The 72,089-nt window shown below is 35.1% G+C and overlaps 3 protein-coding genes across 3 annotated transcripts; 2 read left to right on the forward strand and 1 right to left on the reverse strand.

The window, feature by feature from the left end:
* Positions 1-4,638: 4,638 nt before the first annotated feature.
* LOC128546433 (protein turtle-like) lies at positions 4,639-28,388 on the reverse strand. Its single transcript, XM_053516948.1, has 9 exons — positions 28,370-28,388; positions 27,249-27,536; positions 24,882-25,190; positions 21,874-22,170; positions 19,333-19,452; positions 14,399-14,438; positions 8,277-8,350; positions 7,895-7,919; positions 4,639-4,780 (listed from the first exon to the last, which is right to left on the reverse strand). The coding sequence occupies exons 1-9, from the start codon at positions 28,386-28,388 to the stop codon at positions 4,639-4,641; spliced, it is 1,314 nt and encodes a 437-aa protein (XP_053372923.1).
* A 688-nt stretch (positions 28,389-29,076) lies between these two features.
* Positions 29,077-30,003, forward strand: LOC128546434 (uncharacterized). Its single transcript, XM_053516949.1, has one exon. The coding sequence runs from the start codon at positions 29,077-29,079 to the stop codon at positions 30,001-30,003; it is 927 nt and encodes a 308-aa protein (XP_053372924.1).
* A 1,740-nt stretch (positions 30,004-31,743) lies between these two features.
* LOC123565244 (uncharacterized) lies at positions 31,744-32,253 on the forward strand. Its single transcript, XM_045359113.2, has one exon. It carries the CDS (start codon positions 31,744-31,746, stop codon positions 32,251-32,253), a length of 510 nt encoding a protein of 169 aa, XP_045215048.2.
* Positions 32,254-72,089: the final 39,836 nt, after the last annotated feature.

The raw sequence follows: 72,089 nt of genomic DNA on the forward strand, positions 1-72,089 counted from the left end.
ATAACACACTGCAAATGTTCATAAAGATAACATGTCAACCGGTAGATACCACCATGTAAACGTCTTCAATGAGAGAACATTTTGTATACGCATCACACAATATGCCTTAAGCGCTGTCTTTATTTTATTCTGTAACGTCCAAGGCTTTTTCCATAACCTTTTATTCCCGTGAAAGTAAGTGAATAACAAAAGACCAAAATTAGCTTTGTTTTGACCAAGATTTACAATTCCGGCGTCTTTGAATTTTAAGCATTTATAAAAAGGCCCTGCATAACACAATTTTTGGCCATTTTTAGAGGTATAAACACATCATAAAATGCTTGAATGTTGACCGATCCAGTCCCCGTTTTTTGTGTTGGTTAAGGAATTGCAGCAAGCTGTAATAAATCACCACAAAAGAAACCTTACTTTATACTGTTCATCAGGAATATCATATAACATGCTCAGACACCAATGTGCGCACTCTATTGTGATCTTGCCGAATATTAAGTTATCTCGTCCACACGATATCTTATCTCGGGCGCTCAAAATCTTATCTCGTGAGCATGATATCTTATCTCGTGTTCTCAAATACTTATATCGTGAGCGTGGAATCTTATCTTGTGCGCTCGACATCTTATATCGTGCGCAGAACATCATATTTCAAGCGCAAGACATCTTATCCCGAGCTAACTATAGAAAAATCACCCAAATAGTTTATATGAGCATTAGAAATTGAAGTAAAAAGTGTTTCAACATTAGAAATTTAAACATGATATTGCTTTTATATAGATTTTAAGGCTTATAGCCGGTGATATGTAGTACAATCATCTTTTTAAAGAAATAAAGGATTTCGATTACCTTTTAAAAGAATATAAATCATTCAAAAGCTTGATATAGTTATTGATTTAAAATAAGACATTTATTAAAGAAGCGGCATACTTAGCCTAATTAAAGTACCACTAAACGATAATAGTTTTCATACTTTAATCTTATAATTCTCCTGTTATAATGTTTTATCTGGCTTTAAGAAAGAGACAGACATTTAATTAACTGTAAAAAGTGAAGAATGTCAAAATTAGCCTTAACTTAAAAAGTTCACAAACTTAAAAGGCTCTTACATCATTAAAACTATTATTACACGCGTTTTTGCATCTGACGCCATGTTGAAAATACATGTGTTTGAAATTTGTTATTTATTTCGAAAGATGTGTTGCTTTATTAATTAATTCATTATCTTTAAATGACATCACTTGACTTGGTAAACATTTTGTCATGTCATGTAAAATTCATTGATTGCATTCCTTAGGGTTTTAAAAAAGTGGTAATTCGATTGAATAGTGATTAATTTGATCCATTTCGTTATTTCGTTCTGCCACAGCGCCAACAACGACACACGTTATTATACAACCCCGTCGAACGTCGCCCCACCGAACGTCACCCCGCCAAACTTCCCCTCAGCAAACTTCGCTTCGCCGAACGTCGTCCCGCAAAACGTCGTCTTTTCACCTTCCGAAATGACATAGGTTTTAATTGAATTGGAGATGAAAGTTTGTACGGTTTAATAGTTATGATATATTTATTAGTCACAAAGGAAGTGTTACCAGTGGATATTACTTACTCTTACCCTCAACCTTTTACCCCGACCCCAACCTTCAATCCTTCAGTGACATTTCAATTTTTCTATAACATATAGTCAGATAGAGGGCAATTTGCGTGTGTGCGTGCGCCTGCCACGCCATCCGTCCGTTTGATTTGTGTTGTCTACATTTGGAAAATACTATACGCTTGCCTCAGTGAGATGTATTCTTGTGAGTATGATCCTTGCCAAACCCCCTCAGTCAAGTGTGACATTGGCATTTAAGAAAGAGATCTCATGTTTTCTAGAATCCATCTCACCGAGTAAAGCATTAAAGTATTTTCAAAATGAACGGCAAAGTTATAATCTGGACAAAAATTAGCCGGGTAGACGGACGGACGGACATACGCACGCACGCATGTATGCATATTGCCATGTATCTATATGTCATGAAAAAGACTGTTATTGAAAGATTCGAAAACATCGTGGCACTAATGGACTAATTAATGAATTGAAGGATAGTAATCAGGGGAGTAGGATGAAAGTAAGTAATTTCGTCAAATAACACTTCGTTGAAGACTGACAAATATATCATACATATTACCACCTTTTATCTCCAATCAAATTAATACAATCAGGTCATTCCGAAAGGCGAAACGACAACGTTTGTCGGAGTGATGTCCGGCGGGGCGACATTTGTCGGTGCAACATTCGGCGGGGCGAAATTCGGTGAGGCGACGTTCGGCGGTGCGACGTTTGGCAGGGCGACATTCGGTGGTGCAACGTTTTGGCGGAGCGTCATAACAACATTAGACGGGTGACATTTTTTTGCTAACTTCCAAACACAAAAATGTCGTACGCAAGACATAAAACGGTGCCGAGGACAAGAGATAAAATGTCGTGCGCATGAAATAAGATCTCGTGCGCACGAGATAATTTAATTTAAAAAAAAGTAAATGCATGTCGTAAAAATACCACTGTATAATAGCGAATATTGCCTGTCAAAATTGTTGACGGCCGACTGATCGATTTTTTAGATTTAGCAATGAAAAATAGTGTTTTGTTTCTATTTTAAGTTCTGTTTGTCACTCTGTGCAATCAAGCAGAACCATAGAAAGATGCATAGAAATATATAAAAGTACCTATCAATACTGCAAAACATGCTTTAAGCCAATCTATAATTGCTTTAGCATTGGTGTCTGTGGTATACAATGGAATAGGACCATTTGCAAATGATATGAATATGTCTTGCAAAAATGTTTAAAAGGCGTTTCAAAAATTGAGAATCCAGGTTTCAAAGGACGCGTAAACCTTAGCACTTAATAAATTCTATGACTAGATATACTATATTTTCCTACTTGATACTCGAAAATCGTTTCGTTTTAAAATGTACCGAAGAGTTGTATAAAATTACGATAAGTATCTTAATTAAAGAATCAAAACACAATTAATTTATGCAAAGGCATGGCAAATTAAGCATGTGTCTAGTTTTGGAATATGTCCCTAGTTTTTTAAGTAAATAAAAAAATGTTTACTTAAAAAAAGTTAATTAAGTTAATCAAAATCTTTAAAAAAGAAATAGTGTGAAACAAACGAAGGTCATCTGTAGGATTAGATTTTTATCATATTAATCGAACAGCTAAGGTTACGCTATTCAAATCGTCATTCTCCAGCCTTAATCACTCATTGAGTAATTGTCATGGCTAGATTATTTCTGAAAACAGCATCTAAGGGATAAAGTCCGTGGAGTTACGACGTCTGCCTGCTGAAGATAATGTCCATCAACAGGCTTTCAAGTTGTTTGCTTTTATCACAGATCTTCATCAAACTTTGTTTGTGGCGTCATTGTAAGGTCCTCACCAAAACTTGTTCATATGGGGGCACTTAGCCCCTTTTATTGGCCACTCGAGGCAAAAATAGAAAAAAACTCTCATAAACCGTCTGAGGGATCTTCATCAAATTTGGACTATAGTATCACTGTAATTTCTTCTCCCATTTCTTTTTCAAATCATTCTGACTTGTCCCTTTAAGGGGTCAACAGAGCTAAAGAAAATCAAATAACTTCATACATTGAATTAATTTACTTCTAATGGAAACGCATTTTAGGCCTTTAAAGCAAAATCCATCTTCTATCTTTAAGTTAAAGAAAACAGGTATGATATGATCCAACAAATGCTTATTGTCATTAGTGTTGTGAGTAGAGCACATAGAACATCCATATATTCTGTGGGAAACTCCACTTTCTTTTCTCTGTTTTCAAAGGTAGTTTTTCTTGTAAGCAGTTGTCCTATTAATTGTTGCACTGAACAAATCTGAGTAATCACATTTTTATCAAATCTGAGATATCCGTTTAAGGTAAAAGGTGCAAGAATGCAAATGATAGCGAACCGTTCGATTCACGGAAATAAAAGAAACTATAACAAGTTTAATGCAAGTTAAAACGTTCGTATATTCTACAGTGACTATGAAAAAAGCGTACTCCATCCCCATCCATACCCCCAAAATAGTGCTTGAATTTGTGTATTAAAGATTTTGGTATCTTTTGAAAAAGATTGCATTTTAACTATGTACATGTATACTCATATTTCCCTGTGGAGTGCTTTTATAGGTAGTTGCGTTCTTTGAAAGTGACTTTTCCTGTTGGACTTTTGTCCTTGTTTTAAACAGGTGTTTATGGTCAAATTAAGTCAAATAATACCAACGCAGTTGTACGAATTCTGAGAACATTGAGAGATATAAAAATTCTTTCTCCTTCGGAGTTCGAACTCCTGTTCTCCGGACACTCTTCCAATTGTGGTAATGAAATTACTTGTCTAACGTGATGGAAAATAAACTCATATAGTCATACAAATATATATCAGGATGATCTAAAATGTCAAAGGCTTTCAAGGCTTCAAGATGAGTTCATAAGGAAACATAGCCTTATGTTTTTACAAGGGTTTCAAAAGTGCGGCCTAAATAAAATGAAACTAATAATGAATTAGAGATCTACCGAAAATTAAATTGGAAAAACAAAATGACACGTCAGAGTCTATTATCAATTCAATGTTTTCAGGAAACATTAAAATCATTCTGATAATTTAGTGCGTCCAGCTACGTTTTGAAAAACTCATTTTACGGATTGATGGACTCTGCATGATAAGATACAAACCTGTATTGTGGTACGTGTGTTCCGGTTGATTTTTAGCAATCTGCTTTGAACCCATTACATTGTCTCCATCACTACAAAAATATTATCAATAGATTAGCTGAAGTAAAAAAAAAAAAAAAGCATTCAAGTTTTCTTTAAGAACAAAACAAAAATTGAAACATTAAGTACCAGTGTCATAAAATGATGACTTGAATGTATGGAATCTCTTAGAGCCATTTTGCAAACTCACTGAACAAAACATGCAGGTAAAATCTTTAGTTTTTTTTTTCCACTTTACATGACTCAGTAATAAACAGTTTTCCATTACCTCTCACAAACAGACTCAGTCAGACGGGGTTTGATGTTGTTCTGCTTGGTTGCATTCTTTGCTTCCAAAAGATCTTACAGATTTTATTAAGTTTCACAACAGCAACCTTCAAGTGCCGTGTGCAGTTTAAATAATCTCTCTATTTTTATGCCCTTGTACGTACATTACTAACAGGGAGATGTAAATTTAAAATAGAGGATGTTTTTGTAGAAAAGCACACATCTCCCCTAGAGCACAATAATTATAAACAAGACGTCAAAAGGAGACAGGAGTAAAAGTCAAAATGACACTGTTGGTTGGTTTAGTGGCTGAAATGAAAACCAGATCATCTACTCGGTATGTATAATCCCATGAAGTTTCAATGTTCTAGGTCAAGTGGTTTTCAAATTATGGATTGGAAACGTTTTTCCATGTTTTGGTCCCTGTGACCTGACATTTAATGGAGCGACACCAAAATCAATAGGGGTCTTCTAATTGTAAGCCCTATCATCATGTGAAGTTTGAAGGTTCTAGGCTAAATGGTTCTCCAGTTATTGATCGGAAATGAAGTGTGACGGATTCTGGCTACTGTGATCCTGACCGATATATATTAGAAACCGTACGAAATGTAGGAATTATCTATTTTTTATTAGCTCGACTATTCGGCGTCACACCTTGGTTAAGTGTTGCATGCAAGTACATACAGCTATCATTTAAAGGCATATTGCTTTGAAGCTTATTTTTTCTTTTTCTAGGTCAATTACCAACCTCACTTAGTCAAGTTCCATAACTCTGACATGTATTTTGAGCAAATAATGCCCCCTTTTGGACTTTGGAAAATTCTGGTTAAAGTTTTACATGCAAGTTACTATCTCCAAAACTAATGCAGATACTGAATTGAAACTTCACATGTGTCTTCGGGGTTATAAAACTAGTTGATAGCACCAATTCCCATAACTCTGACCTTCATTTTGGCCAAATTATGCCCTCTTTTGGACTTAGAAAATTCTGGTTAAAGTTGTGCGTGCAAGTACATACAGCTATTATTAAAAGGCGTATACATTTGAAACTTATTTGTTCTTTTTCTAGATCAATAACCAACCTCACTGGGTCAAGTCCCATAACTCTGACATGTATTAAGGGCAAATTATGCCCCCTTTTGGACTTAGAAAATCCTGGTTAAAGTTTTACATGCAAGTTACTCTCTCCAAAACTAATGCAGATACTGAATTGAAACTTAACATGTGTCTTCAGGGTTATAAAACTAGTTGATAGCATCAAGTCCCATAACTTTGATATGTATTTTGGTCAAATTATGTCCCCTTTTGAACTTAAAACTCTTTTGATATTTAATACATTTTGGGATATATTTTCCTGTCTCTGGGACAATATTTCGAATAGTCGAGCTTGACTGTCTTACGGGCAGCTCTTGTTAATGAATATACATTTATATCGTCTTTTTAGCCGTGTGTTATATTAAAGGCAACAGTGACAATTACATGCATATCCAGAGATATCTCTTTCAAAGCAGTATAAAAAATTAGAGACATGTGACCCGCAGTAAGCTCCCATGGGGATACCAACTACTTGTCAAAATCATTGTCCAATAAAAACGAGAGGATCTTATAAACTGCTCCCCAAAACCACATAGTGAAAAGATTTACAACCACATAGTAGAAAGATTTACAAATTGGTGTTCCTTTTTCTCAAATCAGATTATCACAGCTCAAACAGGCACATTTGTTTAACAACAAACCTTTGCACAAAAGTACTTTGAAAACTGGCCTTCAGATTTGAAAGAGAATATAATCAAGGTTTTTTAAAGAAGGAATGTTCGTTTTGATAAATCAAAATGATTTTAATAATATCACTTAAGAGTTATTTCATACAGGGTTAGAAAAGCGTTTGAATATTTTTTATCTTGGCTTTTGTTTTGACAAATGTAAATGATAAAATGAACTGTCTTAGCACAGGCGCAACCAATGAATGTTTTTGTGTTTTTTGCTTACCTACAGCGGAAGTTTACACACTATTTGGCGACAAATCGAATTTGAACAAGCGAGGAATTAAGAAACAGTGTTGCCAAATCTTTTCAAAATCAGACCACCAGCGGTGTAGTTAGAGACGTTGTGTAAAGAGTGTTCCATGTTAAGCCCCGGCAGCTCCTTTGTGCAACAAAGCATGACCTATGGACTTATCCGAGGAACATATCAATCGCCCAACAAGTTGCGTCTTGATTAATTGATATTTAACAAACAGATGGGTGATGGACTGTGAGTGACTATAATACTCATCTTTAGCATTTTGCACTGTACTGAGAAGAAATGCTGTCATAATTGCAAGCAAAAATTTTGATTTCTCTAGGGCAAAATATTTTTGGACAATGTACTTATTTTGTCTTTAATAAGCCTATATGTCAGAGCTGTATAGAAATAGAAATAGAATATGAGCGAATACATGACATTTGGGCGTTTTTATATGAAATGTGTCAACCGACTCCTTCATTATTTTTCAAAGTTCTTTTAAGGGACTAATCCGCACATTTTAAGCGAAATAAATCTTTAAAATTCCTTAAAAAGTGACTCATCTGAAAGTGCCTAGTAGTACAAACTTATAGACGTAAGATCTTTGCAAGATATTCGCTTTAATAACCAAAATTATTGTTGCAACGCTTTTGAAACAATGCATTTTTGCATTTTTACCAATATGTAACTTTAATTTTAACCCACTTTATCATTTTTAAGTATACATTCTATGCCAAACTTGGTGGAAATGGACATTCTTAAAATGTTCACCCAAACTGTGGGCGAATAACTTAAAGACTTCTCTTGTGGAAATTAAGCATATCTATTAACCCCTTCGCAAGTTCGTAAGCATTAGGCTTATAACAAATCCTTACCTTTGTAACTGAGATGTACCATAATCTGAAACAAAAAACATTTATTTATGACAAAGAAGACATTAAAATGTAAACTGTTACCTTCTTCTGACAGGATCAAACTGAGCGAAGAAACCTGATTATAAACAATCGCTTTCATTGCGGATATTTGTTAGTACAGGGCATAAATAAATTTTAACATAACGCAACTAATTCTGTATTCAAAATAAATGTAGAAATTATTATATTCCACAGACAACAAAAATGCGGGTGGGTAAAGCGTTTCTCCAAAAGCTGACATCAAAAGATTTCCAAGCTCAATGCAAAATACAGATGAAGGGTTTTTATCTAAAACTATAAAACGAAAGTAGTGAAGTTTTAACTATATAACAGAAATACTTACGATTACTTTGCAGTAGGTCATATTCTGGTTTATCATTCATGTATTCTCTAACAGGCTGTAAATCCATGTACTCACTGCAAAGTTTATTATAAAGATGAATAAGCCTCGATATCAAATCAACGAACAACAAGAGGAATTGCAAATTGCAAATTAAGCTAAAACTCGCTTACTTGATTTTCTATGATGAATCCATAAACTGGAATACATTGCATTGTTAAATACCAAAATATACGTAGCTATTGCTTGATATAAGCTGGTCCGTTGCAATATTTTGAAATATCACAAATATCCCCTTTCCACTAAACCCTTCATAACGCAAAAATACATGTACAATAGTTGTTCAGATTAAATTGGTTTTCTACAAGTATCCAAGCAAGATTTCTTCTTTATTGCGATTTTTTAAAAAAGAATTCCAAATTGTGTGAATTCGTATTTTAGATCTGTAGGCAACATAAATTGTGCTATTGCAACAGAGATGAAAGTAATAAATAAAGAAAAAATAAGATATAAAGAGTAAATTTCAAAGGCGCTTGTCAAGCAGATACAAGCAAACCGTAGAATGTAGATTAACAATAAAGTACAATACAATACAAAACAATACAAATAACACTTGTATAGCGCAAAATATGCCTAAAAAAGCTTCTTATGCGCTTTACAAAGTCAGATCTCAATTGATAATTAAGGTGTAATAGAACTTTGTTAAGACAACGTCTAAATTCATCTACCTCTTGAATAATTTGTCTACGTTTTTCAGGTAACTCATTCCACCATTTTGGTCCTATTACCGCAAATGATCTATCTGCTAAACATGTTCATGTTCTGGGCACTGAGAGAAGCGAAGATTTATATTTAGATCTTAAGCCTAACTCACACTAAAAAGATTGAATCATGTTCTGCATATAAATTGGGGCAGTTTCCACAACATATCTAAAAATAAGCACAAGAACTTTAAATATAATTCGTGCTCGCACAGGAAGACAGTGTAAAGCTTGTAGAACTGGTAATATGTTCATAATATTGAGCTTGCATTACAGTTCTTGTGACATGATTTTGTACTTCCTGCAATCTGTCTAACTGATATTCCGGAATGGCAATTGGTAACGGGCAATTTGGCATTTACTTCTATCGTTGCGATCAAAGTTAAATTAATTTTTGATCAGAACACCCAAATCTCTTACATGATCAACACATTTTACCATATTTAGTTTTGAAAAGTGATGTTTGGTTCCATAGAATATAACTTTTGTTTTAGAATATTATTGTTCATTTTCACTTTGTGATTTTTAATGCAGATCATAACATCCTGAAGACACTAAATTAGATTATTTAATATGGAGCTCTCACTGTCAACATTTCCAGCATAAAACCTTAGAACAAGCTTGTGATCATCCACACAACTGAACGGGGTAATTACGCATTGCCTTGTTAGTGCAGCAATGTACCTTGTAAACATCACTGGACCAGCGCAGGGCACCTGAGGAACCCCAAACTAAAGATTGTCAACTATTCACTACAACCTGTATTCTTCTCTGGCTTAGGTATGATTCAATCCAACTCGAAGGTGTATCCTTTCGTCCGAAATCGTTCTGCAAAATTCTAAGCACAATTGGAATGTCCACAGTGTCAAAGGCTGCACTTCTATTAAGAAAACAAGGGTAGAGAGTTTTTAAAAAAGCTTATAGGTTTCTTCTCAATCCTATATGTTTGTACATTTAACAATTCACTGTAACAGATGTAATTATGTCAATAAAACACTCTTGTTTATTGTCAATGGCATCTAACAAGTTTCCATGCATCTCTATAAGCATCTCTGTATCAACTCTAAGAAGGCTGTTGTTTTCCACATGAACAATACTTGTTTCAGTGCTGCTTTCTCATTATTTTAGATAGAAATGATAGACAGATTTGAGATTGGCCTATAACTTTTCGTTTTAAGCTCTGTCATCTGTGTGCCGGGCCAGATATAAACAACTAAGCAGAATAGGTCACATCAGATGGTATACTCCCGGTGATGCCACAAAGTACTTGTCAGTTGCCTGGTTACCCCATGGTTAGACTAATGAAGCGCCCTGATAAGTAGTATTCAAGCACCACACTGTTCAAATTGTGACATGTCCCGCTTTATCACTAGGACGTCCGTCACAATCATATGTCACGGACCTGAAGGTGCGCTATTACCATTGAATTACTTGGTACAGTATAAGATTCTGACAGGCTACAGATATTACAACACAAGACATGTTGTCATTTGCTGTGTGAAAGAATAAAACCGTGATATATTGGAATCGGATCCTTTTTTTCACTGCTCATGATAAGTTTGAAACCCTTTCAGTCAAAGTAAGGGAAGGTGACCTGCTGGCTGCTATCAAATACCTACTAAAAACCAACTTTCTGTGTAAAACATTTCACAGACTGATCGATACATTTTATACCAAAAGTTAAAACTAGGATTTAATAAATGTACAATTATGTTTGCCTAGTTAAGCTAAATCTATATTTTTAGTATTTTGTTTTCGGTTTTACCCCGTTTTCTTCCAGTTATTAAATAACGTACAGTTAAAGTAACCAGTGTTCCTGCATTTTGTATCAGAACAAACCTGTTCCGCAAGTTACTGCCAACTTCCCCACATGAATTAGATGTGAAAGACAAATTATTTCAGATACAATGTCTTAAATCAAATTGTCACGTATAACATGTAACACGCCCGAGGATCGAATTCACGACCACGCAATCTGTAGATCTGTGCCCTCCCTATTGAGATAAGCGGTCGGGCAAATTGTATTCATGTTTTATTAATGTAAAAAGAGTCTCTCTTGAATGTTTGTTTATTCTTTTGGGAATGTATTCTTGAAAATGTACATTTGCATGAAAGATTGTTGTATAAATGTGGTTTAATATTAAAAGTCTTGTCTCACAAGTATTAGAACGTATGTCACATTCAAAGTATGATCAACATAGGTGATGATGAAGAAACATAAAGATTTTATACCAGTACACATGTGACGCAACAGAGCAACGTTCACTCAGTTCGAGGAACGTATCGCTGGACACATCTTCTGATTCATGTGGGGAAGTTGGCAGTTACTTGCGGAGAACGGGTTTGTACTGGTACAGAATCCAGGAACACTGGTTAGGTTAACTGCCCTCCGTTACATGACTGAAATACTGTTGAAAAACGGCGTTAAACCAAAATAAACAAAAAACAAACAAACAAACAAACTGGATACATCAGTCATTTCTGGCCAACATTATAGCTTGACAAAGGATTAATGTGGATGAACACTAAATTATTTAAGACTAGGGGGAAATGAAGTTTATCTTATCTAAAAATGATGTAATGCAAATTATTTATAAATCAATTGCATATAAATACAATGTTGCAGGTAATTTTACTTCACTGATATCTTATTTACATAGATATCATGTATATGTCTAATTATCAGTAGTTGAGGCAATTGCAAGAAGTTGCAAATGAACAAATAGAAAAGTATGGTATTTTCTTGAAAATTAGTTTGTACATACCCATAGGCAAATTAATTTGATCTCGTTCAAAATTAAAACTTCCAATAATATCTCTCCTTTATACACTTACCGTGCAAATATGATAACAGTTATTTAAACAAGTAGGCGCAAGAGTGTAAACATAGTAAAATATGCTTTTACAAGTCAGAGAGACAGAAAAAGCTACATAGTCGTGGACACTGATAACACACACACGCACGCACAAACACGAATATGCACGTAAGCACACGCGCAAGCACTCACGCACACACACATAGCACACATATAGTGAGGTATTGCCTTGGAATGGTCAGTGGCGAAATCACCAATAGGGAGCTTGAATCGGTTTATGGTGCGCACCAAACCGCATCCTTAAGTTCTACCATGTTCCAAAGTTACATGGCAGTGTAAACAAAACCGGTTCCGTCGGATACAGGTAAGCATAGAGTATAATTGTGAAAGGGTTGAACATTAAATAATGAGGTGTATCTCAAAACAGTTTGGCATAACCGTTTTATTAATTTACCAAGTACAATTGTTTATCGATGAAAAATCCTAATAAGAAACATTTAGTATACTGACAGAAAGTATGAATGAAATTGAAATCCATAATCTCTAGAATTTGAATATCTAGAACACTTAATTAGTATGATTGTGGTAGAGATATACTAGTAAATGTTATATTGTATTCAAATTGGCAACAGTAATACATCAAGAAAGGAAGGAATAGAAAAACCAACATTTAATTGGTTTGCTTCTATAGATCAACCTATGTTTATATTAAGCGAGGTCTTTAGTCACAGAAAACCTTTAATCTAGCAGTGGCTTTTGACTTTTGTGTTATGATTTGATTCATAATAAACTGCGTCATATAGTTATTAATCACCTGTTATTTTCTGCACTGTTCTGTTGTGTCAAATTGTGTGTCAAATTACTCTTATTGGCCCCGTTTAATTTTTTCAAAGAAAAAAGGGACTGGGGCATAAAAAGGCTGTGTTATAACGTCCGTCCGTCACACTTCGTGTCCAGTCCATGACTCTGAATTCTATGAAGGACTTGTAAAATAACTTGGCATAATTCCTCCCCATAATAAGAATATGCGTCATGCTAAAGACCCAGACCTTTATCTCTAAGGTCAAGGCCACACTTATAAGTCAAATGTTAACATGGTACGTTTCTTGTCCAGTCCATAGCTCTGTCATTCATCAAGGGATTTTGAAATCACTTGGCATATATTTTCCCCATAATAAGTTGATGTATCATAAAAAATTTTTATGCAAGGCTCCTAGCTCTTAGGTCATTTTTGAGGGTTACACTTTTTTGACACTTTTTTGGTCTAGTACGTAACTTTTTATGTATTGATCTATTTTTGAATACCTTGGCATAAATATTCACCATTATAAGACATTATGTCATGTATAGAGGTCAATTTCGAAGGCACCTTTAACTTTCTTGTATTTGAGTTTTTACATGAAATTACCTCCCTTTAATATGATAAAGTACTACATAGGTGTTTTTATATCAGTTTTTGTCAACAATCTAAAAATGAAATTATGTTTTCAGTAAAATGATTGGTATTGATAGATTTAAACAAGAGGGTCAAGATGGCCCTAGGTCGCTCACCAGAGAAACACACCATAACCGTGTAAACATGTTTGACCTAGTGATTTCATGGAAACAAATATTCTGACAAATTTTCATTAAAACTGGAGCAAAAATCTTGAGTGTAAACAAGTATTTTCTTTGATTTGACCTAGTGACCCAATTTCTAACCCCAGATGACCCATATTCGATTTCATCCAGGCTATCATTCTGACCAAATTTCAAAAAAAATCAAATGAAAATAAGCCTCTATCGCATACACAAGGTTATTTTATTTGACCTAGTGACCTAGTTTTTGACCCAAGATAACCCATATTCGAACTTGATATAGATTTCATCAAAGCAACTATTCTGACTAAACCTTATGAAAATCATGCGTAAAATGCAGCCCCTATTGCATACAAAAGGTTTTCCTTGATTTGACCTAGTGACCTAGTTTTTGACCACAGATAACCCGTTTTCAAACTTGACCTAGATTTTATCAAGGCTATCATTCTAACAGAATTTCATGAAGATCAGCTGAAAAATACAGCCTCTATCGCATACACAAGTTTTTTCTTTGATTTGAAGCTGTGACCTAGTTTTTGATCACAGATGATCCGTATTCGACTTTTACCTAGAGTTTATCAAGGCTATTATACTGACCAAATATTATGAATATCCAGTGTAAAATGCAGCCCCTTTGCGTACACAAAATGTTTCTTTTATTTGACAGGGTTACCTAGTTTTTGACACCAGATGACCCACACTTGACATAGATTTCATCCAGACAAACATTCTGATCAAATTCCATGAATATCCAGTGCAAAATGCGGTCCTTATTTCATACACACGCGTTTTCTTTGATATGACCTAGTGACCTAGTTTTTGACCCAAGTTAATCCATATTCAAACTTGACCTAGATTTCATCAAGGCATTTAAGAAGAATACGCTCGCAAAATGATCAAATGATAAAAACAAGAATATGAAATAAACAAAGAAACAGCATGCTATATTCATATCAACACAACCACTTACTTTGTAATCGCTGTAATGTTTTCATGGCTCCTATCTGATTCTGGAAATGAACAAAGGAAAACAAAATGCCAAGTTGATGAATGAAATATAAATTTCTCAAAAGAGTGTATACTAGTAACTAATTTTCAAAACAATACTGTAATGAATCAGTGACTAACGCTTTTCCTGCTGTATATGAACTGTGACACAGTCCAGCACCTGGTAGATGTTGTACACAAGTCGGCACACAGTAATGTACCGGTTACATACGACGAGAATGGGTGGGAGTGGAGAGACTGGAAGATGTTCCTCGGTGATAGGTTCAAAAAAGTGCCAAACATTTCCAAATATTATCACTTCCGCTTCACATCAAGCGAACCCGGGGTAGTGTACATGAAGGTAGCCGCAGACGACACCGAGGAAATCCGGTTTGTTATTTTCAAGACGAACTATTTACGAATGGACACCTATGATCTTCCGTCAGTTATTAGGCCAGCAGGATTCAGCAAGGAACGTCAGACGTATCTATACCGCCACGTCAGGCCGTTGGTGAGACGTCCGTTTCAGGACGTTCTTTGTCCGCGCCCTGCGTCGGACGATTGACAATCACATGTGTAGTGTAACATGTAGATATTACAAATATATCCTGAAATGCCACTTAAAGATAAATGACATTAGAAAACAGGAAATATGTTATTACTTATTTATTAAAATCAATTGAAGTGACTAATCAATGAAATAATTTCGTTACAAAATGTGTAGTTTACTTTCGCTCAAGCCCCACATAGAATTTACTGGTAGTGTATACTCCATATCAGCGCACTGCAGTATGTGTAACTAATATTATTATATGTGTACATCGATGCTGCTAAGATAAGTAAATTGAAGGATTGCTTTATTTTCTGTCATCATGTTTTTTGTACGTTGACGTTACTAACGTCGACGTTTTTGACGTTACTTGACGTTCGTCTGGTAGAGTGAGTTACGATTTTGTATTTTTACGCAGGTATAGTCCAATTCAACCTATAGAAATATATACATTGCAAGAATGTTTAAAAAACGTACTAACATATGATGAAATAAACTGAAAAAGTGAAACAATTACGATAACGGCTGTTTATGCTTGACGCGGCTTATATAACAAAGCACTAAAGTCTTGGATTAAAATTTGCATATATAAAAACGTACAGTTGTTTTCATTTCGATTTTTTTTGGCCTATTATACAAAAAGTTATCATAAAAGTTATTTATAGTAACAACAAAGTGAAATTAATCCTTAAAAAAATCAAAAAATATCTATAAAATGTAAGTCCACAAGAAAATCTTTACCAGGTAGAGATAGATCAAAATACACCTAACTATTGGATGTAACATGCATGTTGTACCACAGAAAACTGGTCTCGATATTTCCCTACGGCCAGTAATTAAAAAAAGGTACAGTGTAATCTATTTATAGTAACAACAAAGGGACGTAATTCTAAAAAAGTGTGCCTCATGGTGGTGAACATTTGTGCCAAGTTACATCAAAATCTCTCCATGCATGAAGAAGAAATGCTCTGGACAAAGTCATTCTTGAATTTGACCTTTGACCTCTAAGTATGACATTGACCTTAGATCTAGCGACCTGGTTATGGCGCAAGACAATTTGTCTCATAGTGGTGAACATTTGTGCCAAGTTACATTAAAATCCCTCCATGCATAAAGAAGAAATGCTCCAGACAAAGTCATTCTTGAATTAGACCTTTGACCTCTAAGTATGACCTTGACCTTTGAGCAAGGGCTCCGGGATTTGCGCATGACACGTTATCTCATCATGGAGAACATCTGTGCCAAGTAATATTGAAATCCCTTAATGAATGACAGAGTTATGGACCGGACATGAAACAGACCCTGTTCATGCCATGTTAACATCTGACTACTAAGTGTGACCTTGACCTTTGAGCTAGGGGTCTGAAAGTTGTGCACGACACATCGTCTTATTATGACGTATAATTTTGCCAAGTGATATTAAAATCCCTTCATGGATGAGAGAGTTATGGACTGGACAGGAAAAAAGCCATGTTGACCTTTGACCTCCAATTGTGACCTTGACCTTTGAGTTAGGGGTGCGGGTTTTGCGCATGACACGTCGTCACATCATGGGTAACATTTGTGTCAAGTAATAATAAAATCCCTTCATGGATGTAAGAGTTAAGGACCGAACACGAAACAGACCCTGTTCATGCCATGTTAACATTTGACTACTAAGTGTGACCTTGACCTTTGAGCTAGGGGTCCGAAAGTTGTTCATGACACATCATCTTATTATGAGGTACAATTGTGCCAAGTGATATTAAAATCCCTTCATGGGTAGGAGAGTTATGGACCGGACAGGAAAAAAGCCCTGTTGACCTTTGACCTCCAATTGTGACCTTGACCTTTAAGCTAGGGGTCCGGGTTTTGCACACGACACGTCGTCTCATCATGGGGAACATTTGTGCCAAGTAATAATAAAATCCCTTCATGGATAAAAGAGTTATGGACCGGACACGAAATTGCGGACGGACGGAATGACGGAAAAGTGCATTCCTATAGTCCCCAAAACTGGTTTTCAACCAGTAGGGGACTAATAACTTGTTAAATACTTTTGAAATGGAATATTAACGTCAAAATGCAGTTCCACTCAGGTGACATTACTGACAAAAAGAAACACTGACTTTATGTACGTCTCCAAAGTTTATAGAATAATAAAATTGTGGACGTAGAAAAAATATTGGATACAAAGATATCTGATGTGGCATATTTGTTTTTACTTTGGTGACTTAACCTTTGACGTTGAAACAACAAATTAGGTTAAGCAACAGTAAAATCATATTTAATATAAACAATTTGAAACGTAACAACAATACATGTAAGCATGTAGATCGATAGAAAAAGTATAACAAGACTTGAACTTTGTATTTGAAGATTCCACATGAGTATTCCTGCCTTTGACTTCTGCTCTAATTTGAAACTTTATGTGTACTTATCAGGGGCGTAGCTGAGAATGTTTAAGTTGTATGCCTGCTGAGAAAATGTCACAAGAGACACCCTCCCCAGCATCTATAATTAAATGGTGAAGACTAGCGAATTCCATATTATAATTTTGAGGAGGACCTTCCAGGGAGATTCAGTGCCAGGTTCTGAGACTCGATAGAGTCCATCCACAGCTATTGAAAGTACCTACTTCGTTCCACAACATGCAAAGAGAAGAAGGAAGAACGTATTAAGGAGGAGAAAAGAACCAACCAGCATCAGCCTTTCCGGTTGATGCACTGGAATACAGAGGGTGTCTTCAACAAGAAGGCTGAACTTGAGCATATCTTCAATGAAAGACATTTATGTTTCTTGCATTCAGGAAACTCATAGATCTGCAACAGAGAAATCCTTCAAGGTCAGAGGAGACCAGTGGTTTCACTGTGCCAGAATAGGTACTAGTAATCTAAAAGGAGGCATCGTGATTGGTCAGGAACAACATCAGTGCTGTCCAGACGAACATACACATGTATGACTCAAGAGTTCCAAGTTCTGAGCCTCAGAAAGAACGTTTTCAACTTGAAACTTGTGAATATATACTCTCCAAGTGTGAAAGCTCTTTCTCTGGATAAAGCTGCAACTGATGAAACCAGGTTCATCATAGTAGGAGACTTTAACAGTCACTCACAAAGCTGGCAAACAACGTCAACCCGTGACCTTCTCTTATGTACTGATGACATATATGGACATCTCAAACGAGAAGTTGATGAGCAACTAGGAGTTAGCAACCATCGCCAATTCCTTCTTATTATGGCCTGTATGGCCAATACTTCACTCAGCATCTCCAGATGGAACTTCAAAAAGGTCAGATGAACCATTTAACAAAGTGATGAGCTCTGTAAAGACATCAGAGTGGAAGGTAGATACATCAACTTGGCCGTCAAAGACTTCAAAGCCAGTTTACTAAAGGCAGCTTACAAAGCCGTTCCAAGGGGAGGAAGAATGGACTATTAGGTCTACTTGAGTGATGAACTTGAGAATCTTTAGACTCAGCTATCAGAGGCCAAATCCTTCAGACACAAACTGGAAGCACAGAGGAAGAGCTGGAAAAAACAGCCTCACTCAAACTAGAGCGAGATGGTCAAAAGCAATTGAGATTGACGAGGCAGCTGAACGATGAAGACACACAGAGAGGCTCAACAATTTTGGTAGAGAATGGTGCAAATTTGACGAGTAAACAAACGGCAGATACTCCTCATGCATTTCGCACGACACTCTTGGACATTTGGATTACATAAACAAATATATATAGCATTAGTATACCAACATCTTTTATAAAAAATTTCAAAGGACATGACTCCGACTCTTACTAAATCATAAAGAGGGTAGACAGAAATTAGTTGTACTCTCAAATGTTTCATTTTACATGTAGATAACAGAAAACTAATGAACAGATAAAAGACAAACTCTTCTACAAAGTGCAAGATCCGAGCTTAGTTCTAGTCTTATAACCTCCCTTAATAATACTTTTGCGTGAAGGGACAAACAAAAATTTATTTTTAGAAGCTAAAATTTAATTCAACGAAGTACAAACAATTTTCGAGATTCAATAAGTTTTTCCTAGTGAGAAGGAATACTAAATTCTTCGTTTATAATAGATAATGTAGAATAATTCACTCGGAAACACCCTTTGGAAATTATTCAGCAGGCTCATAACCTCTTCATCGTGTTAAAATATACTAATCCATAGTCTTGCCTTGTATATTTTATTATTTTAAATGATGATTCAGCAATTACCGCACTATTGTGGAGTTGAATTAATCTAAATAGTTATTAAAGATTGAAGCCATCGAATGTTTATAGGGTAATGTCTCAATTTATTTTCATTAATAGGAAATTCATAAGTATAATAGATTATGTGATATTTGATAAAAACCTCGCAGAAAAAAATATGTACTTACTGTTTTTACATTTGAATCTTCGAAGTAAAAGCAAGCCAACAAATATGACAACAACTGCACAAGAAACACTTCCTCCTATTGTCCCTCCGAGTAAGGCAGAGTTATGCGATGATATATCATCTAAAATCAATAAAAGTTCTTAAATATATACGACAGGAAGATTATTTCTGAATGGTTGTAAATTAATTCGTCATATGACTGTGGAATTGCTTCTGAAATACAGTGCAGTCAACACATATCGGATACGAAAAATATTCACTGTTGGGACTACTTGTATTAGTTTCGATGTTCCATGCGTCAAAAAAAGCCACCGTTTCAAACGAATTTTCAGCCTCATTTTGCCTGATATACCAGGTAAATGTATATAATAAAAAGTTCATGTAAAAGAGAATTGATTTAAAATGATGCAATCGGCTCTCGTGGTTCCCTCCAGATTGTATCACGTTGGCGCAAACGCCTAGTTGAATACAGAACTGGAAAGTCCACCCAAGCCGAATACAACATTACAGATCAAGGTATTGTTATGGTAACCCATTATATTGACATATCCGATATTCAGAATTCATTCTTATACATTTCTTCCGTTGACCGTGTGTTAATTGGCTAGCATTGCCGTTTTGCAGAAGAGAACTGCTCAAAACACCAAACCAGCACAATTAATTAATTTTTACTATTATGTCAAAATTAGAGGATGTTTACTTTATCTCAACTGTAAACGACCCAAGTAACAAGTCAGTTTTGAGGCCTGCATAGAGATGAATGTTCTTTCAAGAAATTTGTTCTAACAAGATGTTATTTGACAAACTGAAGAAGAGCATCTGGGGCGGTTTGGTACTATACAGAATAATTTCAAAATGAAAAACTTTTGGAAAGTCTTTCCACAAGTAGTCCAAAACTCTTTGTCTAACTAGCATTCTAGTAGATATCAAATGACGACAAACGAAAAGTCCTTAAAAGAACACTGCGATAATGTCTAAATTTAGCTCAGCTTTCATACATAAAAAGTAACACACATTTGTTTGTCTTCAGAAATGATACAGTACATAATAGGAATTTGAAAATCCAATATGTATAGAATATGTCGAAGAAATGCTATCGAGAATATGTATTGTATTTGGAATATAGAGCAGGTTTTTAATTTATACAATAATTATCTCAAATAACAGAACCATGATGCAACGTATCATGGTTTAAGACGAGACGTGACCCCGTAAAGTTCCATTGTTTTAGGCAAGTGTTACCTTGATAACTACACAGTGATATAGAATATCACAGATGAATATCATTGTTCTGTTTTGTCAATAAAATATCAAAATTAACTAACTAAAAAGATATTAAATTGATTGAAAAACAAAGCATCGCAATCACACAGCGAAACCAAGAATCGCCCACAAGTTTATATGATTGTGTTAGCTGGCTGATGGTTCGTACATTTCCGACAAATTAGAAATTCGGCAACGTGGGTCATAAACCAATAACAAAGCCTGTATTCAGTGCTAAATTAAAATAGAAAATAAATCCTATTATTAAAGGCCTTAAAAATTTGCACTGTATCTAACCATTGTCAATCAGAATGTTTATCAAATCACAAAGCGACCAATGAAATATCTGCATTTGACTAAACCTAAAACGACAAAATGTGAAATGAATAAGGCATCGACGATGAGTGAAGAGTAAGATACTTGATCGGCCGCGCGTTTCTAAAGATGACTGTATCCAAACTTACAAACTGTACTAGGGTCGAATAATTTTAACATTATGTTTTGATATTTAGATTCAACTGACATATTTTCTGGAATTTGGTATGCTTTTGGATTTACAAAATATTTACCTACTATTCGTGACAAAGAAATTTGCAAAGATTTTCGGCAGAATAGGGTATAGGGCAAGTTCTGTAAAGTATTTTAAACAGTTTTCTAATCAGATTATAACACATAAACAAAGTACAGCTATGTATAAAAGAAATGCATACACGTTTATATCTCAACAATAAACAGCTTGATTTAAAATAACTTAAGATAACTAATATTGTACTTCATTGATAAAATATAAACTTTTATGTTTGTTTGTTTTCGGTTTTGCACCGTTTTTCAACAGTATTTCAGTTATGTAACGGCGGGCAGGTAATCTAATCAGTGTTCTTGGATTAAGTACCAGTACAAACCAGTTCTCCGCAAGTAACGAATGAGGAGAACGAATGATTTCAGATGCAATGTCTTTCATCAAATCGTCACGGAGAACATACGCCTCACCCAGGGCTCGAACTCACGACCCCGAGATCCGTTGATCTACGCTTTCCCTATTGAGCTAAGCGCGCGGGCTTTTATGTTTGTTTCGTTTATTTAGTATTTCGGTGTGTGTATTGATAAGCCTTCAATCTGTTCCAAACACCGTTATTTTTATGTGATTTTACATATAGACAAATAAAGCACATACTGACAATAGAATAAACGTATGAATTGTTGGTTTAGCAATTATCCTGTAACAGGCACGGCATAACGTAATACTGAGTTATAATTGTAGCTAATATTAAACACTGACCCATATCTGTTGTAAATCTCAGAGCTGTTTCACTTGAATTCCCTAGTTCGTTGGAAGCGTATAAAACAACCTCATACTCGGTTCCGCTAGATAGCATGATAATAGTATAGCTGATCACTGTCTCTCCTGTATCCGGTATAGATACACTTATCCAGTCAATGTCGGATACTTTCTTGTATCTTAGTATAAATATCTGTTCCAGACCATTATCAAAACCGGGGTTCCACTGTAATGTAACTGCTGTCTTTGTAACAAGTTCAGGTATATGTCGAAACTCTGTTGGCGCTTCTGGGTTACCTGTAAACACTTAAATCATTTTATCAAATATTCACATTTCAATGTAGTGCAATAAAAACTGTTATTGGAACAATGATAAAGGGAGGTGTTTAATTGATACACCTTGGACTGAGCATAGGTATATAGATGGCATTTATTTGTTTCAGTGTAAGATCGAAATATCTGTCATTGTAGGAAACCAGATGCTATTGTGGCTGGTTTTGTGCCATTTCGTCCTTTTGACTCGCGACCCAACCAAGCGAGAACACGAGACTGGAGAAATTTAAATGGTGGAGGCGCCAAGCAAAACAAACTCTCCTATCAGCGAGGATGCGAGCGAAAACCCGCTAGTCAGCGGTGTTGCGGGGCCGAAGTCGAGATTTCAGAACTCAAACAATTGAGTCGGCGAAAACAGAAGGCCAATTAGCGTCTTTTCGTTCAGCAACCCAGCAATTGCATTAAGTCTGGTCTTTTCACTATGCACCCCTGCTAATTAGTGTGTTTTCGTCCCGCGCCCCCGTTGTAAAGCCATTTTTGCACCTACGTTTCATATCATAATTTCGACTTACACCCCGTGCCTACACCGCTCAAATATCTTAAATCTCTTGTTTATGCAACTCGGACCCACCGAACGATGATTACCTTGGTCACGCTGTGAAACCACACAACAAGAGGGTCATGATGTTTCTATATCGCTCACCTGAGTTTAATTGCTTGTTTGAACAAATTTCTTTGCTAAAGCTTTAAAAACAAAACAAAACAAAACAAAACAAAACAAACAAAAAAAAAAGAAAGGAAAAAAGATAAAATAAAAAAACTAGATGAGAAGGTCATGGTACAGATTCTTCAAGGTAAGTACTGAAATCTGTTAAAAAATATACAACTAACTTTGCTGTAGCTTCAAAAACAAGAAAGTAGGTCAGTAGGTCAGGGCTAAGAACATTAAAGATGAGTATTGAAATCTTTATCGAATGTTACTGACGTGGTCCAAATTTCTATGCTGTTGATCGGTGTGCAAAACTATACATGTCATCCAAATTTCAAGGCTGTATGATAAAAAAACCACAAGAAAATAGGTCAGTAAGTAAAGGTCACAGTCAAGTGACCCCTAATTGCTTGGGGTCGTCAGATAATTATAATTAAACAATCTAGGAAATATCAGATAATTTTTGAAGTATTTTTTTCTATATAACTCATATACAAGTGACCCCCGGGGCGGGGCCGCTTTTCACCCCAGGAGCATAATTTGAACAATCTTGTTAGAGAACCACTAGGCAATGCGATATACCAAATATCAAAGGCTTAAGCCTTGAACTTTCAGACAAAAAGATTTTTTTCCTATATAAGTCTATGTAAAACTGGGGCCCACGGGGCAGGACTTCTTTTCACCCCAGAGCTAAAAAAGAGAGGTAATTAGCGTCTTTTCGATCTACGACCCAGTTATGTTTCTAAATCTCGTCTTTTCGCCCCGAGCCCGAGTCATTACTTTCTTAAATCCCGTCTTCTCGCTCCGTGCACCCGTCGTAAATGTCGTATTTTCGTATCACACACACGCTGTCTAGCGAGTTTATAACCAAACACCCGTCGGTTTGCAGATCAAATCTCGACTTTTGCTGCACATATCTGTAAAGAGTAGAGATTCGCATACTTCTATTTTTCAAAATTTAGTGGTTTTTACAAGTGCACCGGTTACGAATAAAAATGTAAACAACGGATTCTGTCTATAAATCATTGGAAATAATGATTGTCAGTATGTTAGTCATAATACTGATTGACAGTGAATGCAAATGACTTCGTGTGTTGCAGAAAGGTATTTAGATTGTAACTGTAATTTCCTATCAATTGTGACAAGTGAGCTACAAAAATGATCTACAATGAAGGGAAAAGTAGGGGTCATGCATCCTCTAAGAGAGAGTTCTCTTGTCACATTTGCTTACTGTAAAATCACATCAAAATCAAAGTGCTGTGACCTTGAAGTATTACTCATACTAAATTTGAGTTTCATTTCACCAAATGCAACCTCCTCTCCCATTTTTTCTACCAAAATGTAAAAAAAAACCAAAAACATCCACAATGAAATATGTTGTGTATTGATGATTACTTTGTGCCTTTACACTATTTATTAGTCTTATTCCTTAAGAGGTAATAATTTGATGTTGTGTAACCTAAACGGTGTTGTAGTAAATAAATGTCGTACAAAGTTATTGCATCGTTTTGTAGAAGCTGAATTCAAACAGCTTATCAATCCCTTTAGGACCCTTTAAAGCCCCAAATATAATAAAATATAAACAGAAACCAGCGTTTATATAGACCTCTGTGGCCAGGCCAAGTGAAAAATTAGTGTTCAAAAACCTGTCCGCCATTACGCGACTAAACCAGATGACTCCAACGCTGGTTCCTTTACTATAGTTAGGCCTTAAACTAAAATATGGTATGCGTAACGTACACGTATCTTTGGTATCTTTGGGCGTCCTGCAACATTCTGCGTCGGTTGCTCAAATCTACGAAATCAAATCCCAATGAATTTATAAAAGAATATTTTCCAAAGCGATTAAAGGATAGGCAGTTTTCGCTCTACGCCCCTGCCGTTTGAACTCCTTATATCTCGAGTTTTCGCTACGGAGTTCGCAGGGCACGAAATGGCACATAATCAACCTCCATAAGATATAATATCGGTATTAACTTTTCTTACAGGATTTAACTACATGTATATCTTATTTCTATAACCCTACCTGCTGGATATAGGTAATATTTCTGTTGATAACTTCCAAACTCATTTGTAATGTTCAGCTTATACATTCCATAATAAGTCCGATTTACATTCTTGAGTGTAAGGTTTGTCTGTAGGTTTGATGTTTCTATCTGAAATTCTCCGCTGTTTGATAGTAATTGCCACTCCTTACTACTAAATCTGTACCACTTAAAGTCATCCTTGTTTGGTTCAGGATAAGCCAGTGTTGTAAAAGATAAAACTGCTGGTTTATGTTGTGCACTTGTTACATGTTGCTTCAATGTAATAAATGGTGATGGGCGTGGAGAGCCTTGAAATAAAATATAAACTATACAGACTCAGTAAATATTACATTTATATTTGAATTGTTAAAATTTAACAAGTACAATGTCATTCAACAGAAAACAAAAATGTCATAGAAACATTAGTATCAAAAAGTCCTTAATACCATTTTGTAATATGATTTAGAGTATAATTTGTTATCATAAAGTCTGATCGTCTAAGGTTGTTCATTTAAGGTTGTTAGCGGCTTTCCTACGACATTTTAGAAGTATGAGATAAAGACTGAAATGAAGTCTGCATGACTGTACTAACATCTGAGGAGCACCCCCTGTCGGCGCATGTATTTTTTAAAGGAAAATCGCCATTTTTTCTGCCATAATCGCGTTGAAATCGATGTAAGTACATTGTAAAACCTTCATGTAATAGGTAAGTATAGGATCAATGTATTGATGTTTAGTGGAAAGGGGCCTTGAATAAAACTGTTCGTAGTAGAGGTGGGGAAAAATAGAGAAGAAATTCAATGTTAATTATTATTGAGGTTTAGCTGATAAAAAAAAAAATCAATGTTAATTATTATTGAGGTTTAGCTGATAAAAAAAAAAAAAAAAAAAAAAAAAAAAAAAAAAAAAAAAAAAACAACAACAACAACAACAACAAAAAAACAAAACAAAAACGGAGCGGTCAAAGGTTTGATTGTCAAATTTATTTTCTTTAATTATTTCTCAACAAGAGAATGAAATCAACAAGAGGGGCATTGACCCTAAAGCGCTCACCCGTGTACAAGGCTTCAAGAGTGTTTGTACAACGTAATGGTACAAGTACAGAGTTAGGTTGCTTCTAAGTTAGCCAATATCATATGCATGTCACACACATTTTTGAAACTAGGACAATAATTTGAACAATTACGGTAGACAGTTCAACTCTAGCTATTTATAATTTAGTGATTCAAAGAAGAATATTTTTAAGTTTCTTATATATAAGCCTATTGTTAGTACTCATGTCGCACACAGGGATGAGGCCATTTTTGACCTAAGGGCAATAATTTTGACACTAATGGGAGAGAGTCATATTTTTGACGAATCAGAAAAAAAAAATGAAAGGATTTGTAGAAAGTCACACAAGGACAATTTATTTTTGCTAAACGTCCAAGAAATACAGTTTTTGCTATTTGTCCTACCCTACTACAAATATTTCTTTATTTAAGCCGTTTCAAAATGAAATTATCACAAAACGCAACATGCAAACATAAAACTGTACTATGACATTATGATAGAAAAAACTGCGATTTCCTTTAACAAATAAATACGTCACCAGAGGATGCTCCTCAGAGGAAATGAGGACTCGGAACGATTTTAATTTTTCTCCAAATAAATGACAAGAGATCTGTGTACATACAAACCTGACATCAGTCTTTTATCTTTTACTTTGAAATTTTTTTGTAGGAAACCCACGAACAACCTGAATTAATTTGCATTCTAATATGACAAACAATGATTTAATCATCGCAGCGATATTGAAATGTTGACGTCGCGTCGACATGACTCACGTTGACATGACATTTAGCGCCACGTACGTCTCGAGAAGTAGCATTGTCAAGTTTGATCAAATCTTTTACTTAAAATCATGTTTAAAACGAAATGTCACAACACATAACTAGCTTATCTAAATTAATTTACACACAGAGAGAATTGGTTATTAGCTGTGCAGACTAATTAGTCATCATTTGCGCCCTAATGAAACTATTCCGCAAAACGTGTTACCATTTCCGGCCCTGGCGTGTATAAACAGGGGAGCGTGACGACCACAGTTGTATCATATTTAAGCTAAATGTTACAATAAAAGATATATTAGAATCGAAATAATTCATGACAAATCCGTGTTTGAACGCTATTTATACACTCGGACCTACGTTATATATTTCACTCGGGCAGCGCCCTCGTGAAATTATTTCGCCTGACATATAACCGCCCTCCATGCATAAATAGTGTTAAAACACGATTCTACGATGAATTTAATAACTGAATGCTTGTAAATTTCTGCACTAATAAATGAGAAATCCAGATAAAATGATAAAAATGATACTTACAAGTTACAAATAAATGGAGAGATTTTGAAGAAAGATTGACATTGTATTGATTAAATCCTACACAGCTGTACTCGCCTCTATCAATACATGTTACTGATACAATAGAATAAGCCAATGATTTTGAATCAGTTTGTGACATCAACACGTTATCTTTGTAATAAACGGAAACGTCAGATCCAGGGTTGCTATCCACATTACATTTCAATATAACTGTATCGTTCTCATTCATGACAACGCTTCTTTCTCCCTCATGTCCATTGACAAAGAATTCTTTGACTGATGCACTGTCTGAAATGATCAAAATGTAAGAATTTGAAAATGTAATTACTTTAGATTCTAACACGACTAGCAAACAACCTACATATATGTAGAGCAAAATCTATCTCGAGTTATTCTGCAATAAACCACTCGCATGCAATGACGTCATCCGATCCAGGTGCGTAGCACGGTCGTAAAAAGTTCTAACACTTTTGATACTAGTATGTCGTGTTAGAATCGAAATAATAAGTTTCCAAGTGTAATTTATTGTAGAATAACCCGAGTTTGTTTTGTTCTTATGCGAAATAATATATCACTCAGGCCTACGGCCTTCGTGATATATTCTTACGCGTTAGAACTCAGACCTAGGGTTATTCTACGATAAACCACGTTTGGGAACTTATTATTTCTTAACTAACGAAAATTTATAGCTGACATTCAAGATTTTATCAATTAAAATCTGACAAGAAAAAATGTTTATTAACCCTGACCTAAAAACGTAAATTATACAAGACGAAAAAAAATGTAAATGCAATTGAAAGCCAGTGAAAAACACGGGAAGACAAAACAGACTTTCTGACCAAACAACAAGTACTTTACTGGAAACAATTCGTATTTGCCCAGTTGTTATCCACTGACGGTTTAAATAAGAATGTATTGGGGATTTATCAGAACCTTCGGTAATAAGCAAATTTCATAGGGATTTTGTATGACCAATCAATTAATTTACGCAATTCCTGTCATACAATCGGGTTCAAACAGACACATTCATTGTCAAGAACGGATTAATCAGGAAGGGCAATTGTTGAGTAAATCACAAGTTCTGAAAAAGCCATTTTAAATAGACAACGTTTGTAAACAACGAGCTGATGAATTCGACATTATGTATTTGTGATTGTTACGATGTAATTTAATACTCTTATTTTAAGGTATAAGGCCCGTAATAGTTGTGTTTAAAAAATAGCATTTGCTCGGTACATTCTTACAGTTGACCGTGCTTCGCACTTAATTGCAATTTTTTAAAAACTTTTACCGTGCCGTTTTTTTTTAAATTTTGTGTAATTTATGGTATTTCCTCAAGCTTGTCGCGAATTGCGATTATTATGATATTCATATAATTGTTACTTTGATCCGCCGGAGGTTTGGTGTCCGTCGGGATTTCAGTCCCGTCGGAGTCTATTCATTATTTTCACACGTTTTGTGTCTGTTTGGCAGGAAAACTTGACTATATAAGCAGGTTGTTTTGGTATAGAAAGGATTGATGTAAAATATCAGACTGTGTAGGCGTTATACGGAAAGTAAATGGAATAAAATAATAATAAGTTTTGTGATATTGTAAAAGGAATAAAATAATAGTGAAGTTTTGTAAATTGAATCGTGTTTGTGTGTTATTCAACGGTAGTACTAATTTTAAGAATAAAATAAATCCAGTGTGTCTGTTCTACTTATCTACAGTCCGACAAATAAACAAATAAAACTTCGCCACATTGTTTGGTCCCGCGAACCGGATTGGATCTGTGAATTAAGAATGATTACAATGTGCTTTTGAGAATTCTAATGAGTCAACAAAATGGCTAGTGTAACGCATCTGAAGGGTGTTCGGACGAGATTTAGAAATATTATTGAGAAGAATGTTCAAATATGCGCGAATTTATCTCAACGGGATATAGAAATAGAAAGCGTGGATGCTAGTATCGCGGAAACAAATAAATGTATACAAAATCTTCAAGTGCACAATGAAAAGTTAGAAAAGAAAAGTGACAAATTGGCAACTGCTCTTGAAGATACTGATCCTGAATTTGTGCTGCAGATAACGAATGACGATAGTACATTGTGTGCATTGGCAGTTGAATGTTGCATAGACTTACAACTGCTTAAAGAGAAATTTGTTTGTTACAAGGGAAAACAGCAAACAAAAGTATTCAATAGTGAAAAAAAAGAGCAACTACATACTGAAGAACTTGTGCAGTTACAAAGAAATATGCAAAAGTTCATGGAAATGCAAATAGAACAACAGGAAAGGTTCATGGAAAGCCAAAAGCAAAAAGACAAAGTGTCTTCAATTAAATTACCAAAATTGGATTTAATTTCCTTTTGTGGAGACAAAACAAAATGGATCGAGTTCTGGGATTTGTTCAAGTGTTCAGTTCACGAAAATAGAAGACTTTCCAACAGTGAAAAGTTCAATTATCTAAAGAGCAAGGTTTATGGAGAGGCACAACGTGCAATATCAGGCTTAACATTATCCGATGCTAATTACGACATAGCAATTTATATTTTGACAAAACGCTTTGGAAATGTGCAAGAAACTGTCGATCTACATTACAGTAAGTTAATCAATTTAACACATGCAACTAACAAAACAGATAGTTTAAGAAATCTGCTTGATACAGTAGAAAGACATATACGTAGCTTAGAAGTTCTGGAACAAAATGTTAACCAAGATGTGTTTGTGTCAATGGTCAGAACCAAAATACCAGAAAATGTATTAGTTTAGTTGGAAATTCAGAACGGTGCCAACAATAAATGGACTATATCCAAACTTTGTGATAGGCTAAGAGAATATGTGATAGCAAGAGAAAGAGCCGAGAAGACGGCTAAAGAATCAGACAAAAGCCCACATATTCCACACCACCGAGAACATGGATGAGAAATACTGAACCAAAAATGACACTTGCAAGAGGCTTCACCAGTTCTGCGCATGCATTAAGTGCTGTACGAAAACAACCATCAATTAAATACCAAGGAGAAAATCATGCTGATGAGAGTAGATACTGTCAGCAAAAACACTGGAACGATGAATGCACCAAATATAGGACTTTAAATTAAAGAAAGGCTCAACTGAAAGGCAGATGTTTTAAATGTCTGAAGACAGGTCATCAATCTAGAGAATGGAAAAGAACCAAGGTATGTACTCATTGCGGAGACATACTTAAAATCTAGAAAATAGATCCCTCGGAAGCACCGAGAACAAGGCAAACAGTGAAAATTGTAGACTCGGTTTGATTGAGTCTGTTCATGAGCAGTAATGGAAAATGCAACACTGCCCACGCCCCCTAGCACCGGCTTAAGCGGTATTCAATCTTCAAATCTAAATGAGTTGAAATCAATGATCCCGAAGGACCAGAAAATATAACAACACTGAGATGAAGTCGGGGCGACTTTTTACGGCCGCCACACAGCACTTAACACCCACTGTTGTGAAGTAAATAAAATCTGGAAAATAGATCCCTCGGAAGCACCGAGAACAAGGCAAACAGTGAAAATTGCACGCACATCATCGCAGTTTATGTCCCAAGAAGTTCAAACAAAACGAAACCATGTCACATTTAGCAAATGAAACAACTGAAAACAGTGAAAGATATGAATGTGAAGAAAATGTGCTTGTTTTCTCAGATGAGATGGTCTTAATGCAGACGGTTGTAGCAGACATCGTGAATCCAGAAACATCAGAAAACCAGTAGGTGAGACTCATATTGGATTCTGGTTCTCACAGAACGTACATAACAGAGAAACTAGCGAACAGATTTCATCTCAAGCAAACCGGGGAACCAGAAATAAAATTAGTTACTTTTGGCAGCAAAACATCACAAACGATTAAAACAAAGTATGCAAGTGTTGATGTAATATTGAGGAATGGTGAACATATATCAATCAACGTTAGCATTGTCCCAACCTTCAGTGGTGGACTACACAGAAGACCAGTAAGTGCATTACACAGGGATCAAATAAAACATATTGTCCGAAGTGTTGATCTAGCAGATACATTACCAAGTGAAAATGAATCATCATCGATTGAAATGTTAATTGGTAATGACTACTATTTGGATTTTATTCTTAGTCAAAAAATTCGAATTACAGCCTGGATTGTTCTTACTCGGGAGTAAGTTAGGTTGGATTCTCACTGGACGAACAAACGATCAGGAGAATAGCAATGAAACATGTATGTTGTCACTCACTTATAGTACAGGCAGTCGTAATACGAATGGTTTGTTTGCATCCGTTGATTGTGTAGTACCCACAAAACCTGATTTGCAGGATTTTTTGAATGTGGAATCAATAGGCATTCTAGATAAACAAAGCAATTCAGACGATGAAATAGCAATGAAAATGTTTCAAGATACTATACAGTTTGAAAATGAACTATAATGTAAGATGGCCGTGGATTGATGAATGTACAGATTTACCTGCAAATAGAGAACTGGCTATCGGATGACTAAGAAGCTGTGTTGCTAAAATGAAAAACAAACCAGAACTGTCACAAACATATGACAGAGTGATCAAAGATCAATTGAGTAAAGGTGTAACTGAGGAAGTAAAGCACCAACAAGTGGATGGGTTGATACATTATTTGTCTCATCATGGGGTAGTTACACCACAGAAAACAACAACAAAGTTGAGAATCGTATACGACGCGTCAGCCAAAACAAGAAACAAGAAGTGTTTAAACGAGTGTTTATATAGAGGTCCAGTCATGCTCCAGGATCTTTGTGGTATGTTGATGAGATTTCGAATGCAACCCATAGCAATTGTCGCTGATATAGAAAAAGCATTCCTCCAAGTAGGATTACAGGTAGTTCAACGCGACACTACACGATTCGTTTGGCTCAAAGACTGTGCTTATCCCAAATTAAACGAACAGAATATTCAGGAGTACAGATTTTGTAGGGTACCATTTGGAGTAGCCAGTAGTCTGTTTTTACTTGGTGCAACTGTAGATTTTCACCTGAAATCTTATAATATATGAAATAGCAGAGAAGCTAAGAAATGACATAATGGATAATCCTTGTTTAGCCATGGCCTACAAATTATGTGATTTTTGGCAACATGTACCTTACTGTTATAAAGGTTGTAAATCCATGTGTAATAGTGTAAGAGTCACCAAACTCTATAGGTAAAATAGCAACATGAGCATCAGTTGAAAGGAGTTTAAATTTCCCCACTTACCGTTTATATACACTATTGCATCATAAAAACCCACTAATTGTCAAAATTATGGCCTTTACATAAGTGTCTATACACTGTGACATTAATCTCAAATGAAAATAACATATGTTTGTTTGTTCTGTTTTAAAACAAACATGAAATTGTTTAACCCAACCCTTATTTTTAAGCTTTATTTAGCATATCTTAGGTGACAAAAGTAATAAAAACGACAAAATAGTAACAACGTACACTTATATTCCATGAGTAACATTATTTCTTACTTTTAAGATGATGTCAATAATTTGAAACTCAACAGTTGTAAGGGAAATTAGTGAATATGAATATTCAATAAATATTTGTGTTTGGCGGCCATCTTGGCGGCCATCTTGGATTTCTCAACTTTTGCGTCCAGATCAAACCAAATAAACAGCAGTTCCTGAAACTAGAGACCCTGACAAACATTTTGATATATAAAACTTTCTGTTGCAACACGTAGACCAGTTCGGTGCTCTAAACCTCTATAGACTTGCAGCACTATTTCTTGTTTTTAAGACACAGCCTTGAAATTTGGATGGCATGTACAGTTTTGAACACCAGTCTTAAATCTGACTTTCAGTGACCATGAATGTCACCTACTGACCTTCTTTCTAATATTTTAGCATCAGTTTGCCATTTTAAACATGTGGCTCATATTACTCTGGTGAGCGATTCAGGGTGTCATGGCCCTCTTGTTTACAAATCCGCTGTTAGGAATGTGATAATCATCACGATATTCTTACGACATGACGCACTATACACACTTGGTAAAATTACAGTAACTTAAATAATAAAAACGAGACTGTTTGTTTTACATTTAAGATATAAATGTATTCACTTTTGAGCACCGTTGTTTACATAGCCGCTCGTGGATATGTCTCTCATAAAAATATTGCAGATAGTGTTCGCTTACTAGTGAATAGTGAAATATTTTTTGAGATTTCATTGAAAAACAAATATCCTCTTTAAAAGTATGATATTACTGCGTAACACACAGTTTTTTTGTAATTCTATATGGACATGTTCGGGGAAGTTGAAAATTGATGCGGTTGTTGAAACAAAAAAATCTGTTTTTACCTTAAGTTTGCCATTAATATTATTGCAATAATAGAAAGCATTTGTACTACCCAAAAAAATGGTTTTATTTGTTGGATCCTCTGAGTATTATATCTAAGGTTTAAATTTACAGACCCTCCAGGAACTCCAGTTATAATTGGATACTCTGATAGTGACGAGTACCGAGTTATAGAAAACAGGAAAGGACGACTATCATGTTCGGTAACTGGTGGAAATCCAGCGCCAAATTTGACATGAAACTGTTTGAGCAGTGGAGTGATTGTAACATCTCGCAATGGCACTGTTATTAAAACATATGTATGGATAGCTCAACGAAACGCGGATAGGACCTGTTCGTGCCGCTCCTCCCATTACAGTGGGAATAGAACTGTGTCTGTGGAAATAAAAATCTTGTGTAAGTTTCAAATTTTGTGTTTGGTGTTGTTTCAAAATGACTATGATCGTTGCTAAATTGCAACAAATATGATAAATCTGATTAGTATAAGAAGTTTACATGGGTATAACTTCATTAATTATCCACACTAAAGTTGTTTCTGTCTGTGGAAAACAATTAACTTAGTTGCATAATATGATAGCATAAACAGCTTGTTTGATGAACTTTGTAAATATAGTTAAAGTGCTGGTAAACTATGCTAATGTCTTTTTTCAATTTTGACAGACAAATATCTTGTATAAAGAGCTTTATTTTTATGACCACATTTTTAACATTCCATACTGTGTAATTTTAGATCCCCCAACACTACCGACATTCAGAATAAAGTCAACCATAGTCAGTGGTACGGTAAAAGTTATCAGAAACAACCAACTATCTGTAACCTGTGTCAGTTCAGGAAATCCGTCACCATCATATAGATGGACATACCCAAACATGACCAATACTAATGGCCAAGAGTTGATTGTGAGTAATGTACAGAACAATGGGAAATATACATGTAACGTACAGAATGTCATGAATCCATCGGTCGGTGCTTCTGTACCTGGAAGTAACACTTCATTTATAGATGTTCTCGTTTTATGTAAGTTATTACTAAATATCATTGAAAGCAATTTTTATCACTTTCTTTTTAGTAAGATTGGCAATGTAAATTATGTTGTTTTGCGGGCAGGGGTTCCATTAATTATTGCAGTATAAAAGGAGACTAAAGTTCCCAGTTTAGAAGTGTATTTACTGCAGAGAAGGTAGCCCATAGGTTTAAGACCTATAGCATTATAGCAGGAGGACAAAGTCATTACTAAAATATTTATTTTCTTATTTTCCCTTGGAGCATCAGAAAGGTGGTTTCCAGTTTATAACTTAATTTAAACCTCTAAGTTGGTTTAAATATTACAATATTACGTATTGTATTAGTAGAATTTACAAAAGTATCAAGCAAAAATATTTCTATGCTAACTGACATATTTATGACAGTCTGCCTATATATACTGAAAAAAAGCGGCCTCAGACGGCAAAGTTTGTTATCGCTTGACATCTTCGCCATTCTTTATAAATGGGTCAACTGTAGTCGTATTTTCGTAGGGTCATTTCATGGTCGTTTCAATGTCACAAATCTGTATGCGGGTTTCCATTATATCCAAAATCAAGGTCACCCAAGGTGTTATACTTAGTGTTTGAAATTCCTTTTGTATGTACAAATTTAAGCTCCGCACGCTCTACCTGATTACCTGGTACAGTCAATGTGACCAATTAAAACGAGTCCGGCTCACCTATCTTTCATGGCAAAGGTAGCTTTATTCAAATTACTTATACATGCAGAACAGCTGATGGAATCACTAGGAGCCGAGTCTTTTTCAGTTTGTTCCGTAGAAAATACTGCAATAATTATGAATGAAAACGAGAAAGACTTGGCTATTTGCTTCGATCTGCTTAATTTTGAATGATATCAGCGGTGCTCTGGAGCCGAATATCAAAATAAACTAAAATTACCAGTTACCGTGCCGACGGCAACTATCTTCTGTGAATGATGATAAAGTCCCCGTCTTTAAGTCTGAACAAGTCTCTGAGATACCAGAAATGGATCAAACACTGAACTGTGCCATGTAACGATTACATGAATGATGCGTTTGTGATTAATGTGTAAAGAGTATAGTCATTATTACAAGAAATAATTTCAAACACGGTGAAGGTTAGACTTTATTCGCACGCATTTATCAACCGCGCTAGACCAATTTCATTTGATAAATGCTTACTAATAAACACTGACCTATACGAAAAGTGGAATCGAAACTGCAGTTATAATATTTAAACTGGTCCATGTCTGTGCTGAAAACGAAAGACATTATCACTATTATTTTTAACTGTTGGTTGTCATGAAACAAAGTCAAAAGATTGACTTGAATATAAGAATGAAAAGAAGTTTTGAACAGGCGTAGTCTTACGACTAAGCGTACAGACCGGATTTTAAAAATTGCGATTAGTGGCCAGTATTGTATCGAATAGTGGGACAGTGTAATCGGCATACGTGTCTCAGCAAAACGCATTTTCCTGAAAACGTATTCGTTACAACAGAGCCATGCTAGTATTTATCGATGCGTTAGATATTTATCTACGAAGTAGCAAAGGTTTCAATCTTTGCAAAAGCTCAAGATGTATTTCAAATAATTGATAGTTTCAATACAAAATCGAACAAATATCAACACGTGATTTGACTTGAAATTAAGTATATAATGAGTTTTATAAGGCATGTTTGGTATCTACGTTAACAGTAGCTCTTAGATAATACGTAAATCAAAAATACACTCACTTTATGCGATATTATTGAAATAAACAATAAACAGAAGCCATCCGCGACAGCAACAATTTGTGTTTTTAATTTTGAACGCCTAGTGTTCAGGCGTACAGAGAGTTCTTTGTTGGATAGGAAAATGAATCAAGTCGTGTTAGAATGTCTGGTTGTATATGATATAATAGCAAATTCACACTTCAAGTGTGCAGTTACCTACACGTGCATATAGGTAGTTTTCTTATGTTTCATTTCTTTTTCTGCTGTTTTTGTCATGGGGACAGACCAAGACAACAGTTGAATAACACATGTTGTTCTGTCATTGAAACATGGTTAAACACAACGATATACAAAATGTATCAGTAGATCATTCCTTCAATTCGGCTAGTGCTATAGAATGAGACTGACAGAAATCAGCCTTTAATGAAATGTTTCATTTCTTAATTGGCAACCAGTGTTAAATACTTAAGAGCTTTGCCCTCCAGTTTAACTGTTAAATAGATATGCTTCAGTTACAAAGCACTATCGATTTGTTTGCGCAACTCCTCATAAAAACGAAACAATAATTTCTGAAAGACTTACTGAGAACTAAGGTTTGCCTTTGTTGGTCTATCTGTCTGTCTGTCTGTTTTGTCTTGCGTATATCAAAATATATTTTACCAATACTAAAGTTTGCAGAAATTTGCTTTTCAGTAAATGACGTTGAGCATCTTGCGTTTTGTAGGTTTTACCGTATTGCTCTTGACTTTACTGAAAATATGCATAAACGACCTAACCTAACAATTCCGTTGATAAATCGGGATAAGTTTGATAATTGAATGAATTTTACAGATAAATGTTTTAAAAAATGGTTAGGCGGAGGGGGAATTGAACAAACAACCCTGAGATTAGTGGCAGAACGCTTTGTCCGCTCAGCTATATCTGCATATGATACATGATGGTAGGCCTGTATAATGTTGTTTATTTTTCAATAGTTATATTGAAAAATAATACTGTTGAGTTTCAAATTATTTACATCATCTTAAAAGTAAGAAATAATGTTACTCATGGCATATAAGTGTACGTTGTTACTATTTTGTCGTTTTAATTACTTTTGCCACCTAAGATATGCTAAATAAAGCTTAAAAATAAGGGTTGGGGTAAACAATTTCATGTTTGTTTTAAAACAGAACACACAAACATATGTTATTTTCAATTGAGATTAATGTCACAGTGTATAGACACTTATGTAAAGGCCATAATTTTGACAATTAGTGGGTTTTTATGATGCAATAGTGTATATAAACGGTAAGTGGGGAAATTTAAACTCCTTTCAACTGATGCTCATGTTGCTATTTTACCTTTAGAGTTTGGTGACTCTTACACTATTGCACATGGATTTACAACCTTTATAACAGTAAGGTACATGTTGCGAAAAATCACATAATTTGTAGGCCATGGCTAAACAAGGATTATCCCATATTGTGACTAACATTAGACGAATACTTAATGTAAGTTTGATAAACACCGAATGTCACTAATATGGCAATATGCATGTAAGTGTTTCATAGCATAGCCTCGTTGAATATCATCGAAATATCCATTCCATTTAACAAGAATATAGACATTCAATTCTTGCAGCTTGTACACTACTGTAAATTTTATCATGTCATCTACATTGTGCAAATCAATACATACGTTACTGACACCACTTGATAGATTGTGTGTTTAATGGTCTCTAGTTTTCTAATTGTCGATTGTATATTGTAATAATGTAGCATATGTTTAAGCAGTTGACAACAGGAGTTAGCAGACATTTAATGATTAGCACTTTAATGCACTTTTTACATATCTTAGCACATGTTAAATGCTTGGCCCCAGCTCATTGATACATTCGTAACTATCAATAATTATAAGACATAGCGATGAAAAAAAATGTCGATATATTTTTTGACTGTGTTACTGCGAAGGAAAAAAGTAGCATTACAGAGTTACATATTATATGTACTGAACTGTTTTTGATCTTTACTCTAGGGTTAGAAATGGGTTGATACATATGTTACAAATTAAATCTAAAAGTAACAAAAAAAACAATAATTGTCTAGGAAACTGCTTGTTCAGGAAGAAAAGGTAAAGCACTTTCATAAACAGGATATTTATTTTAAAGACAAGAGGCAATCTGTATGTGGTTCAGATTATCAAAGAGATGCTTACGTGACTGATGTAAACGATACCATAAACATTAGAACTAGTTTAATATCCTCCTCCTTGTTTAGATTTTCATTGTCTTGAGTTGTTCTTGGAGGTCATTATTTTAAAAAAAATCTAACTTAATAATCTCGAATGTGATTAGATTTGATGGGAACCTTCTTACTGATAATAGATATATTGCATATTATTTTCCCAATGGCTCTATTTGTTGCAAGCATTCTCTTGCCTGATGTTCTTTCCTTTTAAATATATGTACAAGCAATATTGAATACATGTTCATATGTTTCACAAAGTGCAAGGATACATACGTTATAACCGGTAACGTATGTACTGATGTTTTCTAATGTCTGCAATTTGTTACTGATTTGCTTTTTTTTGTATACCACTGTTATTCTTTAACGGGTTATACCAATTGTGTAGAAACATACCAATTGTGTAGAAACACTACATGAAATGCACTGTATGAATATAGAAGTAAAACAAAATTTCCTCATGAGTATCTGGCCACCACTTTTAGTTTAAATATACAAACATATTCTTCATTTCGTCCTTGATTGTTGGCAAACTGTCTCTAATGTATATCCTTGTTTGTCTGCATATGTCACGAATATATTCAGCACAAAATCTGTTATCTATAGCATTAATATACAAACAAAATGACAATCCTTTGTATCTCAGCGTTTTCTCAGTAACGTATGTATCGATACTTACGTTACTTGCTTTTATAGTTCAAATACTAATTATTACAGCAGTGAACACTCTCTTGAGTGTGCCATAACTTTTGTTTCACAAGTTTGGGGTTGGTGTAAATTTAAAAGATGTCTCTTTATATGTTAAACTGTGTTAACAATTCAAAATTTCTGGAACATTTCTTTTTCTTTTTATTACCAATTATCATTTCAGCCTCATTAGTGACATTGGCTGTAAATTCAGCATAAAATGATCATAATATTTCACAAAAAGCGAATATCATTAGAAAAAATGTGTACCTTTCTAAAACTAAGTTCTTACAGTAGGTTCCTGTTAAGTTATAAACATTTTAGTGCTTGAGAACAGTCAAATCTCTACAAAGTCTGTTCAAAAATAACGTAGCCAATTTGCTGTCAAAAGCTATATTTTGTGTATAGTGCAACGTGAGATATATGATTCCCAATTTTTGTGTACTTCGGTCATACAGTTTTTGTAACATTTTTGTTGACATGTATTGCGAAGCGCGTAGAACATTTGAATTACTTACAATAGTTACGCGTAACCTGCACAGACGCTTTTAGTATATGCGACCGCTAATGTTCGCACTGAATAAAGGTACTGACAATGAGCTCGGATAACGAATAGAAAGTTACCACCTTGTTTATGCCAGAAAACAGATATGATATTTGATACATTATAAAACTGGATCAACAAAACAATGTATGCTGAAATACAGTGGCATTTATTATTAATTTAATGATAATATGTCAAGAAGTATATATTCGTAAACATTTTGTTCAGCATGACCCCAACTTCAAAATACTTATTTAATATTGACATGCTTCTTTTTTTAATACGACTCATTTCGCATTTATACATTGTGTACATTTGTTGCAAATTATACACCATTAACCTGGACTTCATTAGCAAAACTAAACTGTTAACAAGAGGGCATAACTCTGTCAAAATTCAAATAAAAGTTGTGGGTATTGTTTCTCCTAGCGTAGACTTTGCATTTGTACCCCTTTGCATTTGCACCCCTCTCCTTTTAATAAGAGTAAGTTATTGTACCCACCATTATTTTGGCCGCCGGCCGTCCTTAGGCGGTGCCCGACTGTTGTTTTTTCCTGCTTGTTTGTGTGTAAGTGCGTGCGTAAATGTGTGTCTTGGGCATTGCCAACGTTGTTGTTTTTCGTACTTGTGTGTTTGTAAGTTGTGTGCGTTTGTCTTTTGTACTTGAATCTGCACTGCTGTGGTTTACATTGTTGGGTTACTGCGTTTAAAGAATGTGGCTTTCCCTTTTTAATATTCATCCTTGCTCCACTTTCTCCCAACATTTTATCTATCCCTTACCCCTCCGCCTTTTTCTGTATTTTGCATAATTATAATTAAAATGTACTTGTTGGGTTTCTGAAGCAACCCGTCTACAATATTTTCCGTTACAGTATCTTTTTGTTTACTTTGCGATGCATGGTTCTATGGCTGTGTTTGGGGTGTTTAGGGTGCTCTGTGCTTCCGAAAAATCTGCTCTTACCTTTTATCTTTGATAGTAAATAACTATTTTAAGTTTCAAGTCCAAAGCTTTGATAGTAACAGAGATATTTGACTTTATCAAAAACTTTAACCAAAAGAATCTAAGTTAAAAAGGGGCATAACTCTGTCAAAATTCGAATAAGAGTTATATGGGATTGTTTCTCCTGGTGTAGACTTTGATAATGAATATTTAAAGTTTCTAGTCAATAGCTTTGATAGTAACAGAGATATTGGACTTTATCAAAAACTTAAACCAACCCGGACGCCGGCGCCGGGGCGAGTACAGTACATGTAGCTCTACTTTTTCTTCGAAAAGTCGAGCTAAACTGGTTAATGATCGCACCCATGGCTGTCATTAGCACTTTATATTGTATCTATGCAGAAAGATTAGAAATGCATTTAGTAGGTTAAGGGTTTATTACATAGACTAAATATTTAAAGCTGGCAGGTAGCATAAACCTATCCAATTCCTTAAACTGAATGAAAATGTCACTATTGCAATACCTAAAGGATGAGTTTAATTTTGTTTAAGAATGCTCGCATTTAATGATTTCAAGAAAAAAGTACAAAAAGAAATATATCTGGTCAATACTAAATACGCCAAGATATATTGAATAAATGGTTTCCGACAATGTTAATATTAACAAGAACATAGCTATATATGTACATAAAGAGTTTGACTTTGTAATCATTCACAATGTAAGAATGTATATGCATATAGTATGATGTAACAGTTCTAAAAATATGAAGTCAGGCGCTCTGTGCACGTGCCGGAAGTACACACTTTTTTAATTCGGTAGTATATATCTCATCCGGTATATCGCATGTTAGGATCATCCCTGATTTTCTATTCATATAGTATTGATACTTGGAATATATACTAACACCTTGTAAATTTCTTGTGCATATATATAAATTTATATTTTTCATATATACTGAAGGATATGTGTGGTCCACTGCGTCAGCAGATAAACTCTAAAGACAATTTATTCATTAAAATGTATACATGTGTACACTCTTACTAATGAAGAAATATTATAGTAGCCGTCCTTTAGGAAATTGAGAATATATTACTGTTTCATAATAATGTGACATTTCATGGAATACAGTGTTGGGGTTTTTTTTGTAAAATGTAAAAGCATATAATGACTAGTTAGTGTAAACATACAATGTATACTAGCGGCTGATACATTTATTAGCTTACTAAGTAATTCATCATTTTATCTGCTTTGAATGATGATTTTAGAAAAAAGTCTACAGAAGTTTTTTGTATTTAGTGAATACTGATGTGAAAGCACACAACTATAAATTTAGAGTAAAATGTTACAACATTCTGATCCCTATTTCGATCACCATTTTGGCTGCCATTCTGGCAGCCAATTCGGACCATATTTTGGTTAATATATTGAAATTTTGACTTGGCATCAAGTTAAATACTTTGTTACTGTATACTGAGTAAATGTATCAAACAGATATTATTGCTTTTTCATTTATAAATATAACGTAATAACTGTAGAACCTAACTCTATACAAGGTGCATCTGAAATTCATTAGAATTACCCCACCCACTCTTGAAACCCTACAGCTTAATTCTAACACACTGGTTGTTCTTTTATTTGATCAAAGATCTAAATAAACGTACTTCGAACTACAATTTCGGCTTGAAATCAGCATTTTTTGTGTCCTTTGTTATCCTACATATGAAAATGCTAACCCTAACCCCTAATTTTGAGCTTAATTTTGCATATTTTAAATAAGAAAACGTAAAAAACAATGATAAATAGAATCAAAGTACACTTATATCTCATAAGTGGTATTACTTCTACCAAAAAAGATGACGTATGCCTTTTTGAATCAATCATGGAAAGGGAAAGTAACGAATATTAATATCCCCTAACTGCTTGTGCTTTGGCAGCCATCTTGGATTTGTCTGACTTTGCATCCAGATGGAACCAAATGAATAGCAGTTCTAGAAAGTACAGACCCTGACGAACATTTTGATATATAAATGTTATTGTTGCAACACATAGACCAGTTACCCCTCGATATCTGTAATTTTTTAAGTATTTATTCCTGTATAACTCATATAACAAGTGACCCCCAGGGTGGGACCTCTTTTCACCCAAGGGGCATACTTTGAACAATCTTGTTAGAGGTCCACTAGGCAATGCTATATACCAAATATCAAAGGTTACGCCTTGAACTTTCTGACAAGAAGATTCACCCCCCGCCACATACACACTACATAAGTCTATGTCAAATTTGGGACCCCCAGGGCAGGGCCTCTTTCAACCTAGGGGCATAATTTGGACAATTTTGGTAGAGGACCCCAAGGCAATGCAACATACCAAATATCAAAAGCCTAAGCCTTGCAGTTTAAGGCAAGACGATTTTTAAAGTTTTTTTCCAATATAAGTCTATGTAAAACTTGATACCACCGGGGCCGGACCTCTTTTCACCCCAGTGGCATAATTTGAACAATTTGGGCAGAAAACGACAAGGTAATGCTACATACTAAATATCGAAGGCCTAGGTCTTGTGGTTTTAGACAAGAAGATTTTTAAAGTGTTTTCCTATATAATTCTTTGTAAAACTTGTGACCCCCGTGGCGGGGCCTCTTTATATCCAAGGGACATAGTTTGAAAAATCTTCATAGAGGACCATAAGATGATGTCACAGGCAAAATATCAAGGCTCTACGCTTTGCAGTTTTGGACAAAAAGACTTTTAAATGTTTTCTTTTCGGTTGTCATGGCAACCAGAGTTCTGCATGGAATTCAATTCTTTGAACAATCTTGAAAGGGAGCCATCCAAGGATCATTCCTGAGAAGTTTGCTGTAATTCTCCTCAGTGGTTTTATAAATTTCCTTTAAGGGGTTTAGGAGATACAGAGCAGACACGAAATGGAAGGCTTAAACCTTTGACCTTGAGTTGTGACATTGACCTTGAGCCGACATGGCTGGCTTATGGGTTCTACACATTTTCTTGATGAAGTGATTATTTGACCCAAGTTTCATGCAAATCCTTCAAGGGGTTTAGGAGTTATGGAGCGGACACGAAAGTGTTACGGACGGACGGACGGAAAGACGGAAGGACGGACGGAAACCATTCCTATAACCCCCACCACTCGTGGCGGGGAATTATTAAGACAGACCTTTACTGTTTACGAGTTTTGTTTGTTCATCTACATAAATATAATAATAATATATGTCATGTGTTTACGAAATATCCGTCCCGAGGGCACCTGCGCATTGGGCGGTAATGAGGCTTGCCGAATTAACCCCCCCCCCCCTCCTCACCCCCACATGCGCAGGTGGCCGAGGGACGGATATTTTCATCCGATTCGTAAACACATGACTGATAGTTTTTCTTGCATATCGTATACATGTTAGCATTTTATTCTGGCAGATTATTTTTCTTGCATAACGTATTTTACAAATAACAGGTAGAAACACTTTCTTTGTAGCACTCTTTCTTATAGTAGAGCGCGGGAAATTAACGTCCGTAAGCAGAAGTGACGTCATGATGTTTTGCGTTACGCACAATAACAAAGTTACACTTTAGTTTTATCGTTTGTAGGGTAACGTTATGTTCTTACGGTAAACTAACGTATTTTGAATCGAGAAATATATTATAAGGAACGGAGAGAAACTATCAAGGTACCTGTTTTTTCGTATTTTTACTTAAACAAAATATTATCAGTGCATGAACCACTATTTGTCATTAACAGCACGAGAGTCATCTGGCATGGGGGGTGCCAGATGGGTTTTGCCGGCATGGGTAAAATCACCGGAAACGCCAGTCCGGTGTGCAAAAATATGTTTGCCATAATTTACACTGTGCATTCGTAACCTATTTCCTCTCTTGAACAATAGAATTTGGACAACATTATTACTTGCATTACAGTAGATTCTCCATCTGTTTTCGTTTCTTGATTTTGAGGCCAGTTGTGAATGTGAAATATGTGTCTAAAGTACATAAATACAATAAATGGACTAGTAATGATCTACAACTTACACTGAACATTTAGGAATGGTTTCCTCCCTGAGACAATAGTTTGTTCACGAACATTACTTGCTGTGCAGTATATTCTCCATCCATTTTCATTCCTTGATGGCGTATATATTAATGTGCTGGTCACCTTTGTTAGATAATTTATGAAACTTGTTGATTGTTCGATACCTGAAGTAATTTCCAAGGCATCTCTGGAATCTCCAAATGTTCCAGAATCTTTATACCAGCTAACAGAAGCTCCTGGAAGACCAGCTGATGTTTGACATCTAAACATTGCTTCTGTATTCTCATTCACAGTCACTGTTGAAGTACTTGGCACAGTCATGTTAACTGAATTTATTGGAACTGTAACAAAAATTATGAAGTGCTATTTAGACATTAATAATTGAATGCCAGGAGCGACTCTCGAATAATTGTCTTCTTGAATGTGTATAATAACATGTTGTTGGAACGTTCTTTTATATTTAAAATGCATTAAACATTACATGGACGTTTTAGCAAATATTTAAATGATATAGTTGTAAGGGAGGACTTAATTGTCAACTTGCAATTTGAACATAAACACACGGAAATACTTATTCAAATGGATCATGAAGCTTACTTCTATATGACAGAGGATAATACTAGTATTATGTTAGGACGACCTTCGCCAAGAAAGTTCACTTTTTCTAGGTGTAACCCGGACCCAGTCATAACAATGCATTTTATACACCAAAATGTTCGTAACAGATTGTAAATTCAAAAAAGACCGACATAATATTAACACAACCAAAGATGGCGTCCAAGATGGACGTCATTAGATGATTGATAGGCATTTCGAAAGCAAAAGACTTATGGTGAAATAAAGCGGCATATACTATACTGTAGCAGTACTACAAAATATCTTTCCTGGTTTGTGAATATATACATCGTCATGTTTAAAGGTCAAGGGGTCAAATCCCTGTAAAACTTAAATTTTAACCATTTAATATAACGAATTAACTTGTAGGCTTGGTTTAATTGAGCCCGTTCATGCAACTAGTGGAAATGCAAGCTACGGCCCACAACCTCTAGCCCCTTAAAATATTTTGAACGAATTCATTGTCTGCGCTTCTGTATGGTCGAAGATAGGTAATTATTATTGAGTTACTACGGAATTCTTTCATAATTATGAGTCAATTTGTATAAAGCAATAAGCATAGTAATGAATGCACATAATAAAAGTCACTATTTCCGGAAAACTTGACCAAACTGATCGCTGCAGTCATTTAAATGATATTCAGATTCAGGTGACAAGACAAAATCTTTAATGTACCATAAAGCTAATTTGTGCTAATATTGAACTTAGACACCAAAACAAAAAATGAACTCAACCAATAATGAATTCTGCTACATCTGTATGACATACTGTATCTACCCAGCAGTCAAAACATTTTAGCATATTAATTATAACTATCTTCAAAAACCTACCGCAAGGGTTACGTACAAGTAAAAGTATGAATATATTAATAGCTATGAATATCAGGATACAAAGAATTTCGATACTGAATACTTTTAGAACTTTGTTAAAAGAATACCAAGTGGACAAGATAATTGAATCGTTGAAGAATAGAGACAGATAGGTACATATTTTTATTGCCTCCTCGCAGGGAAAGAATAGCAATTAAGTATATAAATATATTGTAGATATATTGTATTACATCGGATTTGTTTAAATATGCATTAAACTTGTTTACAAATTGAATGTAACATACAAAATGGATGTAAAAATGTTAATTTGTTAATTTTCTCTTATCTGTATTAGCAAAAAAAAAAAAAACAAAAAAAAAAACAAACACCCATGTAGGTGTAGATATACATCATTGTTTTTTATCTATGAAGCGAGAAGCTTCTAGTTTATAGCTTAGGAAGTACCGCACTTTTGTACACCTATATTCGTTTTGCTGCTATAGGATGTATTCAACCTTCTTATATCTCACATGTTAGACCATCTTATTTAAAATTTTCATAACAGGTTTGATCATGCTCGTAAGCTTTATTTGGTATACTTTTAATACATGCTGCTACAACTTCTTCCTGTGTAATTGGAACCATCGTGGCAAGGTCAAGTTCATTACTGTATTCTCCATTTAACTTAATATGTCAGATATAATCGAGTCATGTTAAGTTTGTACAATATTATCGCATTCTGATGGTTTTTACAAAGTCTCAAAATAATTGCCCAATTGTTCATTTTTCTGCCTAGGGTCTCTGCATACAACAGTTTCAAAGATTATTCACTTCCACATGCTGTGTTGGACTTTTTTCTTCTTTCATTAACTAAGCTCAAAAAAGGAATTATCATCTACTGCATAGTCATCTATTACTGCATGGGTTTGTGAGATATATATTCACTGATTATAGGTATTGCGCCAGGTGTAGGCTGTATAATATTTCTGAACTCTTAAGTTTTGATTGTTTTTAAGTATTTCTCCTCTATGTAGAATGTTCAAATTGGGCAGGTGTGAGCAGAAAATAGCAAGGATTTGATTTTCGTGTTTACTACTTGGATTCATTGTGCGCTTTTTGAGAAATTTGAATTTCAAAAACAAAACTGACATTTTATACTTGTGCATTTTACCTACAGCAATGATGAGTGCACACATATCAAGGGAGGTTAAATATGAAAGATCAACTTTATACAATATTGGAAAATCAGTGACTGCCCAGTGTAGTCGACGTAATCCTGTTGTCATGGAACAAATAAAGCAATTGCGCATTCAAAAATACAAAAGAGGAAAGTCATGTGAGAAGAATATGGGATAGTAATCAAGAAGTGAATAAAATTAATTTGCAAACTTTACCACAAGAAATTTCCATTGTGGTTAAAAACAGACACTTCTCATATAGGAACAATAATACCCACAATATTAATAATACTAGACGTTTGCGAATTAAACCGATACTGAATCTGAGATCGCAATCCACTGTTATAGGGGGCATTTCAAAACATATTGTCTATAAGGCCAGACCATTGATGTAATACGTTTTAAGGACGTGAGCTGGATGTTCTTATTCTTAGCGAGGCTATTTCCTGTGATGCTTTCATTTTCAGATTTTTATTATTCTCAAGGAACGCCAATTAGGTAAAACGAATGCCGAATAGGTTACAGGAAGTCATGAAACTCATTAAAGCAATAAAACATTTTCTAAATTTATTACTTAATGTGTACAAGCTTAAGGAAAATAATTTTCCCTTAGATAAAGTCACTGAAACGCTAGACATTAAAAAACCGGAAAGTGGACAATTACGTAAAACTGCTGTTTCAAGCATATTCTTCCATATTAAATAGTAAAAGGTATAACACGTTTGCTTTGATTGAAGGCTTTAGTCATTATCTACGTTTAAAAATTATTTGGCAACTGAAAATGGTACTTTTATAATATTAAGGCACGTATCGGGGTCCGAAATTGGCAAAAATACCCTTTCACAGCTCTGGGTAGCTTACTCTGGTCTAAAACTCTGCCAGAAAGATGCTTTTGTATGCAGTTTTTGCATGCCATTGTTTAGGTGAAATGTACAAAAAACAATATAGCAAAAATATTTGAGCAGTTTAAAAACATTATTTAGCGATAATGTCTTGTCACAGAAATCTCTGTGAATACGTTACCATTTTGAGCTTAACATTTAGAACTCAATGCGTATATAGATATGTACTATGATCAGTCTCGAAGACAGTCGAAACATAGAAAAGGTACAATAAGAAATTATTTCGTTCATATGTCTTGATGATTTTTTTAAAAATTCCCCTTACAATCGACACCCCGTTAATTTTACTTTATTTTGTGATCTACGTTACAATACATTACTGCTATATGCAATATAAACAAAGGTATGCCTATTTCTCACTAAATACGTATTAGTAAACAGTATAATAAGATAAGAAAAGATAATCTTTTATTATAGTGACATGTGTATAGTATTGATATATACATATAAAGCAGTATGAATTATAAACAGCCGGCCCAACGGACCAATATGTCACCTATAAGAACTCTTTAACAATATTTCACGGATACACACCCTAAAAGAATAAATAATGAACATGTATATTTCAAATTTAAAGTGATCAAATAATTGTTAGTGAGCTAGTGTACGTCATTTATATATATATTTGACATAATAATGTAGAGATGTCAGTCAAAGAAAGCATAGTATAAATGTTGTTGCCTGTATGTTTTTACAAAGTCATATGATTTACACAAAAACATATAAGTATTTAGATCTAATAACATGATATCATGCTATATCATCTTCTTAATATATGAAATAATAAACATGGGAACATAACAAGAATATGTAAATGCATTTCATAATTTTGTTATCTGAAGTGTTTCAAAACAAGTGCTTTCTACTAATATTACAGAATAAGCCTTACGTACAAGTTATGCTACTTATATAGCACGCTTTTTCTTATCATGAAAGCTCTAACAACAAATTTTGCGCTTTTCCTTGGGTAGTTGTTTATCAAATATTTGAACTTATCATTATGGTTGATATATTCTACACTTGTTATAATGTCTCTAAACAAAACGCTTCTGGTAGCATCATATAACGGACATATTAGAAAGAAGTGTCTCTCATCTTCGACTTCACCACTATTACATATAGCACATAGTCTTTCATTTGCGGACTCTCCGACATATCGGCCAGTCTCTACTCTTAATATTAAAGCAAAAAAGTTTTACTGTACATAATGTTTATAAAGTCAGACAGCCATAACCTAATTTTTGTGAACTACGTTACCGTGTACTACGTTACTATCAGATTAGCAAAATATCTAATATTCAAATCTAGGACTAATTTCTTGAGGAGCAATACAGATGGGGACTGACTACACTTCACGGTGTTCTGTGTAAACAAGGATGGTGCGTCCCAGGTGTGATTTCATCAAATAAAAGTAACAAAAACAATCATATTTTAACCAGTCGTCGTTTAGTAACAGATCAAGTATAACAGACCAAATGATATATATCAATTTTCTACTTTTTTAGTGGTAATATGATGACTTTGTGGTGTGTTACTACTACATTAAGTGGAAATGTAGGTATAATAGATAGATAGCATGCTGGAGATGGTAACATGGTTCACAAAATGGTAACGTAGTTCACATTAATTGATTTGTGATCAGAATTGTTTTTATCGTTTTAGAAAATGTCGTTGCATTGTTGTTTCATAGACTTAAACAGACTTAAACATTATGTCACATGTTTAACTTGTATTTCTATTATAAGCAAGGATATAGTTCTTACAAATAAGCATTTTTGTGAACTACGTTACCAAATACATGTACCAGTCGGCATAAGCTTCATGTCCTTTTCGTTCCTTGTTCTTTTAATTGAGTTACATCTAGTTCACATTTCTTTACGTTAACTGTTACTACTTTTATTTGTTATATTAAGCGTAAAGCAGCACTTAGCGAACATTTGATTAAAACACTCTCAACTAAAACCCTTATACATAAATGTTGGTTACACTTCTTACTAGTTATATAGTCAGCATTAGCTATGCCCCCCATACATTCTTGTTTTTATTGTGATCCCTAGTCAATATTCGTTAGCTGTGGTGACTATATGTCTATTTGGAATAAATATGGCAAGAAGATTCTTTACATCGCAGCTTGTCCAATTCAGTGAATTCATAAATATCATAATCCACTTTTCTTAAAATACAGTAAAATAAGAAATATAGAATGTATGAAATTACTGTATTGCAATATAAAATTGTGAAGAAAGTATTTGGCTTTAGTTATGAAAAGTTATGTAACATAAATTAACGGCAACGTCACATTTCTAGTCTGCAAACTATAGAATGGTGAACTACGTTATCAAACACCATTTGTTTTTGTGTCAACGTGTATTGCGGATTTCGCTTTTTCTAAATTCCAATTTTGGATTCATGATTCATAAAGTGAAGTCATAATACCTGTAATTAAATGTGATTTTTTTTAATCAGACACATTTTAAAATGCAAAAATCTGACAAAAATATATGTATGTGGTAAATACGTTCTGTTAAATAGTTTTTTATTGTTTCAGTAAAATGTTTAAAAAAAAGAATTGTGCTTTTAACGTTATTCTAGTTGTCATACAGGTATAATGAATGTATCCGCTCACTATATAACGTAGTTCACATAACGAAATTGGTATGTATTATGCTGTTTCCAAAACATATTTTGCCAGTATTTTTTTTAAATGTTGAAATGGTTAGCAACAAGGATTAATCTGACCAAATTAAACGCAAAAATAACTGATTTATGAAAAAAAACAACAGATTTTCTCAAAAATTGTCCACATTTTTTTGATGTAGACAATATGCAACATTCTCTCATCAGTTTTGGTAATTTATTTTTCATGTACTTGCTATACAGTTTATGGTTTTCCCTTATTAGCACAGCAAGGCGACGGCGTTGCCTTGGAGCTATGGCTCGTCGTCTGCCGAATCATTGTCATAGAGAGAGCAGCAGCTGTATCCCGACGTTCTGCTCTCCCAGCAGGAGCAGCCTGGACACCATCTACTTGACTTTAATCTCCGTGATCTTGTGCGTTGTTTTCTTGGTCATCTCTAGGGCTAGTTGCTGTCCATCCTATCGTATAGGCTCGCCGGCCTGAGGTACATTACGCACTAGACGTCTTTCGTTTTCAAGAATGTTTTCAACCTCGCCTCTGCAAAAGAGTTTTGCACAAAAAATAGATATTATGGTCGTTCATCTTAGTCAAAAAGATGAGTATAAAATCACATGAATAGACTTTAGAGATCTGTAAGTTTAAGCGTTTCCAAATTTTGAACAAAGAAATCCTGAAATATTGCGGCGGCAACCATGTTATCATGCTGTCGCATGCGACGCGCGACGGCTAAGTGCGACGCACGCATCTCGGTTGCACTAAAAAGACCTTTGGTTTTTGCATTTGAAATTCAATCAAGAGACAATTGTACAACTATTTTGCTGTTAGCGGTGAATTCTCAAGAATAAAAAATGTTTTGGTTAGTATTCTTCCATCCGCATCATGTCGAGAATTGCTTCAGAAAATCTAAGCCGCAGAAAGCGATTTTATAAACTGTGTCTTTTTGAAAAAAAGCTAATTTGTTAATGTATCAGCTTATTTGAGAAGTCATATCTTAATTTAGCGATGTTTGACTGTCATAAATGATAGCATATCTGAACGGGTATGCCTGTTTGAGTAGGATTAGGTCAATCTGGTAAAACTCTATCCCTATCGTAACCTTCAAAGGGCAAAATTCTAAGTCCGTGGTTGATTTACATGGTCAAACTATTTTGGCAATTAAGTCTGTTCATTGGAACTTTAGTCCGGGCTAGCGCGGAACAACGATACAATTTTGGCGTATTACTTAAGCTTAGAAGACTTTATATTCACTACTACACAGAAAACAATATTTAACATGTACTAGTAGCTTCATCTTTTCACACATCTATGGTAGATACCCAACGTGTATGGACACGAACAAATACAACAGTTAACAAATTCTATACCTGTTTTAAGTTAAATTATCCCTACAAGTACCTCCATGTAGGCCTATTGTTCTGTTACGCTTCGAGTCACAGGACGACAAACCGACGTTACGATGGCTGTAGAAAAATCTAAAAAATGTTTTTGATATAATGTACCTTAGATCTTGATCTTCAATATTTCCTGTTGACATCAGTCTTGCAAGTTTTACTGACAACCGATCTTTTAGCTGTTAAATAGTATTCAATCACTTGTTGTGGAAAACGGTCAAGGTTTTGTCTGATGTCATCAATGACGTCATTCGATCTTGTTGGATGCGCACGATACGCCCGAAGTTAGAAGAATTTCTTCTTTTGAGATTTTAATCAACTTTCTTCGTCGTTGCAGCAGTGTAGCTGAAATATGAATTGAGATTTTTAATTAAAACATGTCTGAATTTAATTTTGATATGTACAATAAAACAGCAAATGCTATTTCGTCTGGCCTCACGTAGCCTATCAATTGGGATTATATGTTTAACATGATATCAATTTCTATGTGTTTTACATATTAGTATTAGAGTTGCTTATTTAAGATACTTCTAAATCAAGATGTGTAAAATGAATGCGCACGTTAAACTCGTGATTCTGGTGGGTTTTAATTTTGTAAACGGAAAACGAAGAGGCCATTTTTACATAGTATGTGTTTATTTCGTCAAATCTCCTTATATATGTATTCTTTAGTAAATGTGAAGTGAAATCATTTTTTTTTATATAGAAGGTAATAAAGAACTTTGACGTCGGAGCTATATGTAGGAGAGGTTTAATAGCTATGCTTCGTCAGGTATTACAACCGCCCCCGATTACAGTGAAGAAATAAAACATTATCTGTATACTTACAGCCATGTGCAGACTGCCTCCTCCCCCGATATTGATATAAAATGCCGACTATTTGGTGAGGACGTTAATACCTGTGCAGGTCGAGATATTTTTCCCATGTTTGCATCAAATCGATATTTGTTCTATCAACTTGTTGGCGAAACACTAGAGACATTAATTCAATTTGAAATTCTTATTTCATTGAATTTTGACAGGGAACGTAAGTTATCTAGCCGTAACAGAATTATGCTATGCTGTTCATGCTTTTGATACGGTCTTACCCAACTTACAACATGTTTGCCATCTTGTGCGACTTAAGTGTTTCTACTATCAAAGAGGAAATAAAGACTCTTATTCCTATTTTTATGACAAACTTGAGGCCAACATTCGCTGGCCATCAATTGTTGAGAAGAGACTATGCGCGGAACATGGAATTAACTACCAGGCGCTGTCGGTGCAATAGGTGGTACTTCCCACGAAATCTGGAAGTACCCTTCCGGATGTCGAAGCTACCACGCCAATATATGCAAGTTATCGTCGATGTTTTTCGAAACATTCGATATGTTGATAGCGGCTTTTTGGAACTTCAGAATGATGCACAACAGCTTACTTTAATGGCTCAAATTGGCACCGATCTTTCTGTTCCAGGAAACTATATTCTGCTGGCTAATAAAAAATTCTCCGAACGGCGACCCACTTTTGACCCCTTACACTGCAGCATAAGTAGCACAGAAAGAAGGGAATATGCGCCGCAAGTGTGTTAAATTAAACAGATGCATCAAAATGTATAGGATACGAGTAGAGCATGCGATTGGAGAACTTATAACATTATAAAGTCATATTGGGCGACACCCAATAAATTTGTTATCCAGTAAAGTTATGTTCCACTCAATGTTTGTCGTTGTAAACAGCTGGAATCAACACATCAATACTTCTTAGTTTTGATAGCCCTGAATGGTTTGAGATAGTCCCTAGAAAATACCCAAGTAGGATTCGGATTCGGTATCGGATTAATTCGCAAATGTCTATTACTAAGATAAAATGTGAATCTCTCAACACAACAAAAGGTCAGAAAAAAACCCTTAAAGTTTGTTCTATAGACCAAAGATATGTGAAAAACAAAACAATATCCATTTGTGATTTTATCCTTTCAAACCATTTTGACGTTGTTGCCATCACAGAGACATAGCTTGATAATACCGTGCAAGAACATGCAGCAATGAGCTTGTCCCTGAAGGGTATCGCATAAAGCAAGTCCCTCGTCCGGCGAAAATGCGGAAACAACTGTGTAGAAACATTTGGTGTGAAACAACATGTTCGTGGATAGGCACATGTTGCAGGGCATACTTTGGATGTGTTTATCACAAGAAATACAGAAAATATTGTATCAAATATAGGAGTTACTGACCCTGGACTATCTGATTCTGATGGGAAGATATCACGTGACCATTTTGCTGTGATATTTCATATTCAAGCAGAAAACCTGCCCCAGTTAGGAAAATTGTGACCATTCGACAGTTGAGATTAATCGCCATTGAATCATTTATAAACGAACTAAAATCTTTGGAGAATTTCAGCACAAGTATGTTAATGTCTGATGTTGACGAGTACATGAAATCATTAAACAACAGTTTGACATCACCTGTTCACCAGCACGTCCCTTGCCTTACAAAAACAATAGTGCTTAGACCGACAGAGACATGGTATAACGAAGACCTACAAGAAGCCAAACATTTGAAACAAAAGCTTGAACACAAATGGAGAAAAGCAAATCTGTTAGTAGATCATGCGATATACAGAAATCACTGTGCATCTGTGAATATTTTGATAAAACAAATACGTGTTAATTTCTATTCTGAAAAGATAGAGTCCTGTGGACGCGATCAGAAAATTTTATTCAAGGTTACCGCTACCAAACTTTGACCATAGATAGTGAATGGTCAAAACCACTGCAAAATGAAATACGTTGTTCCACAGGGTTCCGTTCTCGGGCCAAAATATTTCACAATGTATACTAAACCAGTTGGTACAATATGCTAAACCACCATTTTTACGCCGACGAAGGGCAGTTTTGTTTATCTTTCAAACCATCAAATCCGGTCTCACAGAGGGTTGCTTTACGCTGTTTTGAATACTATCTCGTCGAAATTGTTTCGTGGATGAACAGCAATATGTTGAAAAGCAATGCTGATAAAACTAAGGTCATTGTATTTACATCTCAAAGAAACGACAAGCATATTGAATAGGTTTCTTTAAAATTGGAGAAGAGAAAATTAAACCATCTAAATATGTAAGGAATCTTGGTGCTTTTCTGGACTCCAAAATGAGAATGGAAAAACATATTAACTCCGTTAACTTTGTAGATCGAAATACGGAAAGTTACGTCAAATACTGTAGGCCACATCAGGAAATATCTACATACAGATGCTACAAAATCGCCAGTAAATTCTCTCGTCACTTCACGTGTTGATTATTGCAATGCGCTCTTGTATGGTTTGCCGAAAGTATGGTGTTAATAGACTTCAAAATCTTAAGAACACTGCAGCTCGAATCATAATGAGAATATTGCGTTATGATCATATTACACCGGTCTTAAAAGACCTGCATTGGATACCAGTTACTCACAGAGTAGACTTTAATATTCTAGTCCACACATACAAAGTATTGCATGACCAGTCACCGATCTATGTTAAAGACTTGCTAGAACTATATCAGCCAGCTAGAAATTTGAGATCCAAGAACAACGTGAGGTACGGTGATCGTAGTTTTTTTTTCATTAGGTGCACCGAACTTATGAAATGCTCTTCCGGCTACCATTAGAGGCGCTAAAAGTTTCGATGCTTTCAAAAGGTCATTAAAAACACACTTTTTCTCCAAGGTCTATGGAACCTAACTTTGCATTGGAAAGCAAGCTGTTGTATGACTGTGCAATAGCAGTTATTAACCGTTGTTTACTGTTCTTTAAAATATCTAGTATGATTGATATGTAGAGTCAAACCTGATTCTAGCTAACAACTTCTAATTACTTCTGGTAACTTTTAAACGTTTATCTGATAGATGAAAAGAGTGCTATAAAAATCTGGTAAATAATAATAATAACAAGTGAATGAAGTATTGCCATGCAATACAATGTCCCCTACTGGAAGGCACCTAATTTTATCTACTGCAGTATAACATTATGAATGATATCTGCCAATGATGTATAAACAATATTGTACTATATATACATATATTTATTGACGGTCGTATGCCGTACCGAGATATGTTAGACTGACCACAGTGATAGTGGTCAGTCAAGTGTATTCACGAAGTTTTCGTGCTTTATGGATTTATATTTTTTTTTTCATTCGACGGTCTGAACAGGTAGATGTCGCACATAAACTTTTTAATTAAAAAGTAAATAAAAAGTTTTATATAATTTTGATCAAATATATTTCACATGTTATGTATATATTTCTACATGAATTTATCTGTTTCAGTTATGGTGATTTTCTGTTGCCATGGGAATTGAAGTATGTTCGGGTACGAAAGACGGGAGACATGCAAAGTGTGGTTGTGATTTATATACTACATAGTGAGTGGGAATAGTGGTTCAGGACTATTCACGTGATGCCATTAATGTTCACGTGCTATTTTTCTTTTCTTTTCCTATATGTTAAGAGACAGTGCAGCCATCGTTTCATTATGGCAATTTGCGTTGTTTTGTTGAACCAATATTCATGTGTGATTTTTGAATGTGCGAAAATGGAATAAATACATCTACCTATTTGTACCAATTCTATACATTCTTGCTTGTTTATTCCTGGTACGAATTTAAGTGAGATAATAAATAATTTATGTTTGGCCTAAATGAAATGAAGAGAAAACATAAAATATGTTATGACAACGCCGATTATAAAAAAGTTATCATATAAGTTATTCATAGTAACAACAATAGGAAATTAATCCTTAAAAAATCTCTATAATAAAAGTCCACAAGAAACTCTTTACCAGGTAGAGATAGGTCTAAATACACCTTAAAATTGGATGTAACATGCATGTTGTACCACAGAAAAGTGGTCTCGATTTTTCTCTACCGCCAGTAATAAAAAAGTTATAATAAAATCTATTTATAGTTAAGCAAAGGGACATAATTCTAAAAACAAGGGTGCCTCATGGTGATGAACATTTGGTCCAAGTTAAATCAAAATCCCTCCATGCATGAAGAAGAAATGCTCCGTACAAAGTTATTCTTGAATTTGACATTTAACCTCTAAATATGACCTTGACCTTAGACCTAGGGACCTGGTTCTTGAGCATGACAATCCGTCTTATGTTGGTGAACATTTGTGCCAAGTTACATCAAAATCCCTCCATGCACGAAGAAGAAATGCTCCAAATAAAGTCATTCTTGTGTCTGACCTTTGGTCTTTAAGTGTGACCTTGACATTAGACCTTAGGCCTGGGTTTTGCGCATTACAGGTTGTCTCATCCAGGAGAATATTTGTACCAACTGATATCTAAATCCTGTTTTGCATGACAAAGTTATAGACCGGACAGGTAAAAAAATCCTATTGACCTTTGATCTAAAAGTGTGACCTTGACCTTTAAGCAAGGGTACTGGGTGTTGTGCATGACACGTTGTCTCATCATGGGGAACATTTATGCCAAGTAGTATTGTAATCCCTTGATGAATGACAGAGTTCTGGATCAAAAACCTTATTGACCTTTGACCTCCAATTGTGACCTTGACCTTTGAGCTAAGGGTCCGAGTTTTGCGCTAGACATGTCGCCTTATCATGGGGAACATTTGTGTCAAGTAATATTAAAATCCCTTCATGGTTGGCAGAGTTATGGACCGGACAAGAAAATGTCCTGTTGACCTTTGACCTCAAATTGTGACCTTGACCTTTGAGCTAAGGGTCCAGGTTTTGCGCATGACACGTCGTCTTATCATGGGGAACGTTTAACATTTGTGCCAAGTAATATTAAAATCCCTTTTTGGATGACATAGTTATGGACCGGATACGAAATTACGGACGGACGGACGGAATGACGGAAAAGCGCAAAACTGGTTTTCAACCAGTAGGGGACTAATAATGATAATGATGATAATATTAAAAAAATAAATTTTTCTACGATGCTTACCTAAAGGATTTTATTTTGCTCCTTTATATTCTGAGATCTCTTGACCAAATCTAAATGTCACAGACTGTATCCAAGACCATGTTTTTGCTTTACACGTTTTATCAGCCTCTTTAAGGTCCAGATTCTAATACGGTTTTTAAAAGTACTTAAGGTTTGGGAGTATATCATCAAAACACAATATTTGATAAACGAACAAAATCTTTACCAATACTTTACCTGACCATTACATGTACTGTCGTACTGTCCCGTACGACGGATACTTATAATATTCTGAAAATGTTGTCCCCCTTTGAAAATGAATTCTGTTTGTAAAGAAATAAATACAAACAATTGCTGAAAATTGTGTTCCATAGTTATGTGAAATTTCAACACTCGTACGCTATTGTAAATGCATCAAAACAAACATATGCAAAAGTTCTTTGAAAATGGTGAGTTTTTAAAGGCGTTTAACTGTCCGGAAGTGGGGCCCCTTTAGGCAGTCCTTTTCCGGAAATCAATGTTTATATCAGTATACTGCCACTTGTTTCATAAGTAATAAACATGTTTTACATGCTGTTCAATTTTCATGTGAAACAACTCTTTCTTTCTTTGCTTTGATGATGTTCGATTTTTTTTCTCAAAACGTAAGACTAAGCGTTAAAGTTAGATTTATAAAAGCAAGCGTTATTTGCTTTAAGATGAACATTATGATAATCTTGTAGCAGACATCAATTTTATCTTTTGCAAGAATTACGTTATCTAGCAGAGATATTTATTGAAGTGATTCCTGTATTATTCCATTAGAGGTAAAGGTACTTTTTTCTCATTTTTTTTATATGTACATGACTTTACAGTAGGGAAGTGTTATAAGTACATGCATTAAAACAAAATAGTGTGGCTCTGTGGCTAGAAACACTTTACGCATTATCGTCTAGTATTTCACATCGAGTGATCACCTAGTTTCCCAACAGGGAAAGGTATCAATTAATGTTTCTGTTTTCTGTATCATATGCCAAGAAACTACAAGAGAACCCCTTCAATGCCCTGCTAACCTTAACCATGCTCATCCAGGCTTTAGAAAGGGGTATACCTCATTTTGTGATGTTATCTACAAATTCATAGAATCAGGGGTTTGTCTTCCAATACCTTTAAAATTGGAAAGTTTGAAAGAGGAAACATCCATAGCTATTACTTTGACAAACAACAAAGGTAAATGGCATAAGACATGCAGAGTAAAGCTTGATAGGGCAACTAAGAGGCTGCAAAGCCCTACCGATCCTGAATCGGTATGTAGTGATGCGACACCTATGAAAGTTACACGGAAGAGCACTGCAAATGCATCTCTTCTTGATAAAGACACGTGTTTTATTTGTTACAGTAATGAATGCGCTGGGTCAACCTTACATAAGGTATCTACAATCGCAGTTGATGAAAAAGTTCGTAAGTGTGAGCATATTCTTCATGACACAATTCTGCTATCAAAACTAGCACCAGGGGATCTGATTTCCCAGGATACTGTTCATCATCGTTCATGTGTGACGAATCTGTACAGAAGAGCTGACAAGGAACAAGAAGTTGATTCAGATAATGACAGTGAACGAGAGATACATGGTATAACATTGGCCGAATTAACTGAGTTTATATCAGAATCACACCAAGAAAATATGTCTGTATTCAAGCTGCTAGACCTTATGAAGCTGTATAAAGAACGTCTCATGCAACTAGCTATTTATATATCGACCAGAGTTCACTCAACACGATTGAAAACTACACTCATGACACATTTTAGAGGCATGCATGCATATAATGAAGGCCGAGAAGTTTTTCTGGCATTTAATGATGATATTAGATTTGCCTTAAAAAAAATCGAAGAATATATTGATTATGACAATGATGCAGTCATATTATGTAAAGCAGCAAACACTGTTCGCCGGGGTATGTTCAGCGGTAAAAACTGTGCTTTTAATGGAACATTCCAAGAAACTTGCCTGCAGAAGACTATACCAAAATTCCTACAGACTATTGTAGAGATGATCTAAGGGGGTTCAAATATTAAGACTAGGACATCGAAAGTTGTTGAGTTTCAATCCGCCATGTCCATAGCACAACTTAAGATGTTTAATAGCACATCTACTCGTCGCAGAGACACAACAAAGAGTGTGTATGATTGCAAGCAACGCAAACCACCTCTACCAATATATGTAGGACTCACAGTACATGCATAGACCAGAAAGCCTGGTTTGGTGGATAAGCTTCATGATTTCGGTCTGTCACTCTCATATCAACGAGTACTAGAAATCTCCACTGCAGTAGGTAACTCTGTATGCCAACAGTACCACGAACAAGGAGTTGTGTGCCCTTCAAACCTGCAAAGCGGTCACTTTATGACTGCTACCGTAGACAACATAGATCATAACCCAAGTTCAACTACAGCACAGGGTAAGAAACTATCATAAATCTTTGACATAATATCATTTAAATGTATATGTATACCATTTTTTCTGTTTTCACTTCTACAACGACTATAAGTCATATTATATATAAGTATTCTACTGAACCATGGTACATAAAACGTAATTGCAATTATCACTCTATTAATGTCATCTGATTCCAGGCGCTCTGCATGGTACTGCAATATCACTGTTCCAGCATGGATCCCATGAAGTTGATGAATCTGCTGTACCATTTACACACTATGTGAAACAAGTGACCTGTCGCTTAAACCTCTCCCAAACTCGTATGTCACATTCCCGCCACTTAGCATGTGGAAAGCAGACCCATACCCATCACTGCCGGAGATGACGTGTGATATGTCGCTGACTGACACTGTATTTCTTTATACAGCTATGGATAGAGAAAACAGGTATTTACACTGATTGATTTCTGTTTAGTCAAAATTCAAATTCACAAATGTCTGTCTGTCTTCAACAAAGTGACCGCAGATTGAACAAGTAAAATTTACCTTCATTTGTTGTCACAGGCAGCGTAAATAGCAGAGAAAAATCAACAATTAACTAAGGCAGAACAAACATAAGACTAGTCATGATCTACCATACGTAATTTGATACATACACACGACTTGGAAATGTTGATATACTTGACATTTAGCTCAACATTGTTGATAATATATAGTATCAGCAGGATCAATCTGAACTTTTATTTACAGATGGTTGAAGCATGTGCACTTGGCAAGCCTAACTAACGAGGATGCGGTCGAAGCAACTGAAGCAGTGACCTGGTCTGCCTACCATGCCGTGCATTCATCAGCTGTTCCAGTGGATGACATTGGCAAGACAGCAATGCTTGCCTATTATCCAAGACGAGGCTAAAACTGCAGCGATGATACGACATTCAATAGACATTATCAAGGATGCAGTCGACCTCCTTAATCCAGACCAGACACCTGTAATTGCGTGCGACCACCTTCTTTATGCTATTGCAAAACAGATACAGTGGAACTGGCCACTGATATATGGGGAGAACAAGGTTGTTATTATGTTTGGCGGATTGCATATAGAGATGGCTGCCTGGAAAACTATTGGTGATTGGATTGAAAACAGTGGGACAGCTGCTCTCATTCAGTCAAAATTGCTACTGCAGGAAAAGCAGGTTCTTTCCTAAAAACTAGTCATGTGTCTAGGACAAGACATGTTCATGAGGTGACCGCATGTAGTCTGTATATTCTACAACATAGAGCTTACAGTCAGTACTTGGAATCTGTAATGGAGTCATCAGCTGGAGAAAAAGTGCTGGATTTCAAGAAATGGACCACCAAACGAACCAATGTGTGCCCACAATTAAAATATTAGCAAATAACTCTTACATTTGAACTTTAATTTGTTAACTGTTATTTGTCCGATCATTAAGAGAGGGGAATTTCAGACTGTAAATGCAGGCACTGAAACAGCTGATACCCAAGTTCTTCGCATTGGACCACATCAACTATTCAAGATGGCTGCCAGTTCACCTCCGAGATATTGCCAGTCTCGCAGAAAATAACCCAGACGTATACCATGCATTTGCTACTGGAAAATTTGTGGTTCATAAAACACAGCGATCCTTTTCCGGGATAGCAATTGATCATGCCCACAAGCAGAACAAAAGATGTGTTAAAGACGACGGGGGCGCCATAGGGCAGTATAGGGAAGTATAAGCAAACTACAAAATCCGATACACACCGTCATGAAGAAGTTAAGAGTCATCAATCATAGCATAAGTGAATTGCCTTGTAGAGAGACAATTGACGAAATGGGGAACCCATTCCTTGACTCTAGTGAAGATTTGTTACAGCTTGACACACGGGACATTGCTGATGAAAACGTTGTTGAAACTGTACGTTAAATCGAGATGGTAGGACAGGAGCAGTTTCATGCATTTGTCAAAGATCGTCTTGAAAAGAGAACAACGCCTTTGTTAGATCCAATTAGGAAAAACAAGTTGTCACTCTTCAGAATTCAAATTCAAACAAACCTTCCATTTACAAACAGACCATCACCTCACTGAAGAAAAGTTGCTCACTGTTCCCTGAACTATATGTTTCCTGCAAAGTACGTAATAGGGACTTAGATGATTTCTTCAGACATAAAAACCAAAGTTTCCCTCCAGCACTCTCCATGTTCTGTCACTTGCGGTCAGGAAACAAATCTGATCTACTATCTGTTCTTGAAAATCAGTCTACAAGTGCCACATCACTTGAAACAACCAACACTGTTGCAGTGTTGTTTGATGGGGCAGCAATCGTAAACATGTTGAAACCAGGTCCAGCAACAACATTCAACAGGAGTATTTAAATCGTATGTTAAGAGTCAACTGCATAATTCTCATCGAGTTGACATCATATGGGACGTCTACTTACAAGTCTCAAATTCACCACTAGAGGCCGACGAGGCAATGGTGTAAGAAGACGTGTACTGCCCGACACCAAGTTACCCGGAAACTGGCAGTCATTCTTACTAATTGATGAAAACAAAACAGAGTTGTTCCAGTTTCTGTCCAAGGAAGCAGTGGGAATGATCCACAATTGGAAAATGTTGTAGCCACAAATGGCGATCAGGTGTTGTGCAACATACCTGATTATGATCTGACTGTCCTGTCACCATGCAATCACGAGGGAGCTGACACTCGTCTGATTTTACACGCACATGATTGTGTGAACAAGAACATGACCAAGCTGTTGATAAGGACTGTGGACACTGATGTAGTTGTTTGGCCATAGCCTTTTTCTACCGAATATCTGTACAGGAAATATGGATAGCGTTTGGTGTTGGTAAGAAGTACAGATACATTTCTATACATGACATAGCAATGAGCCTTGGCAATATAAAATCTAAAGCACCGACTGGATTTCATGCATTTACTGGTTGTGACCAGACCTCCTTCTTCTGTGGTAAAGGAAAAAGACCGCATTCAATGTTTATCCCTCTTTTGAGGATAGCATCGAAGTTTTTTTTCGAATGGCATCTGCTATTTCACAGGATGATGTGACAAAAATTCAACCAATAGTTAAGAGGAGGGATTTGTTGTCATTCTGTATGATCGAACAAGCGCGGCCGAAAGTGTCAATGCACCAGACTGGAGCTGTTTGCACAAAAAAGGGCGACAGATTGAAAATATCCCCCCTACATCAGCAGCCTTGCTGCAACATATCAAGAGAGCAATAGTCAATGGTAGCAGAGCAGGAGATACCCTCACCCAGCGAATGGGGATAGACATGGAGTATTGATCATAAATTGAAGCCGTTATGGTCAACACTTCCGGAAGCCGCCAAATCCTGCAGGGAGCTGATCCGATGCTGTAATGTGGAAAAGGGTTGTTCTGGCCGCTGTAATTGCTTGAAGGCAAACTTAAAATGCATCGCGCTGTGTAAATGTAGTGGTGACTGCGAACAATAAGGTCTGTTTGGTAGAATTGAAATGAGACTTGAAATATGTAAAACATCAGTATGTATCCACTAAACGATGTTGTGTTGTAGTTGCGTTTTAACATACATATATAAATATGAATGCATATAAAACATTCGATGGTCAAAACTGGTCCAATAAACTTTGATAAATGGCATTTTTCGAAATGATAACTTTTTCTGTAATATTTAAAACTACATCTAACTTTTATGGTAGCCATTTTGGATTTTGTTTTACCATACTAATTGATTTTAATAACAAATGTTAATGTTATTTCAGGAGTGTACACTTATTATGAATTATGTAAATTTCATAAATAATCACACAAAATACCCAGTGATTGCGTGATTTACTTATGAAAACATGATTTTATGGCAGCCATCTTGGATTTTGTCAGCCATATTCGATTTTTTCTATTAATTTGTCATCCTTATTGGAAGGTGAGTATGATCGTATACAATTATTTGCAAAGTTTTAACATAATTACAAAATATGCTCAATTGTAGTGCGTTTTTGTTTCGTAAACATGATATTTTGGCAGCCATTTTTGATTTTGGCAGCCATATTGGATTTTTGTTTGTTTTTATATCATGCTTATTTGATGTTTGATATAATTATATAATAATATGCCAAAAATGTTATTTTATTGCTATCTAAACAGTCGTCTCAGTATTTTCCTATAGAACTGTAAGATTTGGCTACAATCTTGGATTTTGGCAGCCATTTTGATTTTCACAGACAGGCCGCTACTCATTAGTATTGAGAGCATTCACCAATTACAGATTACCAGACATTTTCAAACTTCATTTTGTATCATATCGTAAAGAAAATGTTTCTCCTGTAACTGTACTGCTAAATGAGGATCCAGAGTTGATTCGTAGACAGTGGGAACATCGTTTCTTGTTATATTTCTGCGTGATGTATGTTTCAGTGTTCAATTTGAAGTCCGAACTTACTAAGTAGTCGCTTAAATTTCTTGAACGTCTGTACGCCACTATAGGTTTGTATTCGTCATGAACAATTTTAACATTTGTTTTCTTTGCAATGTTCAGAAGATGAATTGTTCCACAGATATATTTGGCAATGATGGATTATATTCTACGGTGAATGGAATAACTCTTGTTTTATTTTTATCTGAAGGCGTCAGGGCTTCGTTTTGTGACGACCGCGACAACTTATTGGATCCTCATTTAGCAGTACAGTTACAGGAGAAACATTTTCTTTACGATATGATACAAACTGTCAATCTAAAGATGTTGTATACTTAATAACGTGTAAAAGATGCAATATGCAATATGTTGGGCAGACTATGCAACCGGTTTCACGGCGTATGAATAGCCATAAATTTGACATATCTAACTTTACAGATCCTGCATATTCCACGTTGGTTGCTGGTCATTTTAATCAAGATGACCATAGTATTAACGATTTCACATTTATGCCAATTGATGTGGTAAATAATCAAATTAACCGGTTATGCAAGGAAACATTCTTGATTCATAAGTTAAAAACACTAAATCCTGATGGACTTAATTCAAAAACATTGTTTATGTGTAATGAATTTTACATGTATATGTGTTTGTTTAGTACTATTACGTTTTTTTCCTATTTATGGTTTCTTCACGAGTTAACATATACGTAACGCTCAGACTAGCATTACTATGGTTGCAATAAATTAGGTTGAAATGTGGTGCAGCTCTGCATTGACTAACAATAGAATTTCCTGGAGTATAATTCAAAACAGGTTTTTAGTGCCATATGAGTGTCATGGATTTCATTATACAGATCAGCTCACGCGGAAAACCCATTCTACTCGATCCTCGGAGGATGGCCAAAACGAGTACCAAGACTCCGACTCGAAGTTTCTTCGAGTCAGCCATTTTCCGTCAAGGAATTTCGCTATCTGACTCCGAGGATTTATGCGAAGTCACTCGAAGGAAATCCTCGAAGTGACTCGAGATGAAATCAAATTAGCGGAATACACGCATACATTTGTATATTGGTTTCTTTTGTTTCCGAGTCATTTGACGGAATTCCTGCGAGTGACTCCGAGACGAATAAGTAATTATCTATACAAATTTAAATGAGCCTTCTAGTAACTTCGAGGACAGATTTCAGATTACTCGGAGCAGGGTGATTATACTTTACATGGTGATAGGCGAAATAACACAATATTTGTAAATAAAAATAATACTGAATTGTAAATAAAATAATACCGAAGTATTTTTTATCTTACTTTAAGATAAACCAAATTTTTCTGTTTACTTATGATATTTTATTACTTTTTGAGTGGATACGGCAGTAGTATTTTTATCCTATTTATAATTCCTTCCAAATGAATAAAAGAAAGACCACATTCATGATGAAAATTAATCATTTCTCCTAAAATTTTCATTAAGAAAAGTCACTTTTCTTTCACGGCCATTATCTTAACGTTTATCTAGTATCATATAATTTCTGATTTATTCCATTTTACATCAATTTAATTCTAAATTTAATTTGCACTGTCAGAAACTATTTCAATATTACATTTAACAAATCACTAATCTTTAACGGAAGTTATTTGAAATTCTGTTTACTTTTAATTTACTAATCTAGCGGGCGTAATTTTAAAGTTTATCTAGTTATAAAGTATTCATGATTTAGTGCATTTTTATGACTTTATTTCTAAATTAAACTCGCCAAGTCAGAAATTATTTCATCATACAACAAAGCAGTTTCCTTTAACGGCGCTCATTTGGAAATTTGTTTAATTATATATGATTAATAATTTATTCCGTTCTACATAAATTTACTTCTAAATCTAATTCGCATGTATTTCAATATCATACTAAACAATTTACTTTTAGCGGGTGTTATTTTAAAGTTTATCTAGTTATAAATAATTTTTAACTTAGTGCATAAATTATAAATAATTACATGACCTTTTACGTAAATTTGATTCGCAAAGTTAGAAATTACTTAAATATCAAAATTTAACAAATCACTTTCCTTTAACGGCGGTGATTTCAAAGTTTGTTTAATTCCGTATGATAAATAATTTAGTTTATTATAAATAAATATACTTCTTAATCTAATTCGCATGGTCAGAAACTATTTCAATATCAAAATTTCACAACAGTTTCATACATTAAAAAAAAAAAGAAAAGAATTAACAAGCTAGTTATTTAAAAACAATCCGTAAGTAAGGAAATACTGCCTTGAAGTTTCGTCAAATCATATCGCGGCACTCGAAATGACCGATTTATTGTTTATTACAGACTCGGAGTCGCGCGGAGTGGCCATAAAATACCGGAAATCATTAAAGTGTTACCTGTATATTTTCGACTCGGAGTTCCGTCAAGTAATTTGTCGGAGTGACTCGACGAAATTCCGCTAAAGTAATAAAACTATAACAGTCGGTACTCCGAGTCAGAATTAGGCAGTACTCGGAGAAATTCCTCGCTATGCAAGATTTTTCCTTCGAGGAAAAACGGAAAGTGGGTTTTCCGCGTGAGCTGATCTGTATTTATATTTTATATTTTTTTGTAACCAATTTAAAATTAAAATTACATTAAATCTTTAAAATACAGATATTAGTATTGAGAGCATTCACCAATTACAGATTACCAGACAATTTCAAACTTCATTTTGTCTTCATGAATTTTATGATATATAGTTATGATTTATAGATATTGGTAGTATGTTGCCCTATTACTTAGAAAATGTTCTAATTGTATACAACATGTATTGTGTATTATGTATTGTGAAAAATGTTCCTAGGCGGAGGACGTTGGTAACTCTGTTTCAAGGTCTTGTGCGTCGTGTATACAGGCATGACAACAACTTGAGCTGCAAAGCTGAATTAGAACGTACAATGATCATAACATTCATTTTGCTGACATTCTTTAATCTGCTAGAATCAATCCAAAAGCAAACCACAGAATCGTACTGTTTGATAAGGCTAATTGGTCCGAATTCAAAAGAGGCTTAAGCAATTGCGCCGCTCAAAATTATCTGCAAACTATGAATGTTCAAGATTTATGGAACTCTTTTAAGAATAAAAGATAATGATTAAAAAATCTCGGAATGCTTACTGGGATTATGTGAAAACATTGTAGGTGCCTAGTCCTGAAGAACATAAACATGGCACAACCAAACGATTCTGGGGTTTTATAAAAGGTTTACGAAATGATTTTGTGCTCCATTAAGAGAAAATGATGTTTAAAAATCTAGTGCCAAGGATAAGTCTGAAACTTTAAATGAACAATTTTCTTCCGTTTTCACATAACATCAAGATCATAACTTTGACCCAGCCCTTTTGCAAGCATGTCTGAAATTAATGTCACAGAACACGGTGTAAGGAAAATTCTAGAAAAATTAAATCCATTTAAAGCAGCAATTCCAGATCAGATTAAACATAGACTTTTAAACGAATGTGAAAATGAGATTTTACCGTATTTATCAATTAATCCCTTAATACTGCTTCTGTACCCTCAGACTGGTCCGAGGCCCATGTAATGCCTGTATTTAAAAAGGATTTCAAGCTTTAAATTCTAGGCCAGTGTCTTTACCCTGTATAGCTTGTAAAATCTTACAGCACATAGTAGTTAGTAACATTTTAGATCATTTAGGCAAATTCAGTATCCTGGCGGAAAATTATTATTATTATTATTTTACCAGATTTGTTGAGTGCCCTTTTCTTATGAAATTTACGTTCAAGGGCGCTTTACAATTAAACATGTGACATATCGCAGATATGAAGGAAACTCACAAATCATGACATATGCAATCATAAGAACAACTTCAAGTGAAACTCATGTCTTGCAAAACATACACATAGAATGTCATGGTTTTCGAGCCTGGTAGTCTTTTGAAACCCAAATTGTGGGTTTTATTCATGATTTAGCTCAGTCAATACAACAAAACCATGTTGACGTTGACATCGTTGATTTCTCCAACACCTTTGATGTAGTCCACCAGGCAGACTGCTTTTTAAAGACACTGATTCTGGTATGCCTGGTTTGTGGCCTATGGAGATGATAAGGTCTGCGTATTGGCGATAAGGGCCAATACAGGACCATTGGTAGACTTGCTTCTGTTTATCATAATAAGCTTCTGTATAGCTACTGTGCAGTAAATAAATTGCAGGTGATATTTCTCACCTTTATAGCAAATCAGTTCTCACCTTTATAACGAGTTTAGAAAGCTTGATTGAATTAGGGCTAAATAAACAAAGCGATAAGATACAACAGTGTTTTATAATATTTTTAATAAAGTAAGTTTTTTAACAATTACATCTCATTATTGCTGTTTTTTTTATTATCAAAAATATAAAAAATGCATTCAGGCACATAGCTTTTAGAAGTAATAAATTATTGTGTATTTTGAACAATGATATATCTTTATTGCTGGATTTTATTATACATAAAAAAAGTTAACATTATTTAGACAACACAAGAGGAATTAAGCATTTTTAATATATAACATCCTTCTGTCTATATAGCTTCTTTATCTATTAAAAATGCAACTGAACGCTTCTTTAATTTCTAATAAAATCCAGCAATTATCTTTATTTTTTGTTTTTATTTTGTTACTTTTGATAAAAAGATCATAATCATTGAATAAACAAACTTGTAATTTCTCTTATTAAGTTTTGAATAATTATTTTATAGTGAGAAACGCTTTGCTATAAGAGTTATAATTTAATTGGCCAGGACATTACTCAACATGACTGAGCAATCAAAATTAGTATCTTATCAATTAAAATAATTTTGTGTACATGCTGAAAAAAGACCAAAAAAAACAAAAGCATTTCAATTAATAAAATGCAAAACACAGGAAATAACCAATTTACCTGTAGGCAATAAAATTTATGATTCTCTGACAATAATTAGGCTACATGTCAAGTCTACAGGGGTTTTATGGACCCTTATTAGACTGGACCAGACAGGATCTTATATATTGGGGATTAAAAAGTCTGGTATTTTTTTTTTTGGGGGGGGGGGGGTCACTTATATAGGAGATTTTCTTTGCCTTTAAGTTTAGCCCATTACGACATCAGGGCTCTACTCATTCTCGAATAAAAGCATTTCTTGGTAATGGAACTCCCAGTTCGGCTCCTGTAATATCAGTCATTACAGGTATGTAATAATAAATATAAGGTAATAGTAATTCATAGGCCTATAAATTCAAAGACTAATTTGGCTCAGCTGCAATGGGACCGCGACAATTTAGTATTGTGGGAGAAGAAATGGAAGATGTCAACGTAAACAAATGTCACATATTGCATGTTTTTAGGTCCAGAGCACCTTTAAATACAGTCACCACCTTGCACAATCAGCCTCTGTCTGTTTTCACTCAAGCCACCTATTTAGGCGTGGAAGTAACATAAAATTTATCCTGGTCTCCTCATTTAAATGAAATTTCTAGTAAAGTTAGTCAGAGCTTTGGTTTCTTTAAACGGAACAGACATTCTTCCAAAAGTTCCACCAAGGCAGCTGCTTATAATAATATTGTAAGACCAACTTTAGAATACTGTTCTACTGTATGAGATTCTTACTATCAGAAGGATATAGATAAAATAGAAAAGAAATCAAAGACAAGCTTCGAGATTTGTAACCAACAATTATAGCAAGGATCCGAGCAGTTTGTTTGTTTGTGTTGGGTTTAACGCCGTTTTTCAACAGTATTTCATTCATGTAACGGCGGGCAGTTATCCTAACCAGTGTTTTTGGATTCTGTACCAGTACAAACCTGTTCTCCGCAAGTAACTGCCAACTTCTCAGCATGAATCAGAGGTGGAGGACGAATGATTTCAGACACAATATCGTCCATCAAATCGACACGGAGAACATACGCCCCGCCCGAGGATCGAACTCGCGACCCCGCGATCCGTAGACCAACGCTCTACCTACTGAGCTAAGCGGGTGGGCCATAAATATCATAAAACACTTAAAATGAAATACTTTGCAAATTAGAAGACAATATAAAAGACTAATTTCATGTTACACCTAACAAGGGACAGTCCGGGCACTACAACCATCTGGCATTTCAAATATCATTTGCTACAGCTGATTAATGTAAAAATTTATGTTCCCTAGAACAATCGTTCAATGGAACACATTACCATCACATGTAGTCAGTGTTGAAACGGTCTCTTGATTCAGCACTGGTTACATGGATGTTTACACCATAATTCCAGTACAAATATTTTTGCTCTTCCTATCTACACAACAGTTCATTTGTATATATATATTGCAGTTAAGGGAATTAAGGTCTAAGTAAGGTGTTAGGTATTTGCACTTTTTTCATCGCACTAGATGGACTTAGTAGCCTAGGAATCCTGACAGTCTTTTACTTTCTCTAACATATGGCCCCCCACCCCAACCCCAATACACACACACGCATGGCCATAATGTATCAGTTTTGAAAGTTTGCCATTACTATAAATGATGATTATGATGATGTTGATGATGAAGATGATGAAGCTGATGATGATGATAATGAAGTTATTTTTAAAACCATAATATCCTTACTAGTGTTTAAGCACTGAAAATTTTAAGTCACCGATTTCTTTGGACCTTAAATTTTCAACAGCAATTTATTTCATTTCATTAACAGCACATCTGATTGCAAAATTCAATTTACCGAAATAGATATCTAGTTTTTGTCTGCAGTAGCACGTGGGATTGTGTTACAAGACTACTGAGCGGACACCGACTTTGATCTCTTGCGTATTTTTCTAGAACTCACAATTTATGGTAACGCTCTGTAAGACGTTGTTATTCCAACACTTCCGAATTTTGACAACAGTTACCTTAAAACAGTAACTAATGTTGTTATTGCTGGTGTTAACAACTTGTTTGCATATAACATCGGCGACTCTTTACGAGTCCCTACGGTTTCTGCATCAGAAGGCACGCGCACAGGAACCTTAACTTGTGTATCGTTTGAGAGTGTGACTCGTTTTAGCACCATTAAGTCTGAACATACCATTATGTGAACAATATAGGGTAAAAGATAAGCCAATTGTATCCCTAATAGTAGAAGAGCTACCGGCGCCGCGA

The sequence above is a fragment of the Mercenaria mercenaria genome, chromosome 10 (genome assembly GCF_021730395.1).
Source record: "Mercenaria mercenaria strain notata chromosome 10, MADL_Memer_1, whole genome shotgun sequence".
Classification (NCBI taxonomy): domain Eukaryota; kingdom Metazoa; phylum Mollusca; class Bivalvia; order Venerida; family Veneridae; genus Mercenaria; species Mercenaria mercenaria.

What these genes read in the sequence shown, in the direction of transcription:
- LOC128546433 (XM_053516948.1), bottom strand. An exon ending in TGACCTACTGCAAAGTAATC is followed by an intron (nt 7,920 to 8,276) that starts GTAAGTATTTCT and finishes TTTTTGTTTCAG; the next exon opens with ATTATGGTACATCTCAGTTA. An exon ending in GGTACATCTCAGTTACAAAG is followed by an intron (nt 4,781 to 7,894) that starts GTAAGGATTTGT and finishes ATATTTTTGTAG; the next exon opens with TGATGGAGACAATGTAATGG.
- LOC128546434 (XM_053516949.1), top strand. Translation starts at nt 29,077, where the DNA reads ATGGCTAGTGTAACGCATCTGAAGGGTGTTCGGACGAGATTTAGAAAT.
- LOC123565244 (XM_045359113.2), top strand. Translation starts at nt 31,744, where the DNA reads ATGAAAAACAAACCAGAACTGTCACAAACATATGACAGAGTGATCAAA.